The sequence below is a fragment of the Anolis carolinensis genome, unplaced genomic scaffold (assembly GCF_035594765.1).
Source record: "Anolis carolinensis isolate JA03-04 unplaced genomic scaffold, rAnoCar3.1.pri scaffold_10, whole genome shotgun sequence".
NCBI lineage: Eukaryota > Metazoa > Chordata > Lepidosauria > Squamata > Dactyloidae > Anolis > Anolis carolinensis.
This window is the reverse complement of record NW_026943821.1, coordinates 12,656,361-12,728,449: the sequence shown is the minus strand read 5'-3', so window position 1 is coordinate 12,728,449 and position 72,089 is coordinate 12,656,361. Positions and strand designations below refer to the sequence as shown.

The window sequence follows — 72,089 nt, the reverse complement described above, 5'->3', positions numbered from 1 at the left end:
ATGTCAAAAATCCATGGAACAACAAATCAAGCCCTCACGTCAAATTCTGTTTCAAAAGCCCTGGATTTTGACGTACCTTTTATTTTGACCTGTGACGCTTCCGAAACTGGATTGGGAGCTGTCTTAAGTCAACTTGATTCAGAAGGGGAAAATCGTCCAATCCTCTTCTTTACTTCCCCGGGAGTGTAGTATGTCTACTAGGCATGTCCAAAAAATCGTTTTGAATCTTATATCGGATTGATATCGGATTGTTCTCGCTTTTTGATACGCATTCCAGTACGTTGTCTCACGGCACAACCGGCAATGTAATTTGAACCATCGTTGGCCCATTCTCTAATTGTCTCTTATAATTTCGTTAATTTTTTCCCCAAAATTTTTTAAATATATTTTTTAAAATATTTTTTAATTTTTGTTTTTGTTTCTGCAACCTACCTTGAATGGGAGCCTAGCTCGGCCTAAAATGGCTGCCGCTACCCAGCCAATCAGAAGCTTCCACGATGGATGCAAAGGTGGAGGCTAGGGTCCTATACATCAATGTGGAAGATTGGCATAAAAGCCCGTTGCGTAGACTAGGCTAGCCATTCTGGGATGGGTTATGCGGGAGAGGAAGGTGCATAGCAAGCAGAAAGCAAGCAAGCCTGTCTTGAGGGAGAGAGGGTGAAGGGGTTCCTTCTGGCTGTAGCGACAGAGGGGTTTGGGTTAGGCTTTTGTTGGTGGTTCCTTCTCTTGGGAGTGAGTGTATAAATTTTTTGGGTAATTGAAGGCATTGGCTTGGGGCTTGTGGGATCTTGCACCATTGATTTCCAGAGTCATTGCTTGAAAAGATAGCAAGGCATTAGGCAATTTATAGTTTTCAAAGTAAATTGGCACTCCCAGTCAAGGCATTGCTTGGCATCTGCTCAGTTTCTAATCTGAAGGCATTGGCCTGAGTTTAATTGTGGGATCACAAGGTCAGCCAGGGGCACCATTGGTTAATAGAGTCCAAGGCAATTTATAGTTTCCAAAGGACATTGGCACACCTGCCCAAGACATTTCTTGGGGTCTGCTCTGTTTCAAAACCAAAGGCCTCTGCCTGACTGTTATTTCTGGAATCATAAGGTCAGCCAGGGGCACCATTGATTAATAGGGTAGACAATTTGAGGGTAGGCAAGGCAGAATTTCAAGTTGGAGAAGGTTTGATTTGAAAGGAAGGGATCCTTGGAGAACTATAGATCTTGGTGGCAGGTTCAGGACTTAATCTTCTCCCTCCTCTGCCCCTCCTTCTCCTCCTCCAAAAACAGGAAGAGAAAAAAATGTCCTCTTTGCACGATCTCCTCGCAGCCCCTCCTTCTCCTCTCTCTCCAAGGGAGGGATGAGCGCAGAGAGGGAGAGCCTGGGGGGGGGGGGGGGGCAAGAGAAGGAGAGGGGGTGGTGGGGTGATTTTTCCCATCTGAGGAAACTTAGAAGGTGGCAGGAGTTGAGTGGCAGGGGCAGATACAATTTGGGGGGGGGCATCGGGAAGAAGTGGGAAGGCTGGGATGGTGGGCTGAAAGACGGGAGAGAGAGAGAGAGAGAGAGGGGGGGTGGATGAGGCAAGGGGGAGGGAGAAAGGGCTCTGGAGACGATGGTTTGCTGGGAGCAATGGAGGTGGGGGTTAGAGGGGGGCAAAAAGGGACAGGCAGGGGAGCAGCTGGGGAGGTAAGAAGGGGGAATGGGGGGAAGCAAACATGTAAGACTTCCTCCTGAGGAGGTAAAGAGTCTAGAGGGTCCCTCGGAAGGGGGCAAAGGCACCAACTTCCTTGCATGGCAGAAGTTGGGTGCTAGCTCCCCTTCGAACTTCCCCCTGGCACATGGGCCATGAACAGGTAGAATAAGCCGATTGGAGGCCATTTGCCAACACTGAGTTTGACCCTCCTGTCTTGCGGGAGGGATTTTGCCGCAACCCCATTCCAATCAGACAGGACCTTGGCAAGTGGTGTTTCCTTTGGAATTGGACACCTCTGCCGAGAAGAACATGAACCCATTTCTTAAAACGTAGCCCCTTGTATACCTTACAAGTTAATGAGAATGAAATTGTGCCAGCCTCGAACTGATGGTTCCCAAAGGTACGGTACGCAGAATTGGATTGCTGGTCTGCCAGAGCCCGTGGGGGGATTTCAGGATGAACACAGCCCCACAGTCCAAAAATGGTGCCTGACAAACTACACTGCTCTATACTCGCTTCTGATGATTGGCACTCCTGCCAAGGCATTGCTTGGGGTCTGCTCCGTTTCAAATCTAAAGGCCTCTGTGTGATTTTTATTTTTGGAATCACAAGGTCAGCCAGGGGCACCACTGATTAATAGAGTCCAAGGCAATTTATAGTTTCCAAAGGACATTGGCACTCTTGCCAAGGCTTGGGGTCTGCTCCGTTTCAAATCCAAAGGCCTCTGCCTGAGTTTTATTTTTGGAATCACAAGGTCAGCCAGGGGCACCACTGATTTATAGAGTCCAAGGCAATTTATAGTTTCCAAAGGACATTGGCACTACTGCCCAAGGCATTGCTTGGTGTCTGCTCCATTTCAAATCGAAAGGCCTCGGCGTGACTGTTATTTTTGGAATCACAAAGTCAGCCAGAGGCACCATTGATTATTAGAGTCCAAGGCAATATATAGTTTCCAAAGGACATTGGTACTCCTGCCCAAGGCATTGCTTGGCGTTATCTCAGTTTCATATCTAAAGGCCTCGGCCTGAGTTTTATTTTTGGAATCACAAGGTCAGCCAGGGGCACCATTGATTAATAGAGTCCAAGGCAATATATAGTTTCCAAAGGACATTGGTACTCCTGCCCAAGGCATTGCTTGGCATCTGTTCTATTTCAAATCCAAAGGCCTCGGCCTGACTGTTATTTTTGGAATCACAAGGTCAGCCAGGGGCACCATTGATTAATAGAGTCCAAGGCAATATATAGTTTCCAAAGGACATTGGTACTCCTGCCCAAGGCATTGCTTGGCATCTGTTCTATTTCAAATCCAAAGGCCTCGGCGTGACTGCTATTTTTGGAATCACAAGGTCAGCCAGGGGCACCATTTATTAATAGAGTTCAAGGCAATATATAGTTTCCAAAGGACATTGGCATTCCTGCCCAAGGCATTGCTTGGCGTCTGTTCCATTTCAAATCCAAAGGCCTCGGCCTGACTGTTATTTTTGGAATCACAAGGTCAGCCAGGGGCACCATTGATTATTAGAGTCCAAGGCAATATATAGTTTCCAAAGGACATTGGTACTCCTGCCCAAGGCATTGCTTGGCGTTATCTCAGTTTCATATCTAAAGGCCTCGGCCTGAGTTTTATTTTTGGAATCACAAGGTCAGCCAGGGGCACCATGGATTTTAGAGTCCAAGGCAATTTATAGTTTCCAAAGGACATTGGCACTAATGCTAATGTATACTAATGCTAAGTAAAACACATAATAAAAAAGAATTATACATAAATTACAGTTGACAGAGAAAAAAATAGAGAGAGAAATTACAAGATGACTTCCATATTACTTATCAATTGTATACATATTTAACTGATTTTTATTTGCATTATATTAATCATTTCCTTTTTTTTAAGTTTGGTTTACCCCCTGTGTTATGTATAGCTTAGTTCTGTTTGTAGACACTTTCAACAACTAGAATCATAGAATCATAGCGTTGGAAGAGACCTCAAGGGCCATCCAATCCAACCTCATGCTTGGAGTATTTTCAATGAAGTTATGGGTCAAATTGTTCCGTTCGCCATGTTACTCAATGGCAGGGAGAGCCCGGGAGGCTCCCCGCCAGAGTTTGAATGACGGCTGGGTTAGTGGAGGAAAGGAGAGAGGTTTTTCATGTAGAGGAGTCAGAAAAGGGATACAAAATAACCACTTGAGAGAATTTCAAGTTAAAAGAAAGGATACTTTTATTTAGGGATTAATTACAATGTTAGGGCTGGGGGAAAATAATGAAAAGAATTTAATAATAATTTGTTGCGGTCAGAACACTTTCCCACTCCGCTGGCGATCCGGATCTGTGGAACTCCCCGCTGTAGGTCAGATGAGCTTAAAAGCGGGGGTCTCCGCTATCATGAGGACTTTTTCCTGTCTCTTATGGGGAAGCTGTAGTCTGCTCTGATCTATAATGTGTGCTTGGCAGAAGGAATACGGACAATATCCCATTAGAGTTTCAAAGTGTAGGTCCATGATTCCAATCTCCCAGTTTGCTCCTGCAGAATTCTGGGAAACATGGACCTAGCTTTAGAACTCGAAAGTGATACCGTTCTAAGTGGGAACATAGAGCTCATGTAGTGAGGATGGAATGGAAAGAAAGGTGCATTTCCAAGAAAGCCTTGATCAAAGCATTTGACTTCCTAACAAAGTATTATATAATCATGATGTGCCAACCTAGCAGTTCAAAAACATGCAACTGTGAGGAGATAAATAGGTACCACCCTGGTGGGAAGCTAATGGTGCTCCATGCAATCATGCCAGCCACAGGACCTAGGAGGTGTCTATGGACAACGCTGGGTCTTTGACTTAGAAATAGAGATGACCACCAACGCCTCGAATCGGACTCGACTAGACTTAGTGTCAAGGGAAACTTTTACCTTTACCTACGCAGATGACATCCAACTATTGTACTCTCTTCCAACCAATTCCAAGGAAGTCATTCCGACTCTAAACCAGTGCCTGGTGCAGTAAGTAAGTAAGTAGTAAGTAAAAGTTTATTTGTATACCGCCCTCTCTCCCAAAAGGGACTTGGGGCGGTTTCCAATATAAAATCAGCATAAAACATTGTACAATAAAACGCTATAAAAATACAGAAAAAAACCCCAAAACAAAACAAAACCACATAACAATTGACCAAGACAGTCACATAAACAGAAGCAGTATAATTACTCAAATAACATATGAATCACAGAAGAAGAAAAAAACAAAACAAAACAAAACAAACAAAACAGAGGAATAAGGTGCAGTGTGAGGGTGAACAAACTGAAACTGAATCCTGACAAGACAGAGGTCCTCCTTGTCAATCATAAGACCGATCAGGGTATAGGGTTACAGTTTGTGTTAGATGGGGTTACACTCCCCTGAAGATGCAGGTTTGCAGTTTGGGTGTTCTCCTGGACTCATCACTGACCCTGGAATCTCAGTTGTTGTTGGTGGCCAGGGGAGCCTTCGCACAACTAAAACTTTTGTGCCAACTGCGCCCGTACCTTGCGAAGTCAGATCTGGCCTTGGTGGCCCATGCACTTGTCACATTCAGACAGGATTGCTATAATGTGCTTTACATAAGGCTGCCCTTGAAGACTGTTCAGAAGCTTCAACTGGTCCAAAGATCTGCAGCCAGATCTCCCTGCGTACAGGGAGTGAACAACCCCCCCTGCTAAGGCCCAACCTATCTATCTGACTGCATCTCCCAATATGAGCCTGCCCGAGCCCTACGATCAGCTGGAGAAGCCCTACTCTCAGTCCCACCTCCGTCTCAGGTGTGGTTGGTGGGAACGAGAGAGGGCCTTCTCGATGGTGGCCCCTTGGCTCTGGAGCTCCCTACCAAAGAACATCAGAATGGCTCTGTGCCTGTTATCCTTCAGGAAACAAATAAAAACTTTCCTTTGGAAGGAAGCCTTTGAGGAAGACAATGGTTAAGTTAGTTCAAGTGCAAAGGATATGGAATATGACAATGGGAAAGTGGTGGTTTTTATCCTTAATTATAGGGGTTGTGTTATCATGTATTATTGTTTTTAGATTAGTTATATGAATTTTATATGCATTTATTGATATCTATTTAGAATATGATGCGATTTATGTTGAATGGGATTGATATGTGAGCCGCTTTGAATCCCTCAATGATGGAGAGAGGGCGGGATATAAACAAAGTAAATAAATAAATACAGAAATAAATAAATATGTTATCCATGCCATTGGATTAGAACCTCTTTCTCTGAAGATTGTCTGTTGGTTGCTGTGCAGCAGTCCCCATACATAAAACAAATTCATGCACAGCCATCTTTCAAACAAATCAAAACTAAAAAATCCTATGGTGATTGGCAAGTCATGACAGAAGCAGGACTGTGAATCCTGGAAGTTCCTAGCTATGGAGTAGTCCATAGGCAGTGGATAAGGGCTCAGTCATTCCAACCCATTGCCAAGAATATATATTTGGAAAACAACCATACTTATCATGAGTGATCACCTATGATGATTCCTTCCCATTGCTCATGGCTACCCATTGTTCACTCATTGTAAAGACCAGGGGTGGTCAGTTGTGACAGATCTGAGGACCATTTTTAGGATTATGGCAAGGTTCACAGGCTGCACTTTTTTTCTTATATTTCCATTTCTAAATTTATTTTAAAGACACCTTTTCATTTTTCCTGTTACTAGACACATTACTGTGGCGGTATTGTATGGAAAGCATACACCTGAGCCAGTTTTCTATTCCGATTTCATATTTTCAGTAACTCCACTTTGTAATCACAGCACTGTACAGACTTGGTATTCTCAAGAGGGGCTGGATTATGATTTGGATGGGGGCAGGTTTAAATCCAATATTTCTCACAATTGCTGTAGGCCTCAGGCAGTTTGATACATAAGACACCCTGGAGAAAGAACATTCACAATACAGTGTTCCCTCACTACTTCGCGATTCGCTTTTTGCGGACTTGCTGTTTTGCGATTTTTAATGTTCACTAAAATAATATTATAAATCATAAAAAATTATGATTTATAGTGGCATTATCTCAGTCAGGTGCGGGTGGCGGGGCGAAGAAGGAGCCCAAACGGCAGTGGGAGGAGGAGGAGAGGGTGCCATGTTTCCCTGCCTCTTTCTTCCCTTCCTTCCTACCTTCCTTCCTTCCCTCCCTCTTTCTACTTCCTTCCTAAGGAAAAGCCTAGCATCCCTACTTCGAGGATTTTCACTTATCACGGGTGGTCCTGGAACGTAACCCCCGCGACAAGTGAGGGGACACTGTATACCAGAAATGGGAAACTCTGTTGGACTGAGGATCATTTCTAACACTATGGGTATAGATGTGTTTATGTGTTATTTTTTACTTGATTCATTCTACTTCATTTCCTTTGTTTGTTTGTTTTTTGAAAAATAGAGATTTCATCATAGCAGAATCTATCATGGCCTTCTTCTATCCCGAAAGATAGTTGCATCTATCAAGTAGGAAATTAAGGTACCACTTATAAAGTGGGGAGGCTAATTTAACTAATTTACGACTCCATAAAAATCATGAAGTGCCGTCGCAGTGGATGATGAAGCAGCTGCTCCCCCTGTGGCCAGAATCGAACATCCCCTCAGGAGAAGGTTAAATTGCCTCTGCGTCTCTGTCTCTGTCTTTGTTCTATGTGTATGGCATTGAATGTTTGCCTTATATGTATACAATGTGATCCGCCCTGAGTCACCTTCGGGGTGAGAAGGGCGGAATATAAATACTGTAAATAAATAAATAAATAAACAAGTACAATATGAGTAAAACATACATTTAGGCATTAAAATTCAATAGCCAAAGTAGTGAATAGTATTTGGATTATATTTATTTGTTCATTGTGGAAAAAAAGAAATATTTATAAGGCAACACACTAAAATGACTTTCTTCTGATCTGTAGAAATGCAACTGACAGTTGTTTCCAAATTCTTTTGGCACATGGCCATGTTGTACCCACCTGCCACATGGGTTTTAAAGATGTGCTGCCTCTTCAAAACAAAGAAATGCTTCTGCAAGCTTCTACACTAACATAGTTGAATAAACACAGATTCAAAGCTCAGCCTCCAAGAGTTTGAGTTTGGACAAAGAAATCAATCAGTTTTAGTGTACCTCATATTTTTTTTTAAAAAAATCAAGTTCTTCCTATCCCGAATATGAAGCAATTATGCATTTTGATTAATTCTTACCAGAAATGGACTGACATGAAAAACAAAAGCTCCATCTCAATATGTACTGACAGTTAGGTTCTGGTTGGACACCCTCTTGAGTTGCCCCTTGCTTTCCATCACAGAGCCCAACCAAACTGGTTTTGTTTGCTGTTTACTGTCTAATAGCGGGAAATTCTGCCATAATGGCCACACTATCTTTAGCTGGAACCTGTCTACTGTTCATTGTTCTTGTTAATGGAGATCTCATCTGCCATTCTAAGAATGCCCAGGTTTTTCTAGAACTTTGAGAAGCATTAGTTCAACAGAAGGGCAGCCTCTACTCTTTATGGCATCAAACAGGAATGCTGAAAAAGAAAATCTCACATCAAGGTTACAAGAGGAATTGATGGCGAAGTGAAATGTTAAAACTAAACAGTGAAACAGCTTCTAAGAAGAAAAAACGCTACATCATTGTAGTCAATTTGACTTTCATGCAATTAGGGCTAATACTCTTCTGTGAAAACATTAGGCTTTGTACAAAAATGTAGTTATTTCTTAATTTCAAATCGTTAGGTCCTCCATCACAGATGCACACTGGAGAACATAGAGATTTAAATCCGATCTGTGAATAACCAAACCCACAAGAGCCAAAAACCACAAATGTGGAGGAAAACTGTCGTTTTTAAAAATGGTCTCAAGAACATTGTAGAAAGTTGTTCTTTGATGCAATGCTTCTTTCTGATATTTTTGCAGGCCCTTTGACCAAAAGAATTCAGCCCAATGTGGAGAGAGGTCTTCCGGATTTGTCTCACCACGCAGCCTGTGCTTAGGTTCTTCATCTTTTTTGTTGTCTTAAGAATAGGTAAGGAGGAAGTGGTCGATCATTATAAATTGAGACTGGAATTCAGACACCGTATGGCTTTGTATTCCCTCGCCCACTCTGCATCACCCCAAGCCGCCCCTCCTTTACTGAGAAGTCTCTAAATATGCATCACATGGCCATTATGTGCTTCACAGCAAGCAGGAAACCTCAGAGAACATCGGGCTAGATCCTCATAGCCAGATGTGAAATTATTGCAAAAGTGCTGAGATCCACTGAGGTCCTCCAAGGATCTCATTGCTTCTGTGATCATTTTGCACCTGGCAACAAAGACATAGCCAGATGCTTCTCGGAGCCTTCCTGCTCACTCTGAGGGCCTTCCACACAGCCATATAGCCCAGAATATCAAGGTAGAAAATCCCACAATATCTGCTTTCAATTGGGCGATCTGGGTCCATACTGCCATATATTCCAGTTCAAAGCAGGAAATGTGGGGTTTTATTCAGCTGTGTGGAAGGGGCCTGAAGCAAAGTATGGCTATGTGAACCATCTGTGGTGCTTAACAGGAAGTCGGGCTCAACATAGCATAGGTCAGCATGTGGATATTTTCATGATGCTGAGGCAATGTAGAAGTGAGGCCTCCAAGTGGCTAAGAAGGTGAAGAAGTTGCATCTGTAGGGAACTACAATCATTCTTTTTTCTCCCCCGTTTTTCTCCATTCCAGATAACGCCATATATGTTCCTCTTGAGTGTGAGGTTTGCAATTACATGAATTCCGTGTGCACTGGCCCTAAGCAAATGTGCCCTGTTAAGAAAGATACCTGTGCCATGACTTACTCCGCAAGTAGTCTGGGTAAGTATCAGGGAAGTTTATTGCTGGAGATGAATAGATTGGTCAGTTTGACTTACAACTGCTAGCGATTTCTGAAGAAATGTGAAATTTTTACTTCTTAAGCAAAACCAAACTGCATCAATTTCTCAACCATTTGTACTGGCTAAATGCAAATGCACTTACCTGCCCTGTTACTACTGATGTTATAGAGCTTACTAAGCCAAACTAAACCATATAAAGTTGTGGAAGACTAATTCAGCCCCACAAAAATGGGCTAAATACACAAGGGTTCATACTCAGTGGGTTCCTCCTGATCCTATGCTGCATACTAGCAGTAACCTGATGTCAGAGGACAGGATTATCATCCTCTCTTTTCCCAGACAGGCTGTTTTTTATTTTATACATATATTTTCCTTCTTTGTTTCTAACGATGGAATTAAATTTAAAAAATTAAGAAACTGCAATAGTTTAAAAAATCAGTGAGGTGGAAGCTCCTTCTTTGGAGACTTTTAAACAGAGACTGGATAGCGATCTGTTGGGTGTGCTTTGATTATACTTTTCCTGCACGACAGGGGATTGGACTGAATGGCCCACGTGGTCTCTTCTAACTCTATGATTCCGTCATTCGATGAGTGTTGTAAAAATATAAGTGCGGGACCATGGAATGGTGAATCAGTGCAATTGTGGGCCCATCCAGATAGCCCCTTTAATGCAGGACTTCCCACAACAAAAAGGGAGCTATCTGAACCACGTCTTCAGAAAACATGAATTAATTCACCACAAAACAGGAAAACCCTGGTTTGTGGCGAATTAATTTGTTAGTGGGTTTATTCTGCACCTTCCAGGAAGGCGCGGGACAAACCCACTACTTCCGCTGTCTGGACTAAATTAGCCGGAAAACCACAAGAACACCTATCCCCTCCCCAAAAGCCCCCCAAACCCCCTTTAAAAGGGTTTTTTTCGTGTCAGGAGCGACTTGAGAAACTACTAGTTGCTTCTAGTGTGAGAGAATTGGCCGTCTGCAAGGACGTTGCCCAGGGGATGCCCAGATGTTTTGATGTTTTTACCATCCTTGTGGGAGGCTTCTCTCATGTCCCCACATGGAGCTGGAGTTGATAGAGGGAGCTCATCCATGCTCTCCCCGGGTTGGATTTGAACCTGGCAGCCTTCAAGTCACAAAGCTTTAACCCACTACTGTCAGCGGTGATGAGGCGAAGGGTTAGTCGAAAATCCAACTGTTGTTGAACTTTATTTACATAACTATTTACAGTTACAGTTATTTACAAGAAATCCCGGACACATGGCTGTGTCTTCTCGGCTACAGAGCATAGCATTCATAGTCCATCTCCAGCGAATGCTGAAGCCGAACACACACTAACATACGACACTCCCCTGCATTCCACAGACCAAGAAGGAAGTCCCAGTCAAACAAACTTGACCCCATTGGTCCTGTGATACATCAATCAAAGCAGGTTCTTATTAACTCCATAGTTACTGAAATGCTGTTGTGACTGCGCCTTCGGGGATTATGGTTGATGGGGATGGAATTCGAAGAGGAAGAAAAACCCTCGTGATGAGGGTTCACTGGAGGAGTTGCGCAGGAAGCGACTTAGAGAGCTATATGGGGGATCTTCTGAGGAAGATTCAGATGGGGAGATCGATGCTGAGGAACAGGTGGTGGCTGGGGAAACGGGCACTGAATGGGCACAGCCACCGGAGATGTCTGGGGATTTGGGGTCTATGGATACTTCTGAACCTGGGGTTTCTGCAGGAGCTGATCCCAATTGGGATGCTTGGAGAAGGGAGGATGGTTCTTTAAGTGTTCATGGGGCTAAGTGTGGGCAGGATGATTGGGACTCCGACGAATTGCTAGGTACTCCAGATCCACGAGCTCTAGCTGTGTGGAGCTCAGACTCTGAGTAGATTTGGGACACCTGGTGTTTGGGTGTGAGTGTTTGGTCACCCAGGAGGAAGGGGAATAATATGGGAATGTTTGGCCACTGCACTTTGCGTGTGGCAAGGTGTTGCTGAGGCGCCATTGGGATCTCTGTGTTTCCATGAAGACTGGACTTGGACTATGATTTGAATCTGCTGTTATCACCTAGCTTGGCTCTCGCTGTGTCTTATCGTGGACCTGTTTTGGATGACTGCACCCTCTTCAGACCTTGGATCGGAATTTGACCTTGCTACTGCCTTCGCCCTGTGATTGATGACTACTATTGGCTTTTGACTCCTGGCTTGCTCTTTGGACACCGCTGTTATCTCCTGACCTGACCTTGGAATCCCGGACGACGTCTTTTCTCCATCCTTTTGGAGCCTTCGGCTTTATCCACATTGTGGAAGCAGTCTACTGCATTCTTAGTTTGTTTGTTTGTTTCCTGACCAATTTGGTGTTTTCTTTTGGGAACTGTTCCTTTGAAAACTACAGAGCCGGCTGGCAGGGCTTGGACTCAGAAAGTGCAGTTTGCACTAAGTTTGTTTAGCTTTGTTTTTACCTGCTTGTGTTGCTGAATTATATTTTTGTTTGAACTGCTCTTGAAGCACTGATAGTGAAGTGTTTCAAGGTTTTTTCTGTGTTAACATTACTTTTTGGCTTATCTGCTGAATAAACTCTATTTTTGTTCGCTAATTGGCGTCTGACTCTTGACAAATGCCTTGCCGAGACTAACACAGAAGGCATTTCTAACAGCCTAGATTGATTTTAACATTTCACACAATTCACAATACCCTGACAATTCCCCTCCGAAATGTTTAAATCAATAATCTACATACTTAAACACTCTACACATTTGATTAAACTCTCTCTTGAACTTCTACAAGATAACACATGTATACATACAGTCTCTATCAATCACATGTAAATTGCATTGATTACAATATATCAACACTCTTCTCGCATCTTTATTAACACAATCGATGCTAGCAATGTATCACAAAACACTTTTGTTTCACTTCATTAATCAATAGTTTTCCCAACCTTTGAAAAACTTGATTCATTGTGCCACATTGATTCACTTAATGCTGCCAGGCTATATTTCAACTCATTGCTGGCTTATTCATGGATTTCAGTTTCTCTTAAATCCAAGTCATCTCACAATCATACTTCACCCAAAAATCTAGAGAGTTCTTTCTCTCACTCTCTATCTCTATTACATATTGATTTTTCCACACCAATGATTCTCAAAAAATGATTAACTCTTTCTGAACATATACACATTCTTCATTTTCCGTTCAGACAAATAAAACAGTCACACTCTTTTTACCACTTCTGGCGTTTTGGCAACACTTGTGCCAATTGACATGTTGGTGACCACCAATCATCTGATTCATTCTCGGACTTGAGAAGAGACACGTCTTCACTGTGTTCACTCTTTTCTGTCACCTGTTCCTCACTCTCATGTCTAGGTGACTTTCTCCTTTTACCCCCTCTCTTCTGACCCTTCTGGGGAGTCTGTACTTCCCCAGGTTTCTCTGGAGAAACTATTTCCTCTTTAATGGTTTGTTTCACACCTCTTTCTGCAATACAATTCCCTCCACCTGAAGCTTTCTGTACCTCCGCTTCCTTAGTGGAATTGTTATTATACAAAATCTCCTTATTCAAATGCAACCTGTCCCAGCCTTCATCCTTCTCAAAGTACGCCTTCTTTGAGTAAATAAGCCTCCCAAGACCACTGTGAAACTTTAGCTTGTCTTGGTAGTAGCCTAAGAACTGCATTCTTCTCCACTTAGGCTCACCCTTTTTCCTCTGGTTGGCTGGAATTAATACTTTAGCATTTTGAGCATATATTTTCAGATATCCGAGATTTGGGGTTTTTTGTACATTTTCCGAAATGGGATGTCATCCAATTCCTCATCCCATAACCTGTTCAAAATATAATTACTTGTGTGTGAACACTTTGGCCAATTCTTAGTTGAGCTTTTGGAATCTCTGATCAAACACTCATTCATGTGAAGAATTTGCTTCATCCTATTTTGAGCCACACCTTCTTCAAATGGTTTAAATGATTTTACATTTTTAAATCCTATATTCCTTTCACTCAACATTGTCTTCATCTCTTCATTACACACATTAATTCCTTTGTCAAAAATTATTTGACCTACATGCTGTTCATAGACCCTTTCAATCATGTCTATCCACTTAGACACCTTTGTGACTGCTTCCTTCAAATCTTTAAGGAAGTAAATATAACCAAATCTTGTGTGTCTGTCAACTAACAGCAAAGAAAATTGAGAACCTCTCTGGCTTTTCACATCATATTCTGTCAAATGTAGATGAACCATTTCAAACATTTCCTTTACCTTGATTCCAGATCTTCTAGGGAGTTCATTTGATTCAATTGCCATCTCTGAACAAACTGCACAGTCTAACAAATTTTCACATTTCGCACACTCAAAATCTGTGCATATCTCTAAAGTCTTCCTGAGCACCTCTACACGTGCATGACCCATCACTCTGTGAAGATGATGGATACACCTGTCATGTATGATCTTCTGCTTCACACAATGAACTTGTGCCCCATCTGGAAAATTGTTCTTGTCAAATAACATGTACATTTTGTTCTTTTTAACACCTTTGGCCACTACCCGGCCATCTCTCTGAATATAGCAATAGATTCCACTAAAAACCACTCTATATTCTCAGTTAAGGTAGCCACACTTAACAGATTAGAACTTAATTCTGGGATGTAAAGTACATTTTCCCAATCTACATTCAAACAAGAGATGAAAACAGTGCCACATTTGTTAAACTTTCTCTCAGTTCCATCAGCCAAAGTCACTGCTGTTCCTGTCACATCCCTTATGTTTTTCAAAAGTTTAATATTAGTAACAACATGGTGTGTACAACCTGAGTCCAAATACCACTTGTTCTTTTCGGTAATCCTTCCATTCGCTGCAGCCATAAACACCTGGGGCTTTGTTGTTTTTGAAAAACTTCTTGCCCCCCTGTTTCCACGAGAACTTCTGGCCTTGTTGTTTGGGCAATTCCTGGCAAAATGCCCTGGCCGGTTACAGACAAAACATTGCCGTGTTTTGACCTGGAGAACTGCAGCTTCGTCATGATTCCCAGGAACACCATCTGGACCAAAGCCGGCCACTTGTGCCACCTCCTGGTCGCACTGCGCCATCGTCTGCTTCTGGGCCATTTCAAAAGGCCTTCGGTCCACTGCTTCTAGGATTCTTCCACAAACTGAATCCAATTTTAAGTCCTGGACTCTCACATTCTGAAAAGAATGTACCAGAAAGTCCCAATCCTCGGACAAACTGCAAAGCACCAAATAACACTTCTGTGCCTCTATATATTGCAGGCCCCTTTCTTCTGCTCCAACCAATATTTGCTTTAAATTGTCCAAATGCTTTCTGACATTCTGGCCCTGAATAAGCTTTGCTGAATACAGTCTTTTAGTCCAAATGATCTTAGACATGCAAGTCTTCCTCTGATGGACATCTCTCAAAGCTTGCCAAATCTCCTCAGGAGTGTCATTCCTCACATGGACAAGTTGGTTTGGTTGAAGGCACAGTACCAAATATGCTTTGGCTTTCCTCCTGTGCTGTACATTCTGGTCAGTTCCATCTAGGGTACTTTCTAGATCCTCTGTTGCCAGCAGAGGTCGCATCATTACTGACCACGAAGCATAATTATCATCAGACAGCTTTTCCATGCTGGAAATGAAGCTTTTCCCAGCCATCTCTGCCATCAAAAAGCAACAACGACACCCCAAACTCCCGGTGAATCAGCTGCCTCCGTGACTCTCGGTCTCCGAGATTAAGCCGTACTGCTACTCACACAAGCGCAGACTCAGGCAGTCACAATCTTCTCCCTGCAGCTTCACTGGAGCTTTCACTGGGTCCCCTCCATCTCTGAATTCCCCCTCTCGGCCGCACAGTTGTTGAAAACACACCAGCCATCAACATCTCCACTCACTGCGTGTGATGCCTCATGGACCTTGTAGTCCTGCTCCCAGTGCCATCGTGGCTGATGAAGATGAAAACATGGGGTTTTCGCCGGCTCAGCAAGAGCCGGAATTTTTCCAGATGCCTGATGTTGATGTTTTTGCCCAAGAGGCAATTTAAAAATAACCTTGAGCAATCCTCGCCTCCTTTTGCCAGGAGACAGTCCTATACTGTGGGCAGGGGAGAAAGGGAGCAGATTCGCAGGAGTCTGAGAATTGCAGCTGATTTGCCATGCTTCCCTTGGGAAAATCTAGGGAGTCTCACATCTGGAGAAAGCTGGGTTTCGTTTCCTGTTCTCTAGGGAAAGGGAACGCTGGACACCTGCTTGGCGGGAAAACGAGACCCAGATATAGGTGCCTGGCACGGTAGGTTCCGTGCGGAGTCAACAGAGCAGCTTCAGGAGTGATTTCGTGTTCCAGCCTAGTGCGGACTTCGCAAAGTCCGCAACCCCAGCTTCCTTGCCTTGCCAATCCAAGTATTCAAGAACTGCCTTGTCTTTCCAAGTATTCAAGAATTGCCTTGTCTTTCCAAGTATTCAAGAATTGCCTTGCCTTGTTCCTAGCCACGGACCTTGCTGCAAGAATCAAGTTTTGTTCTCAACCTTGTTGTGGTTTTTACCTTGGACCCTGAAAGACCCTGGACATTTCCCCACACTATTGCTTGGCAATAGTGTGTGTTTTGGTTTTGGATTTAACTTTGAACTCTAATATCATTTATTGGACAAAACATTTCTGGACTATATTTGACCTCATTTGATAGGTCTGCTTCTGGACTGCATTTTCTACTTGTTTTTATTATTCTTATATATTTCCTTAATAAAGATATTAGATAGTTATTGGCCTCCGTGTTTGGTTCTTGGTGCTCCGTTGCCTCGGGCGTGACACTGCGCAGCGAGAAGCGGAGAGGCCTGGGCCCATAACCGACTGTCAGCGGTGATGAGGCGAAGGGTTAGTTGAAAATCCAACTGTTGTTGAACTTTATTTACATAACTATTCACAGTTACAGTTATTTACAAGAAATCCCGGACACATGGCTGTGTCTCCTCGGCTACAGAGCATAGCATTCATAGTCCATCTCCAGAGAATGCTCAAGCTGAACACACACTAACAGACGACACTCCCCTGCATTCCACAGACCAAGAAGGAAGTCCCGGTCAAACAAACTTGACCCCATTAGTCCTGTGATACATCAATCAAAGCAGGTTCTTATTAACTCCATAGTTACTGAAATGCCTGCCGAGACTAACACAGAAGGCATTTCTAACAGCCTAGATTGATTTTAACATTTCACACAATTCACAATACCCTGACAACTACGCCACCAGGGGCTCCTCTTAAAAAAAAGATTTTTTAAAAAACTTACCAGGCCTCCACTACAGTGGTCCTGTAGCTCTCCTGGAGTGTAGCAATGATGTGCCAAGAGAGCGGAGGGGTGTGAGGAGGAAAATTGCCCCCCCTCCACTCTCCTGGTGCATCATTGCGACGTGCCAGGAGAGCTGCAGGAACAGTGTAATGGAGGCCTGGTAAGTTTTTAAAAACCTTTAAAAGGGATTTGGGGGGGCTTTTGGGGAGGGGATAACAGTGTCCGGGTGTTCTCCTGGAAGGTGACATCTGGACACCCATGCCAGAAAGTACGGGCCTTCTGGTTGTGTGTGGACAGGCACCCAGGAACATTTGCGTTTCTTAAATGTGAATGTTCACAGGATACATGCCTGTCTGGAAGCACCCTGTGCTATTGAAGACAGGTGCAATTATTGAACGTGCATAACCCGATATGGATCCATTATTTATGACAATGTGACTGGTATGGAATAGCAGACTATAACATCAGGCAGTTTGCTACTCACTGCACAAATGTTTTCCATTTTCCTCTGTAGATGAAGTAACTACATGGATTACCACAGAGAAAGGCTGTGAAAGCTCGAACATCTGTGGGTCTACCACCATTGAAATTTATTTGGGGAAAGATAATTACTACTTGGAACATGTACTTTGTTGTACAGGGGACAAATGCCCAGATGACATTCCTGAATGTAGGTACATGTTATTGTTTTTCTTTTTCTTCAATTCTTTCACCCACTATTTCTTCACCTCCTCTACCCAATTTTCTTCAGATTGTTAAATATCTAAAGATTTGTCATCGAGAGCATGATGCAGATTTCTTCAATGCTGCTCCAGAAATAGGAGCAAGACTAATGCTTTTAAGATATAGGTGGATAAATTTTCATTGAACATTAGAAAGAATGTCTTGGTGCTAAGGTACTAATTATCTAGACAAGTGGTAGAGGGTCTATATCTGCTGGGATCTAGCTTCCCTTGAAAGGGAGTTGGGGAAACTAGTGGCAGCAACTGGAATATATACATATATGTGTGTGTGTGTGCGCGCACGCGCACACGCAAGAAGTTGTATGTGTGTCCCACTTCCGCAAATAACTATAGCTCCCACTATTCAAGAGACACCAATGTCCCTCCCTCCAATTACATTACAGGTTAAAGGGAGCATGTCCAAGAGCCCCGTCAACATCCTCCACAAGCACCATACTGCCGACCACATAAGTGAAGGCTTTCATATGGGGACAATTTCATTCTAGATTTCCTGTTTTTTCTCCACCACAGACATCTCAGTGTTCCTTACTCTCTCCATTGGTGTGGAATTTGCATGACCCTGCCCACTACCTCTCCTTTAACCCTTTCCTATTCTTTTCTATGGCACACAGCAACTGAACACACTGGAGAAGTTTGGGGAGAATTCACCATGATTTATAGGAGTTGTCGGGATACTGGGATGTATAGTTCAAATAAAAACTAAGAGTACTCTGAACTCCACCAACTATGGACTTGGACCAAACTTGGCATACAGAACCCCCATAAACAACAAAACATACTGGAGGTCTTTGGGGAAAATTCACCTTGATTTTGGGGAGTTGTAGTTCACCTACATCCAAAAGAGCCCTGTGAACCCAAACACCGATGGATCTGGACCAAATTTGGCACACATACCTGATATGCTAAAATTTGATTACTGGAGGAGTTTGGGGGGAACTGACCTTCCTGGGGGTTGTAGTTCAACAACAAACAGAGAAACTGTGACCTCCACCGATGATGGACCCGGACCAAACATGGCACACAGAACCCCCATGACTGACTCAACCTGGAGGGGTTTGAGGGGACTGGCTCACCATAGTGGGAGTTGTAGTTTACCCTACAGCCAGAGAGCACACTGAATCCTGCCAATGATGCATCTATCTAGAGCAAACTTATCCAACATAACAAACTTCAAGTACTGATGGAATTTCTCAGGGTTAACATGGCATGATGTGAGTTGTAGTTCACCCACAACCTTATGCATTTTGTACAATTTAAAATTTACTTTTTCAAATAACTCAGACAAAACCGGGTACCCAAGCTAGTATGTGTGGATATATCTATATATATAAAAGAGTGATGGCATCACGGCAACCCACAAAACAACAAAAGTACAGGCCTCCCAACCTCGAAATTTGACAACACAACCCATCACCCATGCCTCAGGGTTGATAGAACAAAAAGAAAAGAAAAATAAAGTCCTAATTAGAGGGAGAGCAATAATTGTTTTTATCCAATTGCTGCCAGTTTAGAGGGCTAATCTCTGCCCACTTGGTCGCCTAGCAACCAACTCAGCCAAAGGACAGCCAGGGTTCAGTTAGGGGACAGGCTGATTTAGGCCTCACTTAGGCTTCTTCCACAGGTTATCTAATTTGCACTGGATTATATGGCAGTGTAGACTCAAGGCCCTTCTACACAGCTATATAACCCATTTATAATCTTATATTATCTGCTTTGCACTGGATTATCTTGACTCCACACTGCCATATAATCCACTTCAGTGTGCATTCTATACAGCTGTGAAGAAGGGGCCTCATATAATCCAGTTCTAAGCAGATAATTTAAGATTATCAATATACAGTAGACTCTCACTTATAGAACATAAACAGGCCGGCGGGATAAGTGAATATGTTGGATAATAAGAAGGGATTCAGGAAAAGCTGATTAAACATCAAATTAGGTGATCGTTATACAAATTAAGCACCAAAACATCATATTATACAACAAATTTGACGGAAAAAGTAGTTCCATGTGCAGTAATGTTATGTAGTAATTACAGTAGAGTCTCACTTATCCAACACTCGCTTATCCAACGTTCTGGATTATCCAACGCATTTTTGTAGTCAATGTTTTCAATATATCGTGATATTTTGGTGCTAAATTCATAAATACAGTAATGACTACATAACATTACTGAGCATTGAACTACTTTTTCTGCCAAATTTGTTGTCTAACATGATGTTTTGGTGCTTCATTTGGAAAATCATAACCTAATTTGATGTTTAATAGGCTTTTCCTTAATGCCTCCTTATTATCCAACATATTCACTTATCCAACATTCTGCCGGCCCATTTATGTTGGATAAGTGAGACTCTACTGTACTGTATTTACAAATTTACCACTAAAATATCACAATGAATTTAAAACACCGACTACAAAAACATTGATTACGAAAAGGCAGACTGCGTTGGATAATCCAGAACATTGTATAAGCGAATATTGGATAAGTGAGATTCTACTTTAATATGAAATAATTACTGGGATAGAATAATGCAGAACAATATAATCTCTAAAACCAGGACAGTAAATAAAGACCAACGGTCTGAAAGCAGGAAGATTGGAAATTCCACAAAGGAAATAATCAGGGCCAGCTAACACCTCCCAGGAAAGGATTCTTCCAGAAAGGAAGCTGAGAAGGGAGTGAAGCACTGTGTATTACCAGTCATTATTATTACTATCATCATCATCATCATCATCATCATTATTATTATTATTATTATTATTATTATTATTATTATTATTATTGTGTTGCGGTCAACCGTGAAAATGAATACAATCTGGCTCCAAGTATTCAAAAACACTAAAATCAGAATATATAAAATTAATGTGGTATAATAAAACAGAACAATACAACCTCTAAAATCAGAGCACTAAATAAAGAACAACACTCTGAAAACAGGGGAATTCCACACAGGAAACAATCAGGGCCAGCTAACACCTCCCAACAAAGCATTCCCATCATCAAAGTCTGGCAAATCCTCTGTTTTCTCAGGGCCACAGACAGTAGAAGCACATAAAATATCGCAAACAACACCACTCTGAAAACAAGGGAATTTCAGACAGGAAACAATCAGGGCCAGCTAACACCTCCCAACAAAAAATTCTCTCAGAGGAAACAGCCAGGCTTTAAATCTGCAAGGCCATTACATCCTAATCATTTTTCCTAATTGCAGCATTCATACTTGCCTCCAACAGACAAAAAACAAACAAACAAACAATCAGAAATATTGTATATTCACAACCTTTAGGAAATAATATCCCCTGATGGCGCAGCATGTTAAAGCGCTGAGCTGCTGAACTTCTGGACCGAAAGGCCGCAGGTTTGAATTGGGGGAGCGGAGAGAGCCCCCACTGTTAGCCCCAGCTTCTGCCAACCCAGAAGTTCAAAAACATGCAAATGTGAGTGCATCAATAGGTATTGCTCCGGCGGGAAGGTAACGCCGCTCCATGCAGTCATCCCACATGAACTTGGAGGAGTCTACGGACAACGCCGGCTCTTCGGTTTAAAAATGGAGATGAGCACCAACCCCTAGAGTCAGACATGACTGGTCTTAATGTCAGGGGAAAACATTTACCCTTTACCTTAACTACCACCAATTCCTCCATACTTTTATTTCCCATACCACCATACTTCGCCACAGCAACGCGTGGCCGGGCACAGCTTTTTTATATATATATATATATATATATATATATATATATATATATATATATCCAGCATGCATCTCTGGTCAGCTTCCTTTTGACCACAGAATCATGATGGAAGATTTACAAGTGACTAGAGAAAACATTTCTCTAGGAATGTATAGATCTTCAAGTACAGTTTTAGAATTATGTTGGAAGACCTACAAATGCTTAGAGATTACATTTCTGTAAGCATTTGTACGTCCTCCAGCATGATTCTATGCCAACATCTTGAATGACTAGAGAATGTTAAAAAAGAGTGTTAAATTCGCATTTTTACCACTTTTGCATGGACTCTGCATCCCTAATCTCAGCAAATGTGGAGACACTACAAAACATTTCAAAGGCAACTTCATATTGACTATATTATAGTAATCCAGATGGGATGGGACTATGGCACAGACTGGAAAACTCTAGGAATGGCACAGTTAGTGCACCAGCGATAACTGTGAATGCACTCTTGCCCATTCCAGAAGACCACGGTCAGGACAGAATTTAATGCTAATCCTGATTTCTTTTGCTTTTCAGTACCAAAGATACCGACTGAACACAAAGGAAAACACTGTCTTTCATGCTTTTCTTATGGACCGAAATGTCATGGAAAGATGGTGGATTGCAAGGGAAATAATATATACTGCTTTCAAATGCAATCTCGTCTATATAACGGTAGGTCCCAGATCAAATGTAACAAAAAGTGTGTAGGATCAAAGTTGCCAAAAACAAAAGACAAGGGGGATTGTAGGCATTGGGTACCCATAATATACAGGCCCACTTCAGTTAACAAAACCTCTGACAAAGACTCTCCTTTTATAAAATATTTTTATTAGAACCAAATCCAGCCAATGTTTTTTTGGTATTGGTTTAATTGGATTTTTTTTGGCAACACTAGCAATGGAGGACGCTGAAAGAAGAAAGATTTTGGGAGAGAGACTTTCAGTATCAGGTTGCAATAGCATGTCTGCAAGACAAAATTCCAAGAAATCTTGACCCGACAAGGAATGCGATTCTTCTCTAGGTTGTGATAGTGACACTTTTGTGTTCTGATGGTTAAATGTATACAAACTTTGTTTCATGCCCAAAACTACTGAAAGTATTGTGCATGAAATTACCTTCAGGCCTTTATGAAACATAAATGAATTTCATATTTAGACATCTCATTATGTACATTGTAACACCCTAAGCAGCACGAACACTGGAAACCAACACTGAGGCCAATAAACAATCTAATATCTTTATTAAAGCAATAATAGTTCTAAACAAAAATAAGCAGAGTATATAGTCCAGGAGTTGACCTTTTAAAGAAGATCAAAATTAGTCCAATAAAATGAAGTTATGTGTCCAGTATTAGAATCCAAAGTCTATATTCCAAATAACCGAAACACACTCAAACTTCTTGGAAGTTTGAGTGGGGAAAGAGCAAGGTTTCACAGGGAGATTCTTGAAGTAAAGACCAGAACAAGGATTCAAGGCTAGGCAAGGTATTTCGTGGTGGATCTGAAACGCAGTCCAAACTTGACAAGGAGTGGAACGCAACTCCCGGTCTACTCGTGAGTAAGTGCACTGGAGGGCCGCTTGGAAGCTCAGGAACAAGAGACGATGTTCTTCTATGAATAGTCACGTTGACACCGCGATAGGGAAAGCTCAGTGCAGAACTTTTATGGAAGTTCAAGAGCTCCCCCCAAACAGGTGTTTAACTCCCCAAATCTTCCCAGAGAAACGGAGCTGTTTCAACATTGTACCAGATGCCTGCCTCCCCAAAACTTCCCAAGGGAAACGGTTTAGTCACAATCTTCTCTCTCCGCTAATCTCGCACTTCGCCTTAAAAACTGCTTTTGGGAGCGATGTGTTTTGAGAAAAGCCTTCCTATCAAACACCAAGCTTTCCAGAGAAACAGGCTCTGTTTCAAGGGCGTCTCTAATTGGCTCTGGCACGAAAATGTCAACAGGAGACATCTGGAAAGGAACAGAATCTTGCCGAGATGGAAAAAAGCCCAAATCCTCTTCAGTTTGATCTATGATGGCTGCGGGGTCATGGGCCAAAGGTCCCTGAGACATCACATACATATATGAAAAATCTAATATCCAAAATGGTTCTGATCCCAGGCATTTTGGTCAAGGGATACTCAACCTGCATTATATTACTAAAATATATGTTAGAAATATATTTCTGGAACTAGAGCTTGTACATGTGTAAAAAGGGATAATGTTGAATTCAAGACAATATCATGCTGGAGGATCTACAGATCTTTAGAGAACCAAACCTACAAACAATCAAATTCACCAATGCCAGATGTAGTGAGGGCTTCAGAAAGGCATTGTGATACTTAAGGAGGAAGGAACTATAGCTATGACTCTGTGGTGAATCCACATTGAACAATTAACATAGTTTAATAGCACTTTAACTGCCAGGATGCAATGCTATCGAATCCTGGGATTTGCAGTTTACTAAGGTACTAGCACTCTTTGATTGTGAAGGATAAAAACCTTGCAAAACTACAGTTCCTATGATTCCACAGTATTGAGCCATGTCAATTAAAGTGATGTTAAATTGTATTAATGCTACAGTGTAGCTGCACCCTTAGGACTTCATTGCATGTATGTTCCATCCCTTTCCACACACTTCTAAAACAGTTCATAGATGAAGTACCATGAAGCCCATCATATGACTCAGACAGACTTCTGGCTGTCATCTGTCAGTGAAGTGGAAATCGTCTTCTGAGCTCCTGATGCGTCTGGAAACGGGAGAAAGCACTTAAAAACACGTGGGATGAGATCTGTAGGATTTGCCCATGTTGAATTGTTTCAATGACATAGAGTAATGGGCATTCTTAAGAACGGTGCCCTTCAGTCTCTTCTAGAGTAATGTGATTGAAAGGGGGAAGATCAAGTAGTCCAGAAGTAGTGTCAGTCTTAAGAACGGCGCCTTGGGTCTCCTCTAAGTGGATGGTTGAGGAGGAGGAGGAGGCAATCCTGTGTGATTAGGGTAAATAAATTCATCTTCGTTAAAGATGGAATCTCATGCAAGAAGACAATTTCCCCTGCTTTTTCCAGCTCTGTCTGATGAAGTTCTTATTTAGCCAGTACCAAAGACTGTATACCTTGTATATTTGTGTGTGTGAGAACATTCAGGAGAGAACTTTGTATTCATTTGCTTCAGGCGAGCTTCCCAAAGCTGACTCACTCACTGCTGTGTGAACTAGGACTACATAGAACTTTGTTTTTATCCAACATGCTGCTTCCTAATTCCCAACATTCATTTCCATGAAACTACAGCTAAATCTACCTAGAGGCTGGACTGCACTGAGCAAATTAGCCGGGTATAATGTTGGAGTTTTAAAATATACTAACCTATTTTGAGGATAAAACATTGGGTTACTTTACGTGTTGTAAGCACTGAGTCACAGTTTCCATGATTAATAGAGGTGTGCATTTTTGTTTGTCCTCGTAAGTCGTATCAAATTTGCTAAATTCATACTTACGAGTTGATATCAATTATGTAGGCGTGGTCCACACCAAAAATTTAAGAATAAAAACTTACCCCATTTTTTTTTAGTTTTGTAAATCTCTGAAGGCTCCCAAAGTCAGTTTCATATTCAATGCAAAGAAGCAAAACTGAAAGCAAAGCCAAAAAGGCTGCCTTAGTGCCTTGCCTTTCCTCTGTAAATTAATGGCCTCTCACCATTAAAAAAGGCTGGCAATGAAGGGAGAAAGCAGAGTTTGCTGGGAAAAGCACAGAACTCAGTTTAACTATTTGCATTTCTGGCAGGGCCAGCCCAAGGTAATTTTCAAGTGTAAGCGAACAGAATTTTGGCGCCCCCCCCCCCCCCCAAACCAATCGGATATCGAATTGTTGGCAGTTGTGAGGCTACCCTGAGTCCTCTTCAGGGTGAGAAGGGCGGGACACAAGTATGGAAAATAAATAAATAAATAAATAAATAAATAAAATCAGGACAGTAAAAAAAGAACACTCAAAAACAGGGGAATTCCAGACATGAAACAATCAGGGTCAGCTAACACCACCCAACAAAGATTCCCTCAGGCAGGAAGCAGCCAGGCTTTGAATATGTGAGGGACATTCAATGCTAATCAAGGTGGCCAACTGCAACATTCACACTTGCCTCAAAGAGTTCTTTATCCCACTCTGGACATCATTCCACAGATATATAAACCCCACTTGCCTAATTTCCAACAGACCTCACAACCTCTGAGGATGCCTGCCATAGATGTGGGTGAAATGTCAGGAGAGAATGCTTCTGGAGCATGGCCAGACAGCCCAGAAAATGCACAGTAACTCAATAATGATAACGATAATGATAATTTTATTTCTTACCTGCTCAAGACGGTTGACAACATTGCTAGAACACATAATAATTTAAAAACACTCCGTAAAATATACATATGGAAACATATTTCCATAAAATACACAAAACAAAAAGGAGCCCCGGTAGCGAAGTGTGTTAAAGCACTGAGCTGCTGAACTTGCAGATAGAAAGGTCCCAGGTTCAAATCCCGGGAGCGAAGTGAGCGCCCGCTGTTAGCTCCAGCTTTTGCCAACCTAGCAGTTCGAAAACATGCCAATGTGAGTAGATCAATAGGTACCACTTCCGGCGGGAAGGTAATGGCGCTCCATGCAGTCATGCCGGCCTGGATTATCTGCCTTCATAATCTCAATTATATGGTTATGTAGAAGAACCCATACCCTGCCATATAAAATCCAGACTATCTGCTCTGAACTGGATTATATAGCTGTGTGGATGCATATAATCCGGTTCAATGCATATGACCTGGATTATCTGCCTTCATAATCTCAATTATATGGTTATGTAGAAGAACCCATACCCTGCCATATAAAATCCAGACTATCTGCTCTGAACTGGATTATATGGCTGTGTGGATGCATATAATCCGGTTCAGTGCATATGACCTGGATTATCTGCCTTCATAATCTCAATTATATGATTATGTAGAAGAACCCATACCCTGCCATATAAAATCCAGACTATCTGCTCTGAACTGGATTATATGGCTGTGTGGATGCATATAATCCGGTTCAGTGCATATGACCTGGATTATCTGCCTTCGTAATCTCAATTATACGGTTATGTAGAAGAACCCATACCCTGCCATATAAAATCCAGACTATCTGCTTTGAACTGGATTATATGGCTGTGTGGATGCATATAATCCGGTTCAACGCATATGACCTGGATTATCTGCCTTCATAATCTCAACTATATGGTTATGTAGAAGAACCCATACCCTGTCATATAAAATCCAGACTATCTGCTCTGAACTGGATTATATGGCTGTGTGGATGCATATAATCCGGTTCAGTGCATATGACCTGGATTATCTGCCTTCATAATCTCAATTATATGGTTATGTAGAAGAACCCATACCCTGCCATATAAAATCCAGACTATCTGCTCTGAACTGGATTATATGGCTGTGTGGATGCATATAATCCGGTTCAGTGCATATGACCTGGATTATCTGCCTTCATAATCTCAATTATATGGTTATGTAGAAGAACTCATACCCTGCCATATAAAATCCAGACTATCTGCTTTGAACTGGATTATATGGCTGTGTGGATGCATATAATCGGGTTCAAAGCAGAAAATGTGGATTATCTGCCTTGATAATCTGTCTTCTATGGCTGTGAAGAAGGGGCCTTAGGAAATTATAAATCCTAGGAGTAGGCCCACATGTTCCAGCTTCTGGAACATGGCCAGGCAACTGAAAAACCTGCAGCAACCCAGCCTCAGGCCCCTCCATTTCCCCCCTCAGTTGCCAAGTTGGCCCAGGCCTGGGCTGGAGACATGCCTGGCGAAATGCTGGGGACAGGGACGGGCTCCTACCTGCCCCGTCTTCACAGCTGAGAGGGTCCCCAAGGAGGTGCATGGCAGGGGCGCAGGCCTGCTCGACCTGCCGGAGCTCCGAGCATCTGAGGAGCTCCTTCCAGCCACGGAGGGCTGCCGGGCGTCGCGGGAGGAATCCAGGAAAGGTGCAGGTGGGGCAGCAGGCCTAGAGGCCTGGCCTCAGGTCTTGTTCAGGGGCAAGAGGGCTGCAAGGGCGAGAGGGCTGAGTGCGAAAGAGGCGTGAGTGGGTCGAGTGAGAGACAGGCGTGAGTGGGCCGAGTGCGAGAGAGGCGTGAGTGGGCCGAGTGCGAGAGGGGCGCAATTGAGCTGAGTGTGAGAAGGCCGCGAGTGGGTCGAGTGCGAGAGAGGCGCGAGTGGGCCGAGGAGTGCGAGAGGAAGCCTCGACAGCGCCCCCCCTTGACGTGCGCCCGAAGCGGCCTCCATTGTTGGACTGGCCCTGATTTCTGGATTTTTTCCAGAGTATCATCTGACTGTACTGTAGCAAGACAAAGTTGGTTTAAACAGTCACTGGAAGCATCATGAAAACAGTCTGTTCTTGGTGAGTCTGTGTTGTTGGGTTCACGTTGAGAGGCTATAGGTCTTGCTCAGGTCCAGCCTATCTTTGTGATCGCATCTGCTATTACAAACCTGCATGAACTCTACGATCTACCGGGGAGGCTCTTCTCTCATTCCCACCTTTGTCTCAAACCCGATTGGGGGGACGAGAGAGAGGGCTTTTTTGGTTGTGGCCCCACGGCTCTAGAACTCTCTCCCTAGATAAATCAGATTAGCCCCTACACTGACGCCATCAGAAAAGAGTTGAAAACCTGTTTTTTTCTAGCCACCTTTGACTGAGATGAACAGTTTACTGAGTCTTCTGCACTTTATCATGGAAGTTTGCCATTAGTTCTCCTAATACATTGCACAATTATAATTGTTTCCTCTCCTCCAAGACTGAGGCTTGAAGTGCCTTGAATCACCTCTGTTCACTGGCCATGCTTTTATTTTGTGATGTGTTGTAGAGTTTGATATATTAATTTGTTGTGATTGTTAGTATTTTATTTATTTATTACATCACTTCTACTCCGCCCTTCTCACTCATCAGGGGACTCAGGGCGGCTTACAATATAAACATACACATCAAAAACAGTTTTCATCAAATTTAAAAATCCATCGAGATTAAAAATTACAATAAAATTAAGAATATACATTAAAAATATACATAATTATACATTTAAATATACATTTAATATACACCATGTCCAGGTGGGGTCTGTCAGGAGTTCATATATTCATATCTCATTTTTGCTGCTACTCATGCTCAAATTCCTGGCCCCATAACCACGTTTTTGTTCTCTTTCAGAAAGACAGGAGGGAGGGAGCCTGCCTGACTTGACTGGGGAGAGCATTCCATAGGCGGGGGAGCCACTACTGAAAAGGCCCTGTCTCTCATCCCCGCCAGCCACACCTGTGAGGCTGATGGGACTGCGAGCAGGGTCTCACCTGACGATCTTAAGCTTCAAGGTGGGTCATAGCGGGAGACACGTTCGGACAGATAAGCTGGGCCGGAACCGTTTAGAGCTTTATAGGCTAAGGCCAGCACCTTGAATTGTGCTCGGTAGCTAAATGGCAGCCAGTGGAGCTGGCGTAACAGAGGAGTAGTACGCTCCTTGTACGCCGCTCCAGATATTAACCTGGCAGCCTCCCGTTGGACTAATTGAAGCTTCCGAACAGTCTTCACAGGCAGCCCCACATAGAGTGCGTTGCAGTAGTCTAAACTGGATGTAACAAGAGCGTGGACCACCGTGGCCAAGTCCGGCTTCCCAAGATAAGGTCGCAGCTGGCGCACAAGTTTTAACTGTGCAAAGGCTCCCCTAGCCACCACTGAGACCTGGGGCTCCAGGCTCAACGATGGGTCTAGGATCACCCCCAGACTGCGCACCTGAGCTTTCAGGGGGAGTGTGACCCCATCCAGCACAGGCTGTAACCCTATACCCTGATCGGCCTTCCGAACAGGGTATAGGGTTATACAAAATTGTTGTATTTTATAGTGTTGTATTTTATTGTATATTGTTGGGCCTGGTCCCCTGTGAGCCGCCCCGAGTCCCCTCAGGGAGATGGGGCGGGATACAAAAATAAAGTTGTTGTTGTTGTTGTTGTTGCTACTATTATTATTATTATTATTATTATTATTATTATTATTATTATTATTGCAAAACTCTATTCCTTAGCAGCACATCTATTTGAAGGGGAGTCCCAATATGGACTTCTTGGGAGGAACAGTAACTGCCATGATTCCTCTAACCCACACATCTTTTCTTCTAGAATCCCACTTGTACGTTACTGCTAAGGGCTGCACAACTAAGTCTGTCTGTGGTTTACTAGCTGTGGGTCAGTCTCCGATTTGGAGCCGTTACACAACTCTTCTAAATGCAGAATGTAAGCTAGGACATTCTAAGGGATTTCATTCAACCAGTTGCTCCATGGCAAACATCTTTTGGCTCCTGGTGTTGAAGATCTTTCTCTCTGTGTAAAAGACCGGACCCATTCCAACATTCAGCTGTGCCTCCTTTTCACTTCCATGTCAATCTCTCCAATGCAAGCTGACCTGTAGGATTTTCTGCTTTCTTCAGTGAAAATAAACACAAGTGTGTCAAAAAAGGTTTGTCGCTGCCTGTTTCCTGTTGGGTTTTGGGTCCGGGCTCTACAGCTTGGCATTCCTGGTTCCTGTGATTCTTCGACTTGGACTGGCTTATTGTGAGTGTGTCTTCTCCCTTCTTGGACTTTTGGACTGGCGACTTCGGCTCTGTTTGGTGACCTGGGTGACGTTTGGATTGGCTTACCGTGGATGCAGCTTTCTCCCTTCCTGGCCTTTGGATTGACTTGACTGCGGCTGGTGTAAACACTTTGGAGACGACGCTGGTTTGGACACTTTGCAATGGCTTTTTGGAACTTCGACTGGTTTTGGTTACTCCCTTGTGCAGCGCTGTCTTCAAGGAAGCCAGCGCTGAGCCAACAATGTGATGAGCCAACAATGTGATGCGGCTGCTAAAAAAGCCAATGGGATTCTGGCCTGCATCAATAGGGGAATAGCGTCTAGATCCAGGGAAGTTATGCTCCCCCTCTATTCTGCCTTGGTCAGACCACACCTGGAATACTGTGTCCAATTTTGGGCACCACAGTTGAAGGGAGATGTTGACAAGCTGGAAAGCGTCCAGAGGAGGGCGACTAAAATGATTAAGGGTCTGGAGAACAAGCCCTATGAGGAGCGGCTTAAAGAGCTGGGCATGTTTAGCCTGCAAAAGAGAAGGCTGAGAGGAGACATGATAGCCATGTACAAATATGTGAAGGGAAGTCATAGGGAAGAGGGAGCAAGCTTGTTTTCTGCTGCCCTGCAGACTAGAACACGGAACAATGGCTTCAAACTACAGGAAAGGAGATTCCACCTGAACATCAGGAAGAACTTCCTCACTGTGAGAGCTGTTCGACAGTGGAACTCTCTCCCCGGGGCCGTGGTGGAGGCTCCTTCCTTGGAGGCTTTTAAGCAGAGGCTGGATGGCCATCTGTCGGGGGTGCTTTGAATGCGATTTCCTGCTTCTTGGCAGGGGGTTGGACTGGATGGCCCATGTGGTCTCTTCCAACTCTACTATTCTATGATTCTATGATTCTATGATTCTATGATTCTATGTTACAGCGCTGTTTGCTTTCAGTTTCAGTGACTGCGTTTTAATCTGGGTTATCCATCCGTTTAACACGAATTATTTTCTGTTCTACCTTTTGAGCCCAGTTTGGGCTAGAACTTTGAGTTTTGGTTAGAGACACTGCAGTGAAGTGTCTCTGAGCCAGCTTCTGAGTTGCAATAAATCCTTTTGTTAAACTTAGTATTGTGTGTGTGGCTCTTTAAGGCACCTGTATTCTGACACCTAAGGCCAAGCACAAGCAAGCTGCCAGCCCGCACCTGTACACCTGGTGCAAAAAAAGGTGAAATTCTGGAAGGGTTCCAGGGAGCCATATGCTGCAGTTCACACACCTATGAAGTTGATTGAACTGTACTGGGGGTTGATTGATTTTGGCAACCATTGGCCAGCCTAGGCCCACAAAATATAATTTTGGTAATGACCTTCTCCGGCCCACGGTGCAACTCTGCCAGGCAAAAAGCCATACACCCCCTCTCCCGCCGGCCACAGTTGGCTGGCACCGACCCTGCCCCACTACTTTGATTGCGGGGTGGACAAATTCCTGACAGGCAGAAACAGGGCGGCGTGGCACCCTCTTCTCTGGGGTTGTGGCCACTGCTGGCCGGCTCCCTACTGGCCCCACCTGGAAGATCGTGGGGTGGGTGTCTTCTGGACTGGCAGAAACAGGGAGGCATGGCACCTTCTCCTCTGGGATGCCGGCTGCTGCTGGCCGGCCCCCTACCCACCCCACCTGGAAGATCGAGGGGAAGGAGTCTTAAGGCAGGGGTCCCCAAACTAAGGCCCAGGGGCCATATGCGGCACATTCAAGACATTCATCCGGACCCCGCTGCGGCAGCTCCCTCCTCCTCCTTCACCTGATGTGAAACTTCCAAAGTTTTCCTTATTAACAATGTGATTTTTATTTTTTAATTAGTTATTAATTATTAAGGAGTGCTTTGTTAGTGTTTTTGGTGAACAAAAGGAGAAGGGGGTTGGACAAAATAGCACAAGGGCTCTCTTCCAACTCTCTTTGTTGTTGTTGTTTTTGTTATTGTTGTTGTTTTTGATATTATTATTATTGGCACAAAGACATAGTATAACACAGGAAATGAGATCTATATGATGGATTTTGTGATATAGGAGGCCAGCAAGGTTTGAAATGGAACCAGACAAAGGAGAAACCCCAGGCCCCTTATCCCCAAGTTCTTCTCATGGGGATCATGGGCATTCTAGTATTTGTCAGACTTTTCAAAATGTGCTGCTGTGTTATAGGAGGCCAGCAAGGTTTGAAATGGAACCAGACAAAGGAGAAACCCCAGGCCCCTTATCCCCAAGTTCTTCTCATGGGGATCATGGGCATTCTAGTATTTGCCAGACTTTTCAAAATGTGCTGCTGTGTTATAGGAGGTCAGCAAGGTTTGAAATGGAACCAAACAAAGGAGAAACCCCAGGCCCCTTATCCTCAAGTTCTTCTCATGGGGATCATGGGAATTCTAGTATTTGCCAGACTTTTCAAAATGTGCTGCTGTTTTATAGGAGGCCAGCAATGTTTGAAATGGAACCAAACAAAGGAGAAACCCCAGACACAGAGCAAATGGTGGCACAGCCCATGCTGTTATGGATTTCTGAACCAATCAAACAAGCTGAAGGCAAACGTTCATAACGAATTCGTGCACAAGCCTACTGAGGACTGTATCAGATTTAAGGCAGTGTTTGTGGACTACACTTTTTACAAATGGGTTTCAATTTTTAAATTTATTTTAAAGATCACTTTTTCATTTTCTTCACTTACTGACGGCATTGTTATGAATGGTTCAGAAAGCATACATATGAGCCAGTTTTCTATCCTGGTTTGATACTTTCAGCAATTACACTTTGCAGTCCCAGCACTATATAGACTTGGTATACTCAAGAGTGGCTGGATTATGATTTGGGTGAAAGCAGGTTGAAATCCAATATTTCTCACAATTGGCCCTGGGTCTCATGCAATTTGGTACATAAAGCACCCTGGAGAATATTCACAATGTACTAGAAATGGGAAACTTGGATGGGGTGGAGGATTATTTCCGACACTGTTGGTATTGCTGTGTGTGTGTGTTACTTTATTAATTTTGCTTTATTTCCTTTTTTAACGCAAATTTCATCATGGCAGAATCTAATGCCCTTCTATCCCAATTCGATAGTTTTTGTTATCATTTAAAATCTCATTCATTATTAAGGCTAAATCAATCTATCTATCTATCTATCTATCTATCTATCTATCTATCTATCTATCTATCTATCTATCATCTATCTATTCCATTTGTTTCATTGAAGAAATTATGGTATGTTCCTGTTGTTGTTCCTCCTTGAATTACTGTATTTCCATAAAAAACCCTTTAACACATTGAAATATTTTCATAGAAACTGTAAAATACATCAAATTGAGTGTAATAGTTAAACAAAATAACAGATTCAGATTAGCAATTATAATTGGAACTTTCTTGATTCCTTTGGGAAAACATCACTTTGGGAAGGTATTGAAGGCGGGAGAGCACCTGGCACTCCTTGGTTCTTGTTTGCAGGTGGGCCGAGAGTTCTGTTCCACAGAAGACTGGAATTGCCCAACTAGAAGGTGCCACTTTCTTTGATCCTCCCTCCCTCTGAGACCATTTTGATGTGTAAGATTATTCACTTTTCCATAAATGTAATAATCAGTAAGCAAGTAATGTATTTTTGTTCTAGAGTTTATTTTTGGATCTGGGTTGCCAAAAGGACTTTGAAGTCAGGGAAAGGATGAGTTCATACTCCATAAAATTCTGTGGAAAGGAGTCTCACATGCGACCTCCATGTCATGGATTGTGCTGGGTTTCATGGAACATTGTTGTTGCAATTTAAGGAAGCTTCCTTTCACTTCTAGATTGATCATTATCAACTGCTGGACAGATTCAGCTGAAAAGCTATGACTTGGATGAAATCCTGTCTCCCTGCTGCCACTATAGGGATCTTCCTCTGTAATTGTGTTGGTCTGTTGTTCTCTCCCTTTTACTGGTTGGGAAAGCTGCAAGAGTCTTGGGGATTGTCCATCAGCTTCTGGAAGGGAGCACCCAGGAATGTGATCTTTCCTCTTTCCTAGTATCTGTAGCTAGATGTTGTTGAGCCACCCCACACATTACCATACTGAATTCCAACCCCTTAAATAGCCAAAAGAGCACATACCTATCTACTAAAGCCGATTTGCGAGAGAAGAAGACATACAGTGCAAGAAGGTCTTGCATGCATGTCAGTAAATCCAGGGTGGGTTTTAACAAAATCCCAGTTATGGAGGTTGCATCCTAAAGGTGTGGGTGAACTTGGGAGGGGTGGGGGATTACAAGACCTTTGTTAAATTAGATAGCATAAAGAGGAAGAAGAAACAAAGTGCATATAGAAAAACTCCCCTGTTTATTCATACTTATAAGTTTGTAAACCTTGAATTTAATTGTGGGTTGTTGTTTCTTTGTGTGGGTTGAAGCATATTCTTCAATAAAATGATCTCAATAGTCTAAGGGCAAAACATCACATATGATCATGAAAGCTAAGCAGGATTCACCTAGATAACTTCTTGGAAGGGAAACTACCAATTAATCCCAGGTTTTTAGTATGTTTCAGAGGAAGGAACTGGCAAACCCCCTCTGAATATTTCTCGATTAAGAAATTCCTGCGGGTCTTCAAAACTCCACAGGTCATACTAATATATTTACACACGGCAAACAATTTTCAATATAGCTAAGAGTGTGTGTTGTACATGTTTAATTTGCTGTTCAATATCAATATCATTACAGATTCTTTTGACCTTGATTCCCTTAGAACATTTCCCATCATGATGAAGACTTTTCTGGTTGTTTTACTCAACATTGCAGTTCTAAGGAATGGTAAAAAGAAGAAATTTGCATCTTTTCTCAATTAAAAAATCAGTTTCTTTTCTTCCTATCCAGGAGTGAACAAAGATTTTAACATTATTCATAAATAGATGTTTCAACTGAATTATAATGCAAAAGTACTAGAAGCAATATTTTGGATTTAGAATCAGAATTTTTTCTCTAAACATGACAGAAACCTGGGTTTCCCCCCTCACTAAATATGGTTTCTATACAAGAATAGATGTATGTGCACAAATACCAAATATTTCACTCACTTTTCTTTGGGATTCTGCACTGAAGTTTACCATTGATAACTTTTGGTATATACAGTCCATAGACATGGCAACGCCTGACCCTTTTGAGGAAGATCTCTGTTGCTATATAGAGCCAGGAGAAATCAGAAGAAAACAATTTGTACATATTTGTACAGGTGAATATGAATCCATTTCCTTTCCCTCTTTTTCAGGTAATTCTCTGCGTTGTACAAGTTGTAACACGGATGGCACTAAATGTTCGGGATGGTTTCGGACCTGTGGACAGAACTTTGACACCTGTGCTGTAATATTAATTGAAGACACATATGGTGAGGTTTTTTTTGTTCAGATAAATTGTTTTTCTGATATGTTAGTAAAATATTTAGGGCTCCATGAGAGAGCAAAGTAAAGGGAAATTGTTAAGATCATAGTACTGGAAATACTTGTAACAAAACTGAATGTATGAGCTGGTATAGTTGACTACAGGATTAGTAAAGCATATTTGCTTGTGAATGTTATTTTCGGAAATGTTGCAATGCAAGTATTTTCCACCTGCATATGCCCTGTTTCCTCCTCTGTTCCATGCAGCTTTGAAACACCTGAAACATGCTGCCATTGCTATGTGGGAGCTTTAGCTGTAGTTTTACATTAACATGTACATGGCAGCTTTGCCTGGGGAATGAAATAAAATGGATAATCTGCTGCTTGTGTGAGAGGGGAGGCATAAGACAGACAAACAAGTTATACACAGAATTAGATTCTTGTTAAAATTGCCAGATTGAAGGAAGGCACGCATCAGTCAAAATTGATATTTTCCCAGTTTGAGGAAGTGAATTGCTTATTTACAGAGGGAAACCATCAATGGAGAGGAGTAAAGACCTGTGCAAACAGCAGAGCTTGTCATATGCCTTTGCAATACATGAATATGGGGCGAGGGAGATATGAACGGACAAGCATCATTTGTTGTCGAGGGAATGCCTGCAGGAATGCTGTTCCTCGATGTAAGTATCCTGGAGTTGACTTTTCTTTAGGTTTGGAATAGCAACCCTCCAGAAGTGACTGGGAAATAGTTTGCAGAAGTATTGGAATCAGCAGCTGAGCAATGGAAGGGAGGGCTGTGCAGTTCCCATCTATGCTTTGAGTGGAGGACCTCTTTCGAAACAATTGGTCCTCTCTTTTCTAATGAAAAGTAACACTGAGTTTGATTTGCCATTCTCAGGATCAAGACAACAGTACATATTGATTTAAAGAGAAAGTGGTGTCATCTCTTTTCTTATTTTTCGTCAAAGTTCAGCTGCAACACCCAGAGGAGTTAACAGTGGGAAGGATTTTGCTCAAATTCAATGCACTGTTATGACTCATAAGGCCATGAAAGCTATCAAGGAAAGAGCACATTTCCTGAAAGAAGAATTGGGAAAATAAGATTTTGATGGCAAACAGAAGGTCAGCTGCTGTCCTCCCATTCCTTTTGCCTTGTTTTTATTTATGTTGCATTTTGAAATGGTCATATGACTGGTCAAACAAATAAATTATTATTAATGTTTTATGTTATGACTCATAAGGCCAAGCAACTAATTTTTCCTAGCATTGAAAGGATAATTAGATCCATTGAGTGTTGCAAAACACCTCCTTGGATGGACCTTCTCTGATCACTGCTTGGAAAGCTGCAACATTACAGAAACAAACACACTGGAACTCCCAGAAAGCTAGCCATAGGATGGAGTAAAATAACAAATAACCCTGACATCACTTTACCAGAAGCATCTCAACTGGAAAACGAAATAGCAGGCAGATAGTCCTCTCACATCAAACCTGGTTGTCAAATGGTATCCCCCTTCATCTTATGTAAGATTTTGCCACTCTAACTCCTTATTGACTGGAGAGAACTTGAATCATTGCCGGCACATTAATAGGCAGGCACATTAACACAACTCCTCAATGTAGGGATTATTAATCTAACAATCTGGAGCTTTGGCTGAGATACTGCATCAGAAAGTCCATTTCCAGATGTAGCTACAAAGATATAGTTTCACCTGTCAATACTGTTCCCAAACCTTAACAGGTAAACTGTTCAGCCCCTGTTCTCCAACACACACACACATCTTTTCCATGTTGGCACAGAACAGGTGGATACCTACAGCTCTTCTCCATATAAAACTTGCATCCAGATCCTTGTTGCTGCATCTTCATCAACAAGAAATGACCTGGACGTGTAGTCATTATCCACCAATTTTGAATGTCAGCTAGACCGAAGAATCATTTTATTCTTTTGGACAGTGTAGCTGTGGGCATTTTTCATGTGTGACGTATACGCTTTCTAAAGTTTTGGAGTGATTTCAGCTTTTTGGAATAATGTGTGAATGTAGACCCTTCTGATTTCGCATATACGTACTTTTTTAATCCATGCTGTACATATAACCATTAGGACACACACTATTTAATACACACACACAGAGAGAGATTTTAACTATTTAATTGTACTACCTATGATGCCTGACTGATTGATTTACATCTTGTTAGCCAAAGTTGATTAATATGTTTTTAACTGTATCTGTAAATGTTTTATTTTATTTATTTATTTTCGTGTCAGGAGCAACCAGAATTTTATGACTGTACATGGCATTAAATGTTTGCCATTTTATTTTTGGAAGCTGCCCTGAGTACTTTTGGAAAGAGAGTGGGGTTAAAAATAAAAATGATGATTATGATAATTATTATTATCAATGTGATATTAGGATTTTTGTCTCATTTTGGAGAATGAGCTTGGCGTTTAATTCCTCATGTAGCCTGGCTTCATGGGATCAAGCAGAGATAAAACTTTTACTTGCACAGGTAATGAACTTTTATTTTGTTTCAGTCCAACCAGGGTTCATCAAACCCAATGGGAGGCAATGCCCAGCCTGCTTAGCCAGTACCCGCACTGAATGTGGATCAGCCAAAGTAAGTTGTTCTGGGGATGAACTCTACTGCATCGAAGCACAGCAATACATTTGGCAAAGTAATTCCAAATTTCTAGACTTGTAAAGATCATTAGCTGTTATCACACAACGGACAAGTTGTTTGGGGGGAGTAAATGAGGAGGAATGTCTGAACTGGTACATTTGAAGCGAGCTTGCATCAGTTAATAAAGCCTCTGATAAAGATGTTTTTTTACTCATCCAGCCTGCTTTCTCTCTGACCTCTATGGACTGGCATTTGGGGGATAATGAAGGACAGGTGGAGAAAGAAAGACTTGTGATGTTGGGTTGCAGCACCAAGTCTGCAATAAAAAATGCAATAAAACCCAGTTAGAAAGAAATGAATTATTTTCTAGTTGATCCAGCCATAACCAATTAATGCCTGTTTACAAAAGGCAGAGTAAATAGCAGCTGCCTCCAGTTCTGAGCAGCTCTGAGAAGCAAAAAGGAAGAAACGTGGAGAGCAATAAACTTGCCTCCCCAACTCTCCACAGCATATTTTAAAGTCTGGATCAATACATTTAGTTCCTTCTGTTTCCATTTCACCAAAGTAGAAAACCAAAGTAGAAAGTGTCACGGTAGGTTCAAGGAAAAGACACCCCTGAGTGAATTCTGGATCTCTGGAAAAGTCAAAATGTTATTTTTTTGTTAATTTTTTTATTAATAGAGTGTGGGGAGTGGCAAAGAATAAAATAATGGATATAAAGTATTGACATTTTTGACATCCTGTGTTATTGTCTTCTTTTATTGTCTTCTTCAGTTTCTTGCATAATCTATTATCAGACTGAGGACTCAGTGACTGCTTCATTCCAGCATTTTGATTTGTTAATTGTATATAGCCAGCCTTGAGTTATCATGGGGAAACGGTGGCTCCTCTGAAGCTTTATCACCAGTCCTTGTTTCCATAATTATCACAGGGACAGAAAGTGAGGAGAGATCTTCTGAACAGGGGCACAGACAGCAAAACAAACCCCACTGGGGTGTTAACAATTCTCTATGCTATACAAAGCATACATGCATACATGTGTGTGTGTGTGTGTGTGTGTGTATGCATTCATGATTTGGATAACATATGAAACAACACTTTAAAATGTACCTGTTCTGACTTACAGACTTTATTATCAATCTCAATAGCAGTATTTTCTTTATAAAAAGTCAAAAGGCTTGCCAAACTTGGTTGTTTCATTTCACAGGAAAGTCTTGTTAGCTTTGAACAAAGGACATTTGAAGTCCTTCTTTTTGTTGTGTAGGGACCTGTTTCTCTCCCACCCACCCACCCCTATTCCCCAGTGTTATTTCTGCCCGTGATATCACATTTTCTCTTAAACAAATGGTACTCAGAAAAAAACAGAGACTTGTAAACGGATATACAGTTGATTGTGAGTTATTGTATGTGTCAGGGATTCCTCTTCTTCAGAAGAGGAAGGGGAGCAGGAAAGTGTTCAAGAATCTGAGGGTGAGTTGGAGTCTGAGGAGGAGACTTTGCTAGTACCTTCATTCCAGGAGAGGTGGAAGGAAACAGAGCAGAGACGTCGTTCAGCTGGAATAGCTGCCAGAAATGCAGCTGAGTAATTAGGAACTGCCCTAGCAGCTATGTGGGGACCCAGGGCTATAAAAGAATGCTTATGAATCCAGTGTTCCCTTTTTCTTTTCTGACTGCTTGTCTTGCCTTTGTCCGCCAGGTTTCCGTCCTGTGCCTCGCTACAAAAGGGGCTGTGCTACAGGAGCACTCTGTAAGTTAGCAGGTGCGTCATACAGAAAAGAACCTGGAATTAGAAACCCTAACCCTATTTGCTCCCTAGCGCGTCCTATAGACTGATATCTCTCTTGTTTGCCTCCATTCTCTGACACTGAGTTTGTATTGGAGGTCACCTGTTGATTTTCATTAGAATCATTTTTAAGTCACTTTCAAAAATACATAAAATATGGTTAAAGAAGGGAGGGTAAATAAGTGTAAAAGAAAAGGAATGGATATAGAAAGGGATTTTGGGGAGGGAAGAAGGGGGAAAGGTAAGATAAAGGAAAAAAGAGGGAGGGACTTTGTGGTCTTCTATTCTTCTTTTTCTAGGTCATTTATTCTGTTTTTTCTTTTTCTTTTATAACCTTGTAGATTAATTTACTTTTCTTATCCCTTTCTCTTCTGTGGGGTCTTCCTTTCTTTATATATTGATCTATCTAGGTCCTCAAGATCCTTCAAGGTCCTTCTTTGGAGGCTTTTAAGCAGAGGCTGGATGGCCATCTGTCGGGGGTGCTTTGAATGCGATTTCCTGCTTCTTAGCAGGGGGTTGGACTGGATGGCCCATGAGGTCTCTTCCAACTCTACTATTCTATGATTCTATGATTCTATGATTCAAGAGAATCTTGATAGTATTCGATTACATTTTCATATATTCTTTGAAAAGTCCCCAGTCCGTTGATTTAGTCTTCCTGTATGAATTTCATTAAAAATTAATCTGTTCATGTCCATAATTTCTAACATTTTATCCAACCATTGTTTTTAAATGAAATGTCTTCTATTTTCCAATATCTGTTAATTTTTATCATTTTAATGTTGTTAACTGAACTCCATATACTATAATGGGGAAAAACATTCCAATGTGTAACATGTGTATATAATGTTCACTAATGCTAATGCACACTGATGCTAACTACTGTAACAAATACTGAAAAGGAATTATATGCTAAATATAGGTTACAGAAAAAGAAATAGAAAAAATGATTACAAGTTGACTTCCATTTTTCATATCAGTGGTATAAATGCCTTCTTTCCCCAATACTCATAGAACATTTTAAACTTCTACTAATTCACCAAAGCTACAATTCTGAAATGTCCAATTCTTATCACTCTTTGATGACGCCTTCAATAAATATTCCTAAACATCTGTTCTTGCAATAAACAAAGGGAAAGGGATGAGTTGTGACTCGACAAGTGAATGCGAAGGAAGAAAATGTTAATGAAAACAGCAGTTTGTTCTTTGAATGTCTATTCCTGTTGATTAAAATGTTTAATGCCATAGAGTGGTCTGTCTTTCTTTTACCTAGACCAAAAGAACTAAGGTAATTATATATTTGTGAAATGATGGAGAAACACTTCTCAAGAATCACACAAACTCTCTTTCTACCTGTCCCAGATGATGTTTCTCTGTCTGTTTTGGGGAATCATTACTATGCTCTGATTTGTACTGTGTGTTTGGCAAAAGGAATATGGACAATATCACATTAGAGTTCCAAAGTACAAGTCTGCGATTCCCTATTGCTCGGTTTGCTTCTGCAGAATTCTGGGAAATGTAATTTAGGGTGGAGCCTTTGAAATTCTCAGATGGAAATCAAAGATACAGAATGGGGGACAGAATGGCTTGACAGCAGTGTGTGCGAAAAAGACCTTGGAGTCCTCGTGGACAACAAGTTAAACATGAGCCAACAATGTGATGCGGCTGCTAAAAAAGCCAATGGGATTCTGGCCTGCATCAATAGGGGAATAGCGTCTAGATCCAGGGAAGTTATGCTCCCCCTCTATTCTGCCTTGGTCAGACCACACCTGGAATACTGTGTCCAATTTTGGGCACCACAGTTGAAGGGAGATGTTGACAAGCTGGAAAGTGTCCAGAGGAGGGCGACTAAAATGATTAAGGGTCTGGAGAACAAGCCCTATGAGGAGCGGCTTAAAGAGCTGGGCATGTTTAGCCTGCAGAAGAGAAGGCTGAGAGGAGACATGATAGCCATGTACAAATATGTGAAGGGAAGTCATAGGGAAGAGGGAGCAAGCTTGTTTTCTGCTGCCCTGCAGACTAGGACACGGAACAATGGCTTCAAACTACAGGAAAGGAGATTCCACCTGAACATCAGGAAGAACTTCCTCACTGTGAGAGCTGTTCGACAGTGGAACTCTCTCCCCGGGGCCGTGGTGGAGGCTCCTTCCTTGGAGGCTTTTAAGCAGAGGCTGGATGGCCATCTGTCGGGGGTGCTTTGAATGCGATTTCCTGCTTCTTAGCAGGGGGTTGGACTAGATGGCCCATGTGGTCTCTTCCAACTCTACTATTCTATGATTCTATGACAGAAAGGACCTCAGCTTCACATTACTACATTTCCCAGAATTCTGCAGGCGGAAACCAGGTGATAGGGAACTACAGACCTGTGCTTTAGAACTTTAACATGATAGTATTATTATTTTATTATTATTATTATTAAACTTATATACTGCTACTCCCAGTTTGGCTCGGAGCGGTTTACAAAAATAGATTAAAACAATACACTTGGCTTTAAAATAACAATAAAAACAATACAAGCAACAATAAAAGCAACAATAAAAACAGACATAGCCCCGAGTCTTTCACCCATTGAACGCTTGTCGGAAGAGCAAGGTTTTGCAGGCTTTCCGAAAGGCAAGTAAGTCTTGGGTGGTTCGAGTTTCCACTGGCAAGGCATTCCATAATTGAGGGGCTACAATCGAGAAGGCTCTCTGCCTAGTGGAAGACAAATGATAAGTCCGTATGTTAGGGACTTCAAGCAAATTTTGGTCTTCGGACTGAAGTAATCTCTGGGGTTGGTAGGGTGATAAGCGGGCCCTCAGGTATGCTGGCCCCAGACCATGTAAGGCCTTGAAAGTTAGTACCAGTATCTTGAAAGTAATCTGGTACTCAATTGGTAGCCAGTGCAGCTGTTGAAGAATTGGGGTGATACGCCACCTCGCCGGCACCCGGCGAGAAGACGAGCAGCCGCGTTTTGCACTAGCTTCAGTTTCCGGATCACTGACAGAGGAAGGCCAATGTAGAGGGCATTACAGTAGTCGAGCCTCTAGATGACCGTCGCCTGGATCACCGTCGCCAGGTCGTTCCTAGATAGGTAGGGAGCCAGTCGCCTAGCCTGACGTAGATGGAAAAACGCAGATCTGCTCACAGCAGAGACCTGGGCCTCCATTGTGGGTCCAATAAGACACCAAGACTTTTTACCGAAGATGACAGACGTAGTGTCTCACCATCCAGGGTAGGCAGCTGGATCTCCCTCCCACCCGGACGGCCCAGCCAAAGGATCTCCGTCTTCGCTGGATTCACCCTCAACCTGCTGGCACGCAACCATCCAGTAATGGCTTCAAGGCACTGATGGAAACTATCGGGTACGTAGTCCGGCCAGCCCTCCATCCTCAGAATGAGCTGAGTGTCATCAGCGTACTGGTGGCACTCGAGCCCAAAGCTCCGCACCAGTCGGGCAAGCGGTCGCATATAGATGTTAAATAATAGAGGAGAGAGAATAGCTGCCTGTGGGACACCACAAGTTAGCAGAGACCACACAGAAACCATCCCTCCCCTCACCACCTGCTGTCCCCGATTTTGGAGGAAGGAGGACATCCATTTCAGGGGTATCCCCCTAACCCCCGTCATGGCTAGGCGGTGGGTCAATAGATTGTGGTCGACCGTATCAAATGCTGCTGTGAGATCCAATAACACGAGCAGCGCTGATCCGCCTTGATCCCTCTGGCAGTGAAGTTGGTCTGTGATGGCAACTATCCTGTGCCCCATATGGAAGCCAGACTGGAAGGGATCAAGTCCGGCTGTGTCATTGAGGAACTGCTGCAACTGTTCCACTGCTGCCCTCTCAACCAGCTTGCCCAGAAACGGAAGGTTCGAGACTGGGCGGTAGCTGGCGGGAACCAAACGATCTCAGTCTGGTTTCTTCAGCAGTGGAGATACTGATGCCTCTTTTAAACCCTCTGGAAAAACTCCTTGCTCAAGGGAGCTATTTATTATATTCAACAGAGGTTCACGTAATCCATCTAGGCAGGATTTTACTAGCCAGGAGGGACACGGATCGAGGGAGCAGGTGGTCGGCCTAGCTGCAGTCATGATCCTGTCGACAGCCTCTGCATCCAGTGGGGTAAACCGGTCCAGGATGGGCCCAGAGAGTGGCCACGGAGTCTCAAGTTCAGTTACTGTATCCATCATGGCAGGGAGTTCCCGGCGAAGAAACGAGATCTTGTCTGCAAAATAGCTCTGGAAAACCTCAGCAGAAGGAGCCAGGTCATTATTGTTTGGAACAGAAGGGACCTTTGTCAGGGATCTAATGATCTTAAATAATTGTGCTGGGTGTGAGCTCGCAGACGCTATCAAGGAAGCATAATACGACTTTTTTGCCTCGGTGATAGTCTGCTCATAAGACTCTCTGGACTTCTTATAAACTGATTCCGATTCCTCATCACGGCGTTCCTGCTGTGATTGTCCTAAGTGGGAACATAGATCATATGTAGTGAGGATGAAATGGAGAGAAAGCTATGTTTCCAAGCTAGGCTTGATCAAAGCATATTGAGTTCCTGACAAAATGTTATATAATCATCATGTGCACACACAGATGATCACATTTACTGATTTCCAAGCTTCCTACATTCTGTGCAATAATTTCAAAGTTCTTTGTCTAAAGTAGTGGGCAGATCTATACTGACTCGCTATCCCAGGGCTCATGGATTGCCCCCGGGGTGGGTGTGTAATCCATCCCATTGACTGCTGAGAGAGAACACCAACTGTCCAGTGGTGCTGTATTCAGTTTGGGGCCTCCAGGCAGCCATCCTTAACATCCCCTAACCTTCCTTTCCCCCTCTCTTTCTTGTTGTTGTTGTTGTTGTTGTTGTTGTTGTTGTTGTTGTTGTTATTATTATTATTATTTATTTTATGACACAGCAAACAAGATAGATATGCTGGATTTTGTATTACAAAATCACAAGTCAAACACTTCCCAAGTGTCTAGGACTGTGTGATGTATTTTCGGATGATGCACGCAGATCCAAGCTGGGTGGCCTTTTGCAGTTGGCAGATCGTAATTTTGTCAACGTCTATTGTTTCCAAATGCCAGCTGAGATCTTTTGGCACGGCAAAAGATCTCAGCTGGGGTCTGGTGTGTTGTGTTCCAGAACTTTTTCAGTCTGGATCCGGAAATCTCACAGTATCTTTGCGTGCTCATTTTCCAATACTTTTGCAGGTTTGTGATCCCACCAGTTCTTTACTGCTGGGAGGTGGTACTTGAGGCATAAGTTCTAATGAATCATTTGGGCCATATTTGTGCCTCTGTTTGTAGTCTGTCTGTGCGGTTTTCTTACATCAGCTGAGGATATGATCAATGGTTTCGTCGGTTTCCTTGCACAGTCTGCATTTTGGGTCATCAGTTGATTTTTCGATCTTGGCCTTAATTGCATTTGTTCTGATGGCTTGCTCCTGGGCTGCAAGGATCAGGCCTTCTGTCTCCTTCTTCAGGGTCCCATTCATGAGCCATAGCCAGGTCTTTTCCTTATCAGCTTTTCCTTCAATTTTGTCAAGGAACTTTCCATGCAATGTTTTGTTGTGCCAGCTGTCAGCTCTAGTTTGTAGTGCGGTTTTCTTGTACTGGTTTTTTGTCTGCTGTGTTTTGAGGAGTTTCTGATTTTTGACTTCAATCAAAGCAGGTTCTTCACTTTGCTTTACATATTCTGCCAGGGCATATTCTTCTTCTTTGACTGCTTGTTTTACTTGTAAGAGTCCTCTGCCCCCTGATCTTCTAGGCAGATATAGCCAGTCAACATCACTGCGGGGGTGCATTGAATTATGAATGGTCATGAGTTTTCTTGTTTTTCTGTCCAAATTGTCCACTTCCACCTAGGTCCAGTTTATGATGCCAGCAGTATATCTTATGACAGGTATGGCCCAGATGTTTATGGCCTTGATGGTGTTGCCTCCCTTGAGCTTGCTTTTGAGATTATTATTATTATTATTAATAATAATAATAATAATAATAATAAAGATATTTTACCACCACCTTTCTCCGCAAGCAGACTCAAGGCGTCTTACAACATATAAACATACAATACAAAATAAAAACATAGTTAAAATCAAATATTTGATATTCCCCTCATGCTTTTTGTTCTAGTGGCTGCCTCCCTGAACTCCATGTGTAATTGAATTATTACCAGTTTTCGACAGCCACTTTTCTGATGCCAGTAAAATATGGTGGCAGAGCCCATGCTGTTACGGGCTTCCGAATGAACTGAACAAGCTGAAGGCAAATGTCCATAACGAATCTATGCACAAGCCTACTGAGGACTAAGTATCCGGTGTTCGTGGGCTACACTTTTTACAAATGGGTTTCAATTTCTAAATGTATTTTAAAGATCACTTTTTCATTTTCTTCAGTTACTGAAGACATTGTTATGAATGGTACAGAAACCATCTATATTAGCCAATTTTCTATCCTGGTTTGATACTTTTAGGAATTACACTTTGCAGTCACAACACTATACAGACTTTGTATTCTCAAGAGGGGCTGGATTTGGGTAAGAATAGATTGAAATCTGATATTTCTCACCATTGGCCCTGGGCCTCATGCAATTTGGTACATAAAGCACCCTGGAGAATATTCACAATATACTAGAAATGGGAAACTTGGGTGGGGCGGAGGATTATTTCCAACACTGTGGGTGTGATGTCTCAGAGACCCTCGACTCATGACCCCGCAGCCATTATAGATCAGACTGAAGAGGATATGGGGTTTTTCCCAACTCAGCAAGATTCTGTTCCATTCCAAATGTCCCCTGTTGACAGTTTGGGTCCAAAGCTAATTACGAAAGCCCTTGAAACAGAGCCTGGTTCCCAGGAAAGTGTTGTGTTTGATAGGATGTCGTTTCTCAAAACACACCGCTCTGAGAAAGAGATTCGGAGACGAAGTGCGAGATTAGCAGAGAGAGAGGATTCGAATGAAACTGGTTTCCTTGGGAGTTTTCAGGGAGGTTTACATCTGGGAAGTTGTTGTCTTCAGTCCGTTTCCCTTGGGAAAATGTGAACTCAGACACCTGGTTCGGAGAAGTTTTTGAAGTCCCATAAAAGTTCTGGGCATAGGCTAACCATCGCGGTGTCAACGTGACAGCTGGAAAGTTAACATCGACTCTTGATCCTGTGTACCTCACATTCATTATTAAGACTAAATCTATCTGTCTGTCTATCTATCTATTCCATTTGTATCTCCCTGTTCCTTCTCTTCCTCCTCTCCCTCCCCCTCCTCCTTGAATTACTGTATTTCCATAAAAAAACACCCTTTAACACATTGAAATATGTTCATAGAAACTGTAAAATACATCAAATTGATTGCAATCGTTAAATAAAATAAGTGATTTTTTTTCAGATTAGCAGTGATAATTGGAACTTTCTTGATTCCTTTGGGAAAGCAGCACTTTAGGAAGGTGGTTGAGGCTGGAGAGCACCTGGCACTCTCTGGTTCTTGCTCGTAGGTGGGCTGAGAGTTCTGCTCCACAGAGGATTGGAATTACTCAGCTAGAAAGTGCCAAGTGGTGAGGTGCCACTTTCTTTGATCCTCCCTCCCTCTGAGACCATTTTCATGTGTAAAATTATTCACTTTTCCATAAATGTAATAATCAGTAAGCAAGTAATGTATTTTTGTTCTAGAGTTTATTTTGGGATATGATTGCAAAGGGAACTTTGAAGTCAGGGAAAGGGGGAGTTCATACCCCATAAAATTCTGGGGAAAGGAGTCTCACATGTGACCTCCATGTCATGGATTGTGCTGGGTTTCATGGAACATTATTGTGACACAATTTAAGGAAGCTTCCTTCTAGATTGATCAACTGCTGGACAGATTCAGCTGGAAAGGTATGACTTGGATGAAATCCTGTCTCCCTGCTGCCACTATAGGGATCTTCATGTGTAATTGTGTTGGTCTGTTGTTCTCTCCCTTTTACTGGTTGGGAAAGCTGCAAGAATCTTGGGGATTGTCCATCAGCTTCTGGAAGGGAGCACCCAGGAATGTGATCTTTCCTCTTTCCTAGTATCTGTAGCTAGCTGTTGTTGAGGCACCCCATGAATTACCATACTGAATTCCAACCCCTTAAATGGTCAAGGGAGCACATACCTGTCTACTAAAGCAGATTTATAAAAGGGTAAGACACAAAATGCAAGAACCTCTTGCATGCATTTCAGTAAATCCAGGATGGTCATACATATGCATTTAACAAAACCCCAGTTATAAAGGTTGTATCCTTAAGGTGTGGGAGAACTTGGGAGGGGTGGGGGTTACAAGATCATTGTTAAATTAGATAGCATGAAGAGGAAGAAGAAACAAAGTGCATATAGGTGATAGGGAGGCTAGAAAAACTCCCCTGCTTATGGTTTACTTATAAGTTCGTAAACTTCAAATTTAATTTTGGTTTGTTTTTTATTTGTTTTGGTTGAAGTGTATTTTTCAAAAAAGTAGTCTAAATAGCCTAAGGGCGAAACATCACATATCATCTTGAAAGCTAAGGAGGATCCATCTTGCTTAATACTTGGATGGAAAACTACCAATGAACCCCAGGTTTTTTAGTGTGTTTCGGAGGAAGGAACCGGCAAAACCCCTCTGAATATTCCTCGACTAAAAATACCTTATGACATTCCTGAGGTTTTAAAAAACTCCACAGGTCATTGTAATACATGTACACAGAGGCAAACAGTTTTCAATATAGCTAAGAGTGGAGATGGTAAAATGGGTGGGAGAAGCATCTGCAGGAAGCAGACGGAGGAAATGGCAGATGAACAAACACTTTTCTCTCCCACGGTAGAAGAGAACTGTGGCTAGTACCATATCGCTTAATCAAGTAGAAGAGCATTTCAATGTTTTTTGTGGCATATTTTTAAACAAATATGCTACAGCGAAGGAGGCATTGGAATCTCAAACACAGTACATGTTAACACTTTTGCTAACCTATGGAGAGTACTTTGCTAGCTGGACCATTCTTATGACTCAACCTCGGGCAGTTTTCTTAGACTTCAGGTCAATTAACTGCCTTCTGAACAAATGGCAAAGAAAAGTCGCTTCTCCTGCTAAACAGATCACTAGACTGCGATTTTTAATAAGGATGGTAAAAATATTCAAAGACAAGTTATCGAAAACCAGATTCCAAAAGGATGATCTCCATAGTCCTCATCTCTATAGGTATTAATTTAATGAACCCAAGTATTCTGAGTTTCAAGCCACCTTTCATTATACTCCATGGAATGTTGCACAAGCACCATATTCACTTCAGATCTTGGGATGACCATACATTCATTAGCATAATCCCTTCATATAGCCCTCGGAAAACACACGGACCATACAGTGGTCTTAAGAAATGCTACTGGGTCTTTTCCTGTTTTTCCTGATATGACCTATTTTATTCCTGGGAACGTTTCCTCACCTCTAGTGCCAAATTGGACCCACTCCTCGAAATCTCCATTGAAATCGTGAATATCCTGAACACTCTTCTGTTTACCTGACTGACATTCATATTATTGACCAGAGCAGAGATATCAAAACAATTTTCAGCCCATTATCTCTTGCCCCATGGTCAATAAGTGAGTAAGTACATTTTGTTGATTAGCCCGTTGGCCATATCAAAACAGTTGACAAACACATTTAACATATACACATACGTCACAACCCTTCTTCTGGACAAATCAATAAATGGACACAAGTCTGCAAAATAATGCAGTGTCCCTTTATTAAATTTCCTACCATGACTAGATCCAACTAGCAATGACAATGGACAGAACTCAAACTAAAAAGGGAGCGGATCCTAGTCGGCCTGATGATGGTCCAATCAGGAGCTAATACCGCAGTGTGCCTTTGTTTTGAAGAGCTGTTAAAGTGTTATACAGTAGAGTCTCACTTATCCAACACTCGCTTATCCAACGTTCTGGATTATCCAACGCATTTTTGTAGTCAATGTTTTCAATACATCATGATATTTTGGTGCTAAATTCGTAAATACAGTAATTACTACATAGCATTACTGTATATTGAACTACTTTTTCTGTCAAATTTGTTGTTAAACTTGATGTTTTGGTGCTTAATTTGTAAAATCATAACCTAATTTGATGTTTAATAGGCTTTTTCTTAATCCCTCCTTATTATCCAACATATTCACTTATCCAACGTTCTGCCGGCCCGTTTATGTTGGATAAGTGAGACTCTACTGTAAATAAAACTACGTTCGCTATCATTATATGTCAGTTTTTTGAAGTGCTGTCTCTGCTGACATCCTCTTTGGCCAAGGAGTATAAAGCCTCCGATCATTGCCTCCATCCTCTCTGTGTCTCACTCAGTCCTTGGCAGCTAAATATGGTGGGCTTCAAACTTTCAGCCCTTGTGGCAGCTACATTAAGTGTGATGATTTTTTTCCAAGTTTCTGGATGAGATGTGGACAGAATAAATTCAGATGTGGGGGCAGAAGTGTGAAATCTGGAAGTCCCTGGCTACAGAGTGGTCCATAGGTGGTGGATATGGACTTAGTCAGTGGTAACCACCACCAAGACCCTACCTATGGAAGACAAACATACCTGGCCATGAGTGATCACTTATCACGATTCCTCCCCATTGCTCGTGGGCACCCATTGTCTACCCATTGTAATGACCAGGGATGAACAACTGTGACAGATCCGTGGACCAGTTTCAGGTTTATGACAATGCTCATGGGCTGCACTTTTTCATTTTTTTTCCTGTTGCTAGAGACATTATTGTGGTAGCACTGTATGGTAAGTATGCATATGAGCCAGTTTTCTATCCTGGTTTGATACTTTTAGCAACCGCACTTTGCTATCACAGCACTATACAGACTTAGTCTTCTCCAGAGGGACTGGGTTATGCTTTGGGGGAGGTCAGGTTGAAATCCGATATTTCACACAATTGGCCCTGGGCCTCATTCAATTGGGTAAAACAAACACCCTGGTGATTATTCACAATATATTAGAATTGAAGAGGCTTGGGTTGTGCTGAGGATCATTTCCAACACTATGAGTATATGTGTGTGAGTTATAACTTGATTAATTTTGGTTCATTTCCTTTCTCCTTTTTTAAAAATGGAGATTTCATCATGGCAGACTCTAATATGCCCTTGTTCTATCCCAATTCCATTTTTTTTACTGCTTACAATCACATCCTCCAGGTTTAATCATTTGTAATATAGGCCTGTTTTTAGTTCATTGGCTTCATTAAAGTTTAATTAAAGGAATTATGGTCTATTCCTTGCATTAGCTTTATTTCCATTAAAAAACCTTTTAACACTTCAAAATATTTCCATAGAAACTGTAAAATACATCAAATTGATTGCAATAGTCAAAGTATGTGATTTCTCAGATAAGCTGTGATTGGTCATTGGGGCTTTCCTGATTCCTTTGAGACTCCAGCTGGAGAGCACCTGGCACTCTCTAATCCTTGGTTACAGGTGGGCTGAGATATCTGCATTACAGAGGACTGGAATTGGCCCCAAGTGGTGAGGTGTCTGTTCCTTGGCTCCTCCCGCACTCTGAGAGCGGTTAGATGTGTAAACGCATGAACATTTCCAGAAATTTAAACAGTAAGTCAATGAAGATATAAGGTATTTGGTGTTTCAGAGTTTATTTTGGGATCTGGGATGCAAAATGGACTTGGGAGTTGGGGGGGAAAGGGGGAGTTCATGCCCAATAAAAAAAGTCTAATTTGGAGAGTCTCATTGTGTCCTCCCCAGTGTCATGAATTTTATTTGGTTTTATAGAACGTTGTTGTGACTCAATTCAAGGCAGCTTCTTTCAACTTCTAGACTGATCGACTGCTGGACTGATTCAACTGAAAAGGTTTGTTTTGGATGAAATCCCCCCCCCCCCTGATGTTACTATATATAAGAGTGGAGAGGAAAAAGTTGGTGGGAGTTGTAAGGGAAAAAGACCAAACACTCTTTCCCTCCACCATAGATGAGAACTGTGGTATTCCCCCTATTCATGGTACCATATCACTTAAAACAATGGCACTGTGTTTTTTTTTTTTTTGTTTTTTTTGTTTTTAATGAAAGGTTTTTAAATAAATATGCTGCAGATAAGGTGGCTTTGGAGCCAAGATTGACTGTTTTCCCATGCATTAGAGTGTAGAGAGGCCCAGGCTGTGGCGCAGGCGGGAGAGCAAGCAAGTGCAATTGACTGCAATGAATCACTCTGACCAGGAGGTCATGAGTTCGAGGCCCGCTCGGAGCCTATGTTTGTTTGTCTTTGTTCTATGTTAAAAAGGCATTGAATGTTTGCCTATATGTGTAATCTGATCCGCCCTGAGTCCCCTTCGGGGTGAGAAGAGTGGAATATAAATGCTGTAAATAAATAATAAATAAATGCTTAAGTAGAAGGAGCATTGTCATGATCCCTGCTCTGGCAGATTCCTTTGACTCAGGTCAATTGACTGCCTGCTGAACAAATTCAGATGGGAGAGAAAACTGAAGACACTGTTTACTTTTTGGAATACAGTGTTCCCTCACTTATCGTGGGGGTTACGTTCCAGGACCACCCGCGAAAAGTGAAAATCCATGAAGTAGGGATACTATATTTGTGTGGTTTACAATCTCACTGGCAAGTAGCTCCCGCCGTTGCTGCTGCCTTGTGAGGTGAAGACAAAGCTGCTTCAGCCTCCTTTTCTCTCCCTTCGGCTTCTCCTTCCTCCCTCCCTTCCTTCCTAACTCCCTCCCTCCCTCCCTCCCTCCCTCCCTCCCTTCCTTCCTTCCTTCCTTCCTTCCTTCCTTCCTTCCTTCCTTCCTTAGGCTTCTCCTTAGGAAGGAAGTAAAGAAAGGGATTTATAATATTATTTTATTATTTCTACTATACTATTTCTACTAAAACGTAAAACAGCGAGTCCGCAAAAAATGATCTGCAAAGTAGTACGGGAAGACTGTAACTTATTCAGTCGTTAAAAATCACACTCCTACTTTTTTCGTGTCAGGACAACTTGAGAATCACTTCTGATGTGAGAGAATTGGCCATTTGCAAGGACGTTGCACGGGATGCCTGGATGTTTGATGTTTTATCATTCTGTGGGAGGCTGCTCTCATGTCCCCACATGGGGAGCTGGAGCTGACAGAGAGAGCTCATCCACTCTCCCCAGATTTGAACACTCTTGCCAGCACAAGGATTTAACCCATTGCGCCACACACTCCTACTGAAAGCATGTGCATTTATAGACTTGATTGCATATTTAGACTTGCCCACATTACATGCAAAGGGCTTAAGAAAGTAAGTCCTCCTAATGATTTTAATAGGTCACCTCCAAGAATGAAAGAAATCTGGTACCAATGGAATCTAGAACCAATAGATTGTGCTTGCTTGTAAACTTTAAAACTTGTATTTGACTTATATATATTCAATTTGCTGTTTAATATCAATATCATCACAGATCCTTCTGACCTCGATTCCCCTAAGACGTTTCCTATCATCATGAAGACTTTTCCAGGATTCCTCCTCATCTTTGCAGTTCTATGGAGTGGTAAATATTGCCAAAAGTAATAAAACTTAATGGGCAGCAGTATTGTATTTTTTTTCCATTTTTTCACCCGCAGGAAATAAGTTTTTCATGCATGAACAGGTGTTTGTGCATTAATAAAAAAGATTTTACTCACTTTTAAGATTGCCAGTTATAGCTTGTGGTTTACATAGTCAATAGATATGGCAACACCTAACCCTATTGAGGAAGATCTCTGTTGTTGTAATCTTTTTTTATATTGGTTTTAAACCACTTCATTGGATGTGTCGCAATAGCAGATTCCCAGATTCCCAGAGTTTACATCTTATTTTATTTTTTTTTGGTTATTTAATATTTAATGTTTGGCTACAGGATGTAGTTGCTTGTGAATGTTCTTTTGTTTAATGTTGAAAGCAAGTATTCTTCACCTGCATATGCCCTTCCTCCTCCCCTCCACGCAGCTTTGAAACACCTGAAAGGACAGCTGGAGAAAGAAAGTCCATAGATGTTTTGTCGCAACACCATGTCTGCCATGAGCAATGCAATAAAGCCCAGTTTGAAAGAATTGAATTCATTTCTTGTTGATCCCGCCTTAACCATTAATGCCTGTTACAACAGGCAGAGTAAACAGCAGCTGTCTCCAGAATCACTTAATGAGAAGCTCCGAGAAGCAAAACAATAAAGAAGAGCAATAAATCAGCCTCACCAGCATGTTTTAAAGAATAGATCTATAGATCTGATCCTTTGTTTCTCATGGAAACAAAGTGAAAATACTAAGAAATGTCAAGGGGGTGAAAGAAAAATATACCTCTAGGTGCATTTTGGATCTCTGCAAAAGTTAAAACATTTTTCTTTACTTACACAAGGCTTGCTAGATTTGGTTGTTTCATTTCACAGGTAAACCTTGTAAGCTTTCAACAAAGGACATTTTGAATTGCCTTTTGTTTTATTGTGTAGTGACCTATTCCTTATCATTGGATGTTCTTTCTTCCTCTGGTGCCACATTTTCTGAGGCACCCCAGTATATACAACTGATTCTGTGTGAATGTATGTGCATGGGCCTGTATGATGGCTATGACCCAATTCACCAGTTGGTAACACATGATTGGAAGGCCAATGGCTTTCTTCACTCTACCCATTTTGCAACCCTACTGCCTCCAGTGGCTACTGCCAACATAAATACTACTTTTCCACGGCTTTAAGGCATAAAGATGGCTAGATAAGAAGTCGTCTTTGTGTTAAAGCAGAATTGTACATCTTCTTGGTGGCATCATTCTGCACTAAAGCAAGAAGGGCATTTCCCAGAAACACTGTTTTGGAAAGTAATTTCAGGAATTAAACTAATTTTGACAGTAGTTCAAAAAGTCCATCCCTCAGTGGATTCTAGTGAAAGGTTCCATTCATTCTCCACTCTTGATGTTGCTGGACCTTATTCAAAATCTTCATTTGCTTTCCACCATGGTTCATATAGGTTATTTTTAGTTTCTGTACAATGTGAGATGTGAACCAATACTATTGCTTTTCAGAGAGAGGCAGTTTTATAAATCTCTGGTGATGTAAGGGAAGAATGGTTATGAATCCAGTGTTCCCTTTTTCTTTTCTTGGCTTTCTTCTCCAGGTGGAACTATGGTGACGTACTACAAAAAAGGCTGTGCTACTAGAGCGCTTTGTTTCAAGCGGGCTGGATCATATACTAAATATGGTGATGCTTCAAAACCTCTATCGAATTGTACCTACGCGGTTAGGAAAAAATGAAATCTGTCTTGTTTTTCTCCGTTCTCTGACATGGAGTTTATATTGCAGCCCACTTGTTATTTTCAACATTTTTATTTTATTAACTAAATTCCACATACAGTAATTGAAAAAAGCAATGTGTACTATGTGCACATAATGTCAACTACAGTAATACTAATGCACACTACAAATTACTAAAACAAATACTAAAACAGATTTAAACACAAATTACACATTACCGATAGAAAAAAGAAAAATAAATTAGTTGAATACCAATTTTAATACCAATGATATGTAACTGCCCTACCTTCCTAATTTTCATAGAACATCTCACTTTCTACTAATTCATCAGAACTACTAATTCTGAAATCTGCAATTAATATATCCTCAATTATTTTTATGGAAGAAAATAATCAATGGTTCTTTCCTAGCCTTTCTTAAAACAAGCTTATGATTTTTCTCTTATCGTGGTACATAATTTGTCTTGCTGAAGTAATCATAGTATGTAACAATCTTTTTGTTGCTTCTCTTAGGTCCCATGTACACTGCCATATAAAATCTAGATTATTTATTTTGAACTGGATTATATGGCAGTGTAGACTCATATAATCTTGTTCAAATCAGATAATATGGATTATTTGGTTTCATGATCTGGATTATATGACAGTGTATATCTACACTGCTATATAATCCAGATTATCAAAGCAGATAATCCGCATTATCTGCTTCGAACTGGATTATGAGTCTACACTGCCATATAATCCAGTTCAAATCAGATGATCTGGATTTTATATGGCAGTGTAGATGGGGGCTCAGTTTGTAGTCACCTTCAAAATTTATTACTGATGTTGTTGCAGTAAGCAAATGTATTATTATGTACGAAAAGTGATGAGTTATGATTAGACATGTGCATTTGAAGGGAAGGAATTGTTGGAAATTGTGGTTTGTTCTCTGAATGCCTATCTCTATTGATTAAACTGTGCAATACACTCAATAAGTTTGTCATTCTTTTACCTGGAACAAAAGAAAAAAAAAAGCATTCATGTGTTTGGAAAATGACTGAAAAGCTCTTCTCAAAAACCACACAAACCCAATCTTTATCTCTTCCTGGGCATGTTATGGGAACCTCTTCTTTGCTCTGATCCATTCATGTTCATGGACCTTGCATGAATATACAAAAATACAGATAAGACCCAAATAGGGACCTCTGGCTCATGAATATCACAGAGTCACAGTAAATGGTAGGAGTCTGCAATTTGGGAAAAACCTGCCCCATTTTCAGTCCAATTTTTGGCTGGGCTCCCATTCTGTTTTTCGGGAAGTTCCAAAATCGAGGAGGGGGAATGCAATTTTTCGGATCCGCAGCCAGAAGCTCTGTTTTCGCTTTGGGAAGATCCAGCCATTAGTTTCAATGGGGGATATGGCGAGGCGCCTCCTTCCCTTATTTATGGCTATCGGGACAAAAATGGCCACACTTGGAGGACACATAGACCACTGCAAGCCGCCTATGTTTCAGAACACTTGGGTCATCCACTGATTTTTAGGAAATTTTTAAAGAGAGAGAGATTCAAAAAGGTGAACTAACAAGAAGGGCTTGAGGGGGGAGGCTGCTGGACTAGTACAGGCACCCCAAGCTGGACGATAGGCCTGGGGGTGGGGGGGTGGGGGTGGGGGGTGGAATAGCAAAGGGTGAGAGTCAAAAGGGTGAAGGGAGGAGGAACTTAGTTAAATATCTTTCCCACCCACTCCTCCCTAGGGAAATTATTAGAAAATATTAAGAATATTTAACTAAGAAAATTTAATGCAAAAGAAAAAGGAATTCTCAAAAAGCAATCCATGAGTGGTGAAAATTTCAAAACCCTAATGAGACTAATGAAATTTGGTTATTTTGTTAATGGTAACTGCACATGCGCAATAAGGAAGTCATTACTGTCGGTGGGGAAACTTCAGGAGCTTCTCTCTCCCTCCTCTTTTGAACTATCATGATGAAACTTGCAACAGTGGTGGAACACATTTATCACTGTTATCGTACCAAATTTCAAAACATTTGACTTATCCATGGATTTTTGGGGAATTTTCAAGTTTTTATAAACAATATTTTTTTTAAAAAAACTACAAGAGCTATCTACTTGAATTTTATATACAGTGCACAAGATAACAAGGGCACCAATCCCTAGAAAAATCAGAAAGATTCACACATCTACAGATTTTTGGGGTTTTAAAAAAGTTCAGACTAAAACAATTTATCCCCCAAAATGCGACAACAGCAATCCCCTTGAATGTCTGTCTTTATGACACACAACCAAATAAATTCAACTTAGCACCGATTTATACTATTACTTACTTTAATCCTCTTTGCAGATTCAATCATTTGAATGTAGTCTCACGTTCCTTATGGCGATGATGGAACAAAACTCCAAAGTAAAAGAATTGGGTTTTAAAACACTTTATATTCTCTTGGCTTTACCAAAGTTGCTTAATGGTTATACTGAAAATTAAATTGACTTTCTGAGACATCCGAACATTACAGAACATTTATGAAAAAATGGATGAGTGTTTACATTTTTAACCCCCCCTCCCCCATACACCTTTTCTGCAAGTCTCAGAAATCGTGTTATATGCACAAATTTAACTAATTTAATCCAATATATGATTATGATCTGAAAATTTGCACAAGCCTAGCCCTAGCCCTCATGCAATCTGATACATAAAACAACTTTGACCGCATCCAACTAATGGAGCTCATCACATTATGCAAGCTTCAACTGTGGGTTCCAGATATTTTGCCATTTCTAAAGTGTGGGTTTGTCCCACGATTTCTAAGTCGATTGGTAATCGATTTCTTTTTCAATTCCCTGCATAGAGACATGTAAAAATGCCCAATTTAACATGTGATGGGAATTTCTCCTTGCCCATTTGTAAATAAAACAATGACGTTGTTATGGAGGGAGGAATCGAGGTGAGCAATATGGTTTCCTTTCTTCCACCATTACTGTTTTGGAAACGAGAAGCAAGGAACAGTAATAGATCTCTTTTCAAATGTAAAATAAATAGATTTTGCTTTTTAATTGAGAGATATATGTGCTTATATAGTAAATTAAATATGCCTTATACTTCGGGGGTTATTATGTCTTCTTCACCTGTCTCCCGTGTAATGGCAAATTAAACTGATAAATCTTAAATAAAGTGGAGAAAAGGATTTGGTTTGAGGTGTTTAGGAAAATCTTCTGTTTAATTTCAAAACAAGTTGTGGCAAAGCTTAAGGGAAAACCAATGACCTCAAATGTTTTATTTCTCCTGCAGGATGAAGGCCATAGAGAGTACTCATGGTATAGACTAGACATGGGAAACTATGGTGAAACTGAGGGACATTTTCTGCATTTTGGATTTATCTGTGAGTCTGTGGTTTTTTAAAATATATTATTATTTTATCTTTATTTAATTCATTTCTTTTCTGGGTTTTTTTTTTAGATTACATAATGGATAAATCTAAATTGCCCTTACTTCAACTGTTCTATACCAGTTTAGTGGCTTTTGCTATCCTTTACAATCACCCACTTCATTCAGGTTTAATTGGTGGTTATTACTTGTTTATATTCCATAGTTTCATTAAGAAATTATGGTCTCTTCTGCCTCCTCCTCCTCCCCCTCGTCCTTCTTCCTTTATTTCAATAAAAAAGCTTTTAGTGCATTGAAATAATTCCATAGTAATTGTAATATACAGTAAATTAAATTCATTCATTACAATAGTCAAATAAAGTAAGTGATTTCTGAGATTAGCTGTAATTGGTCATTGGAACTTCTCTGATTACTTTGGAACAATAGCACTTCAAGAAGGGAGTTGATGCTGGAGAGCAGCTGGTGCTCTCTGGTCCTTGGTTGCAGATGGGCGGAGAGCTCTGCACCATAAAAGTTTGGAATTACGGACCTAGGAAGTGCCAAGTGGTGAGGTGTCCTTTCTTTGCTCCTCCCTCGCTTGTGGCTTGTGGGCCGTGTTCTCCTCCTCAGTATCATGGATTGTACTGGGCGTGGTGGAACATCGTTGTGATTCAATTTAAGGAGCTTCTTTTAACTTCTAGATTGATCGACTGGTGGAGATATTCAACTGAAAAGGTATAAGCTGGATATAATCCTGCCTCTCTGCTATCATCATTAGGCTCTTTCTTTGTAGTTATGTTGGGTTGTGGTTCCTCCCACCATTTCACTGGATGGGGAAAGATGCAAGGATCCTGGGGAATGCAATGTTTTCTGTTTCCTAATATCTGTGGTTAGATGTTGCTCAGGCATTCTGTGATTGTACCTAATTGCATCCTATTAAAATGACGAAGGGGTCATGTATTTGCCTACTAAAGTAGACTTGCAAGAGGGGAAGTGTTAGGGATTCCTCTTCTTCAGAAGAGGAAGAGGAGCAGGAAAGTGTTCATGAATCTGAGGGTGAGTTGGAATCTGAGGAGACTTTGCAAGTACCCACTTTTCATGAGAGGTGAAAGGAAACAGAGCAGAGACATCGTTCAGCTAGAATAGCTGCCAGAAATGCAGCTGAGTAATTAGAAACTGCCCTAGCAGCTGTGAGGGGACTCAGAACTATAAAGCAGAAGTAGGTGCAGCCAGCTCTTGCTGGTAACAAACTGACTCTAATGCCTTCGCTCCCGTGTGCCTGCTCCAAGTCTGCATCTGGATTTATTGCTGTTTCTTTGTCTGAAGTAAGACTGCTATTTGTTTTGGGACTGTATCAGAGACTAAGAACTGCATTTGCCTCAAGACTTCCTTGCATTATTCCACTGAGTGTGCTGTACTTTATGTTTTGCTGAAGTAAAGCAGTTTTCATTTACTTACCACAGTGTCTTAAGGCTGTTCTTGAAAGACAAAACAGGACAGGAAGACACATTACAAGCAGGTCCTTGATGCATTTGAGTAAACATAGGTTGGACATGCACTCCCGTTAAGATCAATCAGATTTTGACAAGGTATCAGCTAAGTGTGGGTGAACTTCTCAATTTTAGCGGGCTTACTTGATCTGTATTAAAACAGGTAGCATAAATAACAAAGTGCATATAATTCAAAGGTAGACTAGAGAAAAATCCCTGTTCATTGCCTACTATAAAATGAAATGTTGGTTTTTGTTGGGGGAAATAGTCTTTCATAAAGTGATCTAAATATTCTAAAGGCATCACATCCTATCTGATCTTGGAAACTGAGCAGAGTCAGACTTGATTATCACTTGATTGGGAGACTAACAATCAATCCCAGGTTCTTTAAGATGTATTTCAGAGGAAGGAACTGACAAAACCACCTCTGAATGTTCCTTGACTAAGAACACCTTATGAAATTCCTGGGGTCACCATAATTCCAGAGGTCACTGCAAGACACGTACAAAAAGGCAAATTGTTTTCAATATAAAGTAGAGATGGAAAAGTAGGTGGGAGAAGCACCTGCAGCTAGCAGATGGAGGAAATGGCAGGAGACCAACATTCTTCTCCTCCACCATAGATGAAATCTGTGGTACGCCATCTAATGCTGCTGCAGTATCACTTAATCATACCAGTACTGTTATCTTTTGATGAAATGGTTTTACATAAACATACTACAGGCAAGGAGGCTCTGGAGCTGAAAATACAGAGTATGGATGAGACCTTTACCATGCTATAAAGTTTACTTATGTAGATACTTGCTTATCTCTGACAGATTTTTTGACCTCAGGTCAGTTGACCAAATTCAGATAGCAGATAACATACTAATATCACTATACAGTTATTGGAATAACTTATTCAATTGTCCAGTAATAATAAAAATGAAAGCATGGGAATTTATAGGCTTGATCGCCTACCCAGACATGGCCACATTATATGCAAAGGGCTTAAGTAAGTAATGACAAATAGAAGTCCAAATGATTTTATTAAGGCTACTCCAAGTATGAAAGAAACTAGAACCAACAGGTTGTGCTTGCTTATAAATGTAGAACATTTACACTTGTACATGTATTGTACATGTTTGCTGTTTAATATCAATATCATTATTATTACAGATCCGCCAGACCTTGCTTCTCTTGGGATGTTTCCCAACATCATGAAGACTTTTCTGGGATTCTTCCTCATCCTTGCAGTTCTAAGGAACAGTAAAGATTTACATCTTTTCTCAATTTGAATTTAAAAACTAGTATTTTTCTTCTTGCCCTGGAAGCCCACAAATTTTTCAGCACTTTTCATAATTTGATATTTCAGTTGGAAAATACAATTTATTCAAAAGTACTGGAATATTTTGGCATTGGAATCAGAAAGTTTTCTTTAAATGTGACTGAAACCTGGGCAGAAATATGGCTTGTTGTCTGATTTTCCATTTCGGGAAATATGTTTTCATTTTTTTAAAGATTCTGCACTGAAGTTTGCCAATGATAGTTTGTGGTTTAGACAATCTATATATATGGCAACACCTGATCCTATTGAGGAGGACCTTGTTGTATATAGCAAGTAGGAAAGAGAAGAAAACAAATATTGTACTAATCGGTACAGGCATATATGAATCTGTTTCCTTTCCTTCTTTTTCAGGTGTTTCTCTAATATGTAAATATTGTCAAGCTAAAGGCACTACATGTACAGAATATGATTTGAAATGCAAAAATTCCAACGATGTTTGTGCAGCAATATTGATTGAAAACACAGAAAGTGAGTTTTTTGTTCAGATAAATTTAATTGAAAGGATGGAAGCAATCTAGTAGATATAGAAAACAATCCCCTTTATTCATAATGTATTTATTTTAAGCACCAAAATATTAAGGTTTCAACCTTTTCTAAAGCAGGAATGATGGAAAATATGTTGAATTTGATAGATTTTTGAAGATTTTGAGTGAACCAGAAGACACATGAAAATAATCAGGGAATTGAGTTTTGGCACAAGGTTGGGACTGAAGTTATCCCTTCCTGTCACAGACTAGTAATGATCATACAATAATAATAATTCTTTGTTTTTCTATCCCGCCTCCATCTTCCCGAGAGGACTCAGGGTGGACATGGGGCCAAGCCCAAAGGAAAAAAACACAAATATGATTAAAACATAAGTAAACAGTATAACAAAAACAGAATAAAATAAAACGGATTAAAACACAATGATACAATAATACAATACAATATAATGGCAAAAGTGCTTAATTTAATTTGAAAATCAGCAATGAAAGATAAACCAAAGATTTCATGGTAAAATGGGCTCGTAATATTCAAATGGCACAAAAGAAAAGATGTGGGGAAGGGATATGAAATTTACATTATGATCTTAAATAACTTTTTTAAGATAAAATGAATAGATGGTATTTAACTTCAGAAAAGATGTCCAAATGTATAAAAAAAAATCAATATGTTGGAAAGGTAAATAAAAAGAAGGAAATGCTTACCATATGTGTTGGATTTCTGATAAAGCAGATAATCTGGATTCAAAGTCATGGTTGAATAGAAGAAAAAGTTCAAATATAATTGAAGCTAGATTTCTCTTCTTCTCAGAGTATGGCACAAGTAGAATGAGAATTAATTAGAAAAAAAATCAGTACATTAGCTATTACAGCTAGACTCTTATATGTACAAATATTTGATACAGATGTAACTGTACAAACAGATTTGGTAATAAAGTTGTATGATAGTGAAAATGGGCAAATTGACAAAATCTAATCAAATAAAAGATACTGGAAAAGTTTTAGGGTGCATGTAGATTTATGACTGAATATAAGAAAAAATGAGGAAGAGAAAGAATCTTAGAATTTGATGGATGCATACATTAATAAAGAAGTAGAGTCAACATACAAAGTGGCTAAATGTGATAAATTTTAAATATTTAGAGGAAGAAGATCTAGTGGATATCTCCTAATCATATCCAATGCACAACCCATCTGTAGTTTGTAGAGTTGTGAATTCGGGGTAAACCTTGACCGTTTTCGTGTCCTGATTTCGGTCGGAGACCTGATCCATTTTTAGGGAATCTCCGGAAATTGGGGGGGGGGTCTTTTTGGTGCCAAAATATCCATTTTCTGTCGGCCTATTTCTGGGGTGGGGGGGTTCACATTTAGTCAAATTACCAGGCAAACTCAAAATCAATATTGGCAGGTGGTTTTTGTTATAAGGAAAATGAATTCCCCGATGTTTCAGTAAACTACCTTATAGGACCTCATAAGAGTAAAGCATTAACCTCATAATCCTGCAAATACTGGTGATGAAACAACATTAATGAGCTGGTGTAGTTGACTGCATACATAGTAAAACATGTTTGCTTGTGAATGTTCTTTTGTTCAATGTTGCAAAGCAAGTATTCTCCACCTGCATATGCCCCATTCCTCCTCCACTCCAGGCAGCTTTGAAACATCTGAAACATGCTGCCATGGCTGTGTGGGGGCCAGGTGAGGAGGAAGGGGGTCATTATGGAGTCACATGGTTCTGGCTGCAGTTTTCCATTAGCATGCACATGACAACGTTATCTGGGGAATGTAGTAAAATGATAATATGCTGCTTGTGTGCTGGGGAGCAAGCCAGACATACAAGAGACACACAGAACGATATTTTTGTTGCAATTATTTTATTCCAGAGAGAATTGAGCCAAGGATAATTCATATTTGCCCGGTTTGAGTAGGTGAATTGCTTTTTTGCAGAGGGTAAACCTGAACGGACCCTTCTAAAGAAGTGTGAGGACCCAAGAATGTGTAGCATGCCTTTCCAATATGTGAATATGGGGAAAGGGAGATATGAAAGGACAAGTATTCTCTGTTGTAAGGAGGACCGCTGCAGGAATCCTGTTCCTCGATGTAAGTATCCTGGAAGTTTAGGTGTGGCATGTCAACCCTCTCAAAGTGGCTGGACAACAGTTTACAGGAATCAGAAATTGAGTAACGTAAGGAGGGCTGTGCTTTTCCCACTCTAGCTTTAACCAAAACCACACGAGGACCTCTTTCAAAGCAATGGTCCTCTCTTTTTTTCTGATGAAAAGCAACACTGAGGTTGAGCTGCCATTCTCTGGGTCAAGCAAACAGGACAGTTTGATTAGAAGAGATAGTAGTATATTCTCCCCTCCCATGTTTTCCTTCAGAGCTCAGCTGAAACACTCTGAGAAGTAAGGTTATGACTCAAAAATCCAAGTAACAAATGTGGTCCTGCCTCATTTGGGATCATTAGTTACTTGAGTGTTGCAAAACTCCTTCTGATGGAATGAGAACTGATTTGTTGATATAGATCTCCTCTATATGTACCTGTTAATCTGGGGATATTCTGGATTAGAAATGCCCCTGGGTGTCCTAGAAGGCAACCATGTACTTCATCCCCATAGTGGAAGTGAGGCAGAATTCAGAAAGGCCAGCTGGACCTAGACCACATCAGCCACACTGCACTGTCACCTTATTATCTGGGCCTATTTCTTCCTAGAATCATAGAATCATAGAATCATAGAATAGTAGAGTTGGAAGAGACCTCATGGGCCATCTAGTCCAACCCCCTGCCAAGAAGCAGGAAATCGCATTCAAAGCACCCCCGACAGATGGCCATCCAGCCTCTGTTTAAAAACCTCCAAAGAAGGAGCCTCCACCACAGTCCGGGGGAGAGAGTTCCACTGCCGAACAGCCCTCACAGTGAGGAAGTTCTTCCTGATGTTCAGGTGGAATCTCCTTTCCTGTAGTTTGAAGCCATTGTTCCGTGTCCTAGTCTGCAGGGCAGCAGAAAACAAGCTTGCTCCCTCCTCCCTATGGCTTCCCCTCACATATTTGTACATGGCTATCATGTCTCCTCTCAGCCTTCTCTTCTGCAGGCTAAACATGCCCAGTTCTTTAAGCCTCTCCTCATAGGGCTTGTTCTCCAGACCTTTGATCATTTTAGTTGCCCTCCTCTGGACGCTCTCCAGCTTGTCAACATCTCCCTTCAACTGTGGTGCCCAAAATTGGACACAGTATTCCAGGTGTGGTCTGACCAAGGCAGAATAGAGGGGGAGCATAACTTCCCTGGATCTAGACGCTATACCTCTATTGATGCAGGCCAAAATCCCGTTGGCTTTCTTAGCAGCCGCATCACATTGCTGGCTCATGTTTAACGTGTTGTCCACAAGGACTCCAAGATCTTTTTCACATGTACTGCTGTCTAGCCAGGTGTCCCCCATTCTGTATCTTTGATTTCCATTTTTTCTGCCGAAGTGAAGTATCTTGCATTTGTCCCTGTTGAACTTCATTTTGTTAGTTTCGGCCCATCTCTCTAGTCTGTCAAGATCGTTTTGAATTCTGCTCCTTTCTTCTGGAGTGTTGGCTATCCCTCCCAGTTTGGTGTCATCTGCAAACTTGATGATCGTGCCTTCTAACCCTTAATCTAAGTCATTAATAAAGATGTTGAACAGAACCGGGCCCAGGACAGAACCCTGCGGCACTCCACTCGTGACTTCTTTCCAAGATGAAGACGACGCATTGGTCAGCACCCTTTGGGTTCGTTCGCTTAGCCAATTGCAGATCCACCTAACCGTAGTTTTGTCTAGCCCACATTTTACTAGTTTGTTTGCCAGAAGGTTGTGAGGGACTTTGTCGAAGGCCTTACTGAAATCCAGGTACGCTACATCTACGGCATTCCCTGTATCGACCCAACTCGTAACTCTGTCGAAAAAAGAGATCAGATTAGTCTGGCATGACTTGTTTTTGGTAAATCCGTGTTGACTATTAGCAATGACTGCATCTGTTTCTAAGTGTTTGCAGACCACTTCCTTAATGATCTTTTCCAGAATCTTGCCTGGTATCGACGTGAGGCTGACCGGACGGTAATTGTTTGGGTCGTTCTTTTTTCCCTTCTTGAAGATAGGGACCACATTTGCCCTCCTCCAATCTGCTGGGACTTCTCCCGTTCTCCAAGAACTCTCAAATATGATCGCCAGTGGTTCTGAAATAACTTCCGCTAGTTCCTTCAGTACTCTTGGATGTAGTTGATCTGGCCCTGGCGACTTGAATTCGTTTAGAGTGGCCAGGTGTTCCTGGACAACTTGTTTCCCTATTTGGGGTTGGATTTCCCCAAATCCTTCGTCCATTTCATGTTGCTGAGGTTGAAGATGGCTTTCTTTTTGTGAGAAGACCGAGGCAAAGAAGGTATTAAGCAGTTCTGCCTTTTCCCTGTCCCCTGTCGCCATCACCCCATCTTCTCCTCGCAGAGGCCCTATCGCCTCCTTTTTCTTCCTTTTTCTACCAACGTAAGCAAAAAAGCCTTTTTTGTTGTTTTTTATGTCCCTGGCAAGCCTGAGCTCATTTTGCGCTTTAGCCTTGCTAACCTTTTCTCTACAGGAGTTGGCTATACGTTTGAATTCTTCTTTGGTGATTTCTCCCTTTCTCTCTCCTGGTCACGTGAATGCCTCTGTTGATGTCAACATGGGGCAAGCACAACATCAGGGACTTCTGCAGTTATCTGATGATGGGGAGATTCAGGTCTGAACTTTTCTTTGCCTTGATAAGTACAGGGAAAAGGGGGCGGCAGTCATGGAGCATTGAACTGGTTCTGTAGTCCACACTGCTGGAACCATAGGGCTTTTTTGGAGTTTCAGCCAAATTGCTCACAGTTGCCTGGCTTGACAGGCACAGATGATGAATTATTTCTATTTGGTTTCAGTCGAACCAGGGTTCATCAGACCCAATGGGAAGCAATGCCCGACCTGCTTGGCCAGGAACAGTTCATTGTGTGGATCAGACATGGTAGATTGTTCTGGATCTGAGCACAGCTGCATTCAAATCAAGCAAACATTTTCAGAAGGTAATTCCAAATTTCAAGATTTGCAAAACTATTAGTTGGTATTATACAAGGGACCTATCTAGCACAAGATGTAGAATACCTGAATTGGTACATTTGAAGCAAGCCTGCCTCATTTAACAAAGCTTCCTTTTACAATGTCTTTTTAAAATCTATCCAGCCCACCCTTCCTCTTTCATCTTTATGGACCTGGGCTTTGGGAGGTAGTGAAGGACAGTTGGAGAAAGAAAGACATTTGATGTTGGGTTGCAACACAATGTCTACAATAAACAATGCCATAAAACCCAGTTGGAAAGAACTGAATTATTTTCTTATTGATCTAGGCCAGTGGTGGCGAACGTAAGGCATGTGTGCCAGAAAGGACATGCAATGGCCTCTCTCCTGGCACCAGAGCTATCTGCTGCTCATGTCCTCTGGCTTGCTTGCTTGCTTTCCTGTTTGCCCAACCCCTGTGCTCACTTACCGCTTCCCCCCCCCCACTCGCTTGTTTCCATGCTTGCCTGCCCCCCTTGCTCACTTGCCACACTGCCTGCTGCTTGCCCCCACCCCCACCCCGCATTCTGCCAAATCTCTAAAAAGTTCACCATCCATGACCTAGGCCAGTTGTTCTCAACCGCTGGGTCCACAGATGTTTTGGCCTTCAACTCTCAGAAATCCTAACAACTGGTAAACTGGCTGGGATTTCAGAGAGTTGTAAGGCCAAAACACCTGGGGACCCACAGGTTGAGAACCACTGATCTAGGCCTTAACCATTAATGCCTATCAACAATAGGCAGAGTAAACAGCAGCTGTCTCCAGAATCCCTTACTGGGCATGTCTGAGTAGCAAGAAAGGAAGGAACGTGAAGAGCAATAAACCACATTAGCATGTTTTATAGCATAAATCTATAGATTTGATCTTTTTTTTCTTGTTCACCAACGTGGAAATCCTAAGGAAAGTCGAGGTGGGTGAAAGAAAAAGATACTTGTCATGCCACCAAAAAGCCTTCCCCTATTTCCTTCCCCAGTTAGAAAGGTTTAGCTTGCATTGTATATAGTTGTTGTGGGAGGGATCTAAAGTTAGCCTTTCCCTTTAATGTAGTGGTTCCCAACTTTTTTTTTGACCAGGGCCTACTTGACCAGGGACCAATACTTCTGCTTTTAAGAGATAAGCAGTTTTATAAATAAATGTCTATTGGTGTGAGTGAAGAATTATTGCACAGACCTCCCCCCCCCCCCCCACTATAGATATGTGTTTGTCCTGACGTTCTATGGCCGAGTGGATGGTGACTAGTAGATAGCATATATTATGTATCTCAAGATCTAGAGCTGATAGGGGAAAACTGGTGACATTATTGGAATCAGCAGGTCAAATACACCCAGAAACAGGGCTAACATTTGAGGCACCAAAATGTGTGTTGGCCAGTGTTATGATTCCAGTGTTCCCTTTTTCTTCTCTTACTTGCTGCCTTCACTTCCTTCTCCAGGTACAACTTGGGTGACAATCTTCAAGAAGGGCTGTGCTACTAGAAACATCTGTTTCAAGCAGGGTGGGAGCTATATTGAATCATTTAATATGCCTAATCCTAAACCTATTTGCAACCGGGCTCGTCCCAAAAACTGAATTCTTCTCTGTTTGTCTCCATTTACTGAAACGTGACTGAGTTTATATCATAGCCCACATGCTATTTTTAACATTTTAATTTTATTGACTAAAATCCGCATACAATAATTGAAAAAAAAATGCAACACCATATGTAATATGCACATATAACACTGGCTACTACTAACCTACACTACAAATTACTAAAACAAATACTAAAAAAGAATTATATACAAATTACAGATAATAAAAAGAAAAATTAATTATAAATTGACTTCCAATTTTTCTATCCATGATATAAGTGCCCTACCTCCTCAATATTTATAGAACATTTTACCTTTGACTAATTTCTTACTCACCTCGAACCGTGAGGAGAGGTTGGTAAATAATAATAATAATAATAATAATAATAATAATAATAATACTCAGAATTATACATTCTGAAACTTGCCATTAATATCTCTATCTTTCTTGGAAGAAAATAATAATAATGGATCCTTCTTAAAATTCATCTATGATTTTTTTTTCACTTATCACAATAGAAAACTTGGCTATTTTAGCAAATTTCAAGATTTTCATCTCCCAATCTGTTTCAGATGCATCTCAGATCTGGTCCAACTATTTATATGGGTCCAACACTGGGGAATAATCTGAATTCTGTTTCAAAATGTGGAGTATCCCCCGACTTTGGTTAATATAAATCAATGCTGCATCAAGGGAAACTTACTACCATGGTATCCTATATTAGTTCCATATAGAATTTGGCCTCTTCAGAGCTGATCCGTGACCCTTCTGCATTACGTCATCAGTATTTATGTACACAGTGATGAATGCATAAGTGTCATTTTACATTTTCAAATTAATGCAGTTTGATACCTCTGACTGTCATAACTCAATGTTATGAAATACCGGAGATTGTAATTTGGTGAGGTACCAACTTGCTTTGACAGAGAAGGCTGTCAAATTCTTTCAACATCCAAATACAGGCCGTCACCGAGTTAACAACATCCAACTTACAAACAACCCATAGTTAAGAATGAGGCTGAGACAACAGGAAGTGGGAGAAATCTGCTTTACTTGTGAAAGAGTTATCATTGGGAAAAGGTGTCTCAACTGAAGTTTTATCACCAATCCTTGTTTCTACAACAAGCCAAATTTTGCAAAATCCAATTATCGCAAGGACAGAAAATGAGGCGAAATATTCTGAACAGGGGCTCATATAGCAAAACAAACATCTTGTTCATAACTTGGGGACTGCTTGTAAACCAAAGCCTCCTGCTTCTCGTTGTGTTTTTCTAAGAATTCCCGATAAGTCTTTTATAGTAAGGAAACGGCAAAACAGAAGCGGGCAGTGTTCCTAGACTTTGCATGAATAAACAAAACTACAAATAATAGCCAACTCAACTGAAGTGAAGGACTTCTTGCTCATAGAGATGACATTACTGGATAAGGATAAATGAAAACATGGATTATAGTCCTGTGGATATGGGAGTCATATATGTGTTGACTTGGAGAAATAATGCCATATATATTAAGTCTTCAGCAGGATAGTTTGGAAATCAATAAATATTTCCTTTTCTTTTGTTCCTTTGCTGACTTGTGATTTTCTTTTCCTTCCTTTTTTATTTTGGTTGGGTGGTTATTCTGCTTTTAATGTTTTTGAAATTTCTTAACATTTGTTTAGTAAAGAGATCTTATAACATGCTTAAGATAAGCAAATGTCTGTTTCAGTCATCTAGCCATCAAGTTGTACAGCAGATTAATTTCTTCCTGTTCCTAAAGTCTAAAGAACCAAATAAAATATTGCTTGTCATGAATTCTGGTCTTTTAGTCTTTTTTACAGTTAGAAGAAAAGATTAAGGAAAAAAGGCAAGTTTTTCTTCAATGGGCAAAACAAAAGACCACATATCACATTCAATTGAAATGGAGAGGACCATCCTTGTTTAGTGAAAATAATTATGCAGATGTAACTCAGTAAATGTGTCACAGAGCATTACTTCCATAACATAAAAGTGGGTCCCAGAGGCACAAATAATATGGACAAAGTGTAATTAGATACCCATATTAGTTAAAAAAGAGAAGGTCAACGTATTTCAGCAAATTTACATGTTTTCGAACTGCGAGATTGGCAGAACCTGGGTTTCGTTTGTTGTAAAAATGGGTTTCTCTGGCAGAGGATTTGTTAATTGATGTAAGTCTGTGTCGAGAATTTGGTGGGGGTTAATTTTTTTTAAAAAGAAGAATTTTTTTAAAGATATCAATATTTAAAAAACCTGAAAGTTTAAAAAACCTTGCAATTAAGATAATGTTGGGAAATATTTCCAGTAGTTGCCAATTGAATTCAATCCATAGCTTTTCCACATATCAACATGGGCATTAGATAGAAGTGAGACATTGAATGTGATGAGTGTAGCTCTCCAAATATGGATGGACGGAAAGGACGACATCAGCCCAACAACACTTGGAGGCCCACAACCTGTAGCCCTCAGAAGATTTTAGCATAGTTACAAAGAGCCAAATTCAAATAGTGAAGAACCGTTCATCCACGCCAAGGAGACACACTGCAAGGTGGGCATTAGTAGATGACCTTCATCCATAGGAATCCAGAAAGAGCCAGCAGGAGTGATCTAGATATCCAAGAAGCCTTGCTGACTGTAAAGATGTCATGATCATTGTGGTGGCAGTTGGAGTTTGTCGGTTGAGCAGAGCAGTTGGTTCTATTCAGTGGGAAAGGAGTGTGATCGAAATAAAGAGATTGTGGGAGGAAGTTGAGCAGCTAGAGAGTTTTAGCGGAGAAGGGCTAAAATTAAAGTTGCTGAGCCTTTAGTAGGAATAACTAAAGAGCTGAGGTTACATCCCTAAGTCATAGAAGGACTAGGGTTAACCAGTTAAACTCCCCAGTCCAAGTTTGATCGGGTACAGATCAATTAAGTTCAAGAAGGACAGTATTCCTAACTGAAAGAAACAAGTCTTATAAAGCTAATACCATACTAAGCTCAGTGAAACGATTGAAAAGTCTTGCAACACTTACTGTACAGAAGTAACATCGTTCAACTTAAGTTATAACATTCTTGCAACCATCAAGCTTTGTACTATAAATAAACAAGTTACTGTTTCTTCAAATGTTGCTTATTATTTGAGCAAAGCATCTTTCAAAGGTGGTGGCAGCGACAACATAGAAAAGTGAAATACATAGAGGTAGAAGGTGAACCCTTCGCATTTTGGTGGCAGCGGTGGGATCCAAAAAGGTTCCATCCCTGTCATCACATCAAGTCTTCACATAATTGGTGGCAGCGGTGGGATCTGAAGGGATTCCATTCTCTGCCACGTCAAGTCTTCACATAATTGGTGCCAAGCGGTGGGATACGTGTAACAAAGACTGATTTAGTGCCTGAGATCCGTGTAACAAGAACTGATTCAGTGCCTGAAATTCGTTTGGCAAAAGTTAGTTTGGTGCCGGAGATCAGCTTTAGGTAAAAGGGCTGAGGTAAAACTTGTCTGGAAATGGCCACCAGGAAACAGAAAAAGTTGGCAGAGGAGGCAGGAGAGCTTTCCTCCTCAGATTCAGAACAAGTAACCTTGTCTGAAATGTCTCTCAAGTATCAGTTAGAGATGAAGAAATTAGAGACTGAATTGGAATTGAAAAAGATGGAGGATAAGCAAAAAGAGAAAGAGAGACAAGCTGAGGAGAGAGCCAGGCAGGCTGAATTGGAGGATAAACAAAGAGAGAGAGAATTTGAGTTGAAGAGAATGGAAATAGATTTGGAGAAGCAAAGATTGACACACTCTCAACCTCATGCTGATACCCAGGAAGGAGATTTGAGAGCTGAAGCACCTGATGTAATTTTAAAAAGGTTTCCCAGATATAACAAGGAAGATGATATAGAAAAGTTCCTTATATCCT

The 72,089-nt window shown here is 41.3% G+C and overlaps 2 protein-coding genes and 1 long non-coding RNA gene across 5 annotated transcripts; all 3 read left to right on the top strand.

Annotated features, from left to right (window-relative positions):
* The first annotated feature begins 8,160 nt into the window (after nt 1-8,160).
* On the top strand, nt 8,161-30,086 carry LOC134293769 (phospholipase A2 inhibitor and Ly6/PLAUR domain-containing protein-like). Of its 2 annotated transcripts, XM_062962376.1 has the most exons (7): nt 8,161-8,233; nt 8,597-8,705; nt 9,388-9,516; nt 17,324-17,479; nt 21,804-21,941; nt 28,499-28,659; nt 29,461-30,086. In XM_062962376.1, exons 2-6 carry the CDS (start codon nt 8,624-8,626, stop codon nt 28,549-28,551), a joined length of 558 nt encoding a protein of 185 aa, XP_062818446.1. In that variant the 5' UTR covers nt 8,161-8,233; nt 8,597-8,623; the 3' UTR covers nt 28,552-28,659; nt 29,461-30,086. The 2 variants fall into 2 exon arrangements, with proteins under 2 accessions (XP_062818446.1, XP_062818447.1); XM_062962377.1 differs by lacking the exon at nt 8,161-8,233 and having other exon boundaries at nt 8,253-8,705.
* A 20,591-nt stretch (nt 30,087-50,677) lies between these two features.
* LOC103279304 (uncharacterized) lies at nt 50,678-55,515 on the top strand. 2 transcript variants are annotated; one of them, XR_506697.3, is made up of 4 exons: nt 50,678-51,240; nt 51,418-51,496; nt 53,073-53,162; nt 53,600-54,749. It is a non-coding gene; the product is annotated as an uncharacterized LOC103279304 (long non-coding RNA). The 2 variants fall into 2 exon arrangements; XR_506698.3 differs by lacking the exon at nt 53,600-54,749 and adding an exon at nt 54,757-55,515 and having other exon boundaries at nt 50,679-51,240.
* Nucleotides 55,516-58,863: 3,348 nt separating this feature from the next.
* LOC134293768 (phospholipase A2 inhibitor and Ly6/PLAUR domain-containing protein-like) lies at nt 58,864-70,287 on the top strand. The gene is made up of 6 exons (XM_062962375.1): nt 58,864-58,985; nt 60,898-60,987; nt 61,418-61,534; nt 63,499-63,651; nt 66,467-66,607; nt 68,070-70,287. Exons 2-6 carry the CDS (start codon nt 60,924-60,926, stop codon nt 68,204-68,206), a joined length of 612 nt encoding a protein of 203 aa, XP_062818445.1. The 5' UTR covers nt 58,864-58,985; nt 60,898-60,923; the 3' UTR covers nt 68,207-70,287.
* Nucleotides 70,288-72,089: the final 1,802 nt, after the last annotated feature.

Bases quoted from the DNA above. Each gene is read 5' to 3' on its own strand.
- LOC134293769 (XM_062962376.1), top strand. From the start codon at position 8,624: ATGTGGAGAGAGGTCTTCCGGATTTGTCTCACCACGCAGCCTGTGCTT. The intron at 9,517-17,323 runs GTAAGTATCAGG...TTTCCTCTGTAG, and splicing joins TTACTCCGCAAGTAGTCTGG to ATGAAGTAACTACATGGATT. The intron at 17,480-21,803 runs GTAGGTACATGT...TTTGCTTTTCAG, and splicing joins CCCAGATGACATTCCTGAAT to TACCAAAGATACCGACTGAA.
- LOC134293768 (XM_062962375.1), top strand. From the start codon at position 60,924: ATGTTTCCCAACATCATGAAGACTTTTCTGGGATTCTTCCTCATCCTT. The intron at 61,535-63,498 runs GTGAGTTTTTTG...GCTTTTTTGCAG, and splicing joins ATTGATTGAAAACACAGAAA to AGGGTAAACCTGAACGGACC. The intron at 66,608-68,069 runs GTAATTCCAAAT...TTCCTTCTCCAG, and splicing joins CAAGCAAACATTTTCAGAAG to GTACAACTTGGGTGACAATC.